Source organism: Nicotiana tomentosiformis, chromosome 7 (assembly GCF_000390325.3).
Source record: "Nicotiana tomentosiformis chromosome 7, ASM39032v3, whole genome shotgun sequence".
NCBI lineage: Eukaryota > Viridiplantae > Streptophyta > Magnoliopsida > Solanales > Solanaceae > Nicotiana > Nicotiana tomentosiformis.
In genome coordinates, this window is record NC_090818.1 from 118,789,153 (window position 1) to 118,861,241 (window position 72,089).

A 72,089-nucleotide genomic window follows, 5' to 3' on the forward strand; every position below is an offset into this window, starting at 1 on the left:
TAGGGATGTAGTATACTACCAGAAGCAGGATAAAGCAGTTGTTGTAAAAAGTTAGAACCCCTGCCAGATCCACTAGGAGCACCAGTGCCGCTGCTAGGATCCGAAATTTTTTCGGCATCTAGTGGAGCTTGTATCCATAAAGATTTGTGTTCATTAACTAAGTGTCTGGTTAAACCCCTCGTCCCACCTGATTTTTCATGTGCAAATCGTGCCTTACATTTTTCAAATATATCAAGTGCAGTGACTTATGTTTAAAAAAATTCCATACAAGTAATATTTTCGTGCGTTTAACCTTAGCCTTAACCCTTACAGGAGGTACATGGGGTAAAGCTCGAGACCGAGATTGACTCTGAGTTGGGTGTTGTTGGACTAGTGGATGTTTCATCCAGTGTTTTAAAAGGCGTGGGCGTAAGACGAGACATTTTACATATGCCTCAGCGAGGCGTAAGCCCCGAGGCATGGGGTATAAGCCCCATGGGTATTTAATTTTTAATATTTTATAAAATAGTATAATTATAGTAAATATTTATAAACAGGTAAAATTGCATAAATATTGAAGAAAACTATAAATATGTGAAATATATATATATATATATATATATATATATATATATATGTTCTCCATCCCCACAAATAACTAGTCAAATAATCTACTATACGCTACTTACAAGTACAAATAGCTTGTGTCATGACCCAGTTTCACCTATAGGTCGTGATGGCGCCCAACACTACAGCTAGGCAAGCCAAGTTAATAAATTAAGCATATATTGACAAAATTTAAAATCAAGAAAAATAATAAAATCCAAATTCTATCAATGTGTGTGCCAAGACCTGGTGTCACAAGTGTATAAGCATCTAGTAGATTATACAAAACCTCAAATACTGTCTGAAATAAAATAGACAGAATGAAAAAAATACAAGGAGAGACACTAGTAGCTGCAGAACGGCTCAGAAAGGCAGCTCACCACTATGCCTCTGGATAGCGTGGGTGTAAGACGATAGGTCCCTCACTAATACTTGCCCCAGGTCCTGCACAAAAAGTGCAGCAAGTGTAGTATGAGTACGTAAATAACGTGTACCCAGTAAGTATCAAGCCTAATCTCGAAGTGCTAGAGACAAGATGACCGACTTTGACACTTACTATGGGTCAATAATAATAACTGAAATACAATTAGAATATCTAAATCATCATGATTTACAGAATTTACAATAGTTTATTTAACCAACGGAAATAATCAAATTCCTTCAAATGCAACAATTCTCAATATATTAATTAAATTCCTTCAATTCAAATAATTTTTAATTTATCAATTTAAATCTCATTTACAGGAATAATAATTAATTCCTTAACAAGCAAGAATAATAATTCATTAAATTCCAAGAATTTTTTAATTAATCAATTAGCTTTGCAAGCTGAAATAAATTATTAAAATATCGTGTAATTATTATTATTAAGTACGATTTCTGCCGAGGACGTACGACCCGATCCAGAGCGTCGTGTACACTGTCGAGGGACGTGCGGCACGATTCATAGATGCATTTATCCTGCCGAGGCGTTCGGCCCGCTCCACAAGAAAAGAGGACATTTTCTTATGTACCTCCGGAAGGAGAATATATTTATTATGAGATAAATTTGGGAGGAAGAATAATTTTTTTTTAACAATTAATTGATTTAAACAGAAAATCAAGCATATGAAATTTTTCATCCTTTAATATCTTTATCTAACAATTCACAATATATTTATATATATCAATTTAGTATTAATTAATCAGGGAATACAATTCACACAAATAATTCATGCTTTGAGTCCTAAACTACCCGGACTTTAGCATTTATAGTAGCTACGCACAGACTCTCGTCACCTCGTGCATACGTAGCCCCCGCAATTAGCAATAATTATTTAATTTAATCCCTATGGGATAATTTCCCCCTCACAAGATTAGACAAGAGACTTACTTCGTCTGAAAGTCTACTTTCCGATTATCGCATCGCGTAAAAATCTCGATTAAATGCCGAAAAATCCGAAACTATCCAAAAATTAAATAAAATTATTAATATATGTTCAATAAATCGAAATTCTTCTATTAAATAAATTACTCTATCCATAATGATAAAATTTCTAAAATTCATCCCGGGCCCACGTGCCCGAATTCTGGAAAATTTCGGATGAAAACGTTACCCATAATCTCAAGAACTCAAATATATAAATTCTATCTAATTCCATAACCATTTTCGTGGTTAAAATCTTATTTTTATAAAAATCTAGATTTTTCATCTAAACCCTTGATTTTTAAGATTTACTAGTTATAATCTACCTATAATCTATGTATTTAACTCAAGGAGTGTGGAATTAACTTACCTCAAAGTTGTTAGTTAAAATCTCCTCTCAAAAAACTCCAAAATCGCCCCAAGTATGGAAGAAAATGGGCAAAAATGGTGCATTTCCGTTCTTTTAAGCTTTCTGCCAAACATGTCTTTCGCACCTGCGAACAGAGTACCGCACCTGCGGCTTCCGCACCTGCGAAAAATCCTCGCAGGTACGAGTTCTACTTGCCTGGCCAATTCCCGCATTTGCGCACAAAGCTTCGCACCTGCGCGTTCGCAGGTGCGCAAATTCTCCGCATCTGCGGCGATCGCAAATTCTACGCATCAGCGGCGATGGTCTCCCCTTCCCTTTTCCGCTTCTGCGAAGAAATCTCGCATATGCGAGTGCTGCGCATGCGAGCTTTTGTCGCATCTGCGAATGTCGCACCTGCGACTGGCGGCCGCAGATGACACTCGGGGCTCCCAACTTCCAACTTAGTCCGAGCCTCGTCCGATTGACACTCGAGGTCCACGGGACCCCGTCCGAACATACCAACAGGTTTGAAATCATAAAACGGAATCGCTCAAACTCTCGAAACGCGTAAAACCACATCAATTCTAAGAATGATACCCTAAACCAAATTGATTCAAACTTAATAATTTTAAGTTCTTCAAATTACTTCCAATGCGCCGAAATATACTTAAACTACTCGTAATGACACGAAATTTTGCGTGCAAGTCTTAAATTACTATACGCAACTATTCCCAAACTCAGAATTCCAAACGGACTTCAATTACTAAAAATCCTACTCCAAACCAAATTTAAAGAAGTTTAAACCTTCAAATAGTTAATTTTTACTATTAAGCGTCAAAACGCTCTCGAGTTATCCAAAACTTGATTCGGACATACGCTCAAGTCCAAAATCATCATACGAACCTATTGGAACCGTCAAATCTCAATTCCGGGGTCCTTTTCTTAAAATGTTGACCGAAGTTAAATTTGTCCATTTAAAGCTAACTTAAGGAACCAAGTGTTTCGATTTCAACCCAAACGCTTCCAAATCCCGGACCAACCATCCCCGCAAGTTAATAATCATTAAAAATACATACGGAAAATTTTATTTTAGGAAATGGGGTTCTAAAAGTTAAAAATGACCGATTGGGTCATTACAGCTTGAGTCGAAAAGAATAGAGTTTTCTACATGGAGGAACCAAAAGGATGACTAACCTACAATTTGAACTTTAAACTTGCTGCTATGAAAAAGAATAGAGTTTTCTTTGTATTTGTAAAAAAAAATTAAATATTCATTGCTTTTGGTATATTAGTAGACTAGCGGACACGATAAAGAATTGGGAAAGACCATAAATTGGGGCTACAATCAGTAAAAAGTTCTTGACTTTTAAATTTAACATATTTCAGTTCCTTTTTAAAACTTTTGAGTAACTACAAACTCACTTTTGAGAATTTGGGTATTATATGAAGAACTTATTCAACAAATTTTATTTTAATTTGAAAATGTCTATGAGGCTTATGCCTCACTACAAAAACGCACCTCAAACGCTTGGGTACACCCCGAACGCCAGGGCGTACGCCCTGAATTGCTGGGCGTACGACTCTTGAGACTTTCGCCCTACACCATTGCCTCGGGGCATTTTTGGTGCGTCTCGCCCCAGGGCTCGCCCCAAAAACGTCTTTTAAAATACCGGTTTCATCTAATTCTTCTTCCTCATTTTTTTTCTTCTTATTTTCTTCTTCCTCATTTTCAAAGTATCTTTGTAAAGTTTCATGATCTAGTTGTTCTCCCAAACTAATATTATAACATGTAGGGGTTGGAAAAATAAAGTTTCATCAACATGAGTCATTTCATCTATATATTTTCTAATTCTAGGAGAAGGATTAGGATTAGGATTCAGATTACTACAACTGGCACCTTTACTACTTTTTAAAAATATGCCAAATATACTTTTAGGAGCCATAATTTAAATATAAAATTAAATTAAAAAAGTTAACACAAAAATTAAACACACAAATGAAATACGAAAATAGAACACATAAAGTAAACATAAAAATTAAGCATTAAAATGATACGCAAAAATTAAATATTAAAATTAAGAGATAGAATGAGTGCACCGTGATTAAATATTAAAACTTGAAGAAATTGCCCAAAAAAATTGCTCCATTTATTTGACGAATTAATTTGAAGCTTGAAAGTTGCTCCAAAAATTTGCCCAAATACTTGAAACGTGTTTCAAGTTGTTTGTGAAAAAATTGAGAGAATAATCTAGATAGAACGTAAGAGATTTGAGAGAGTGATTGATTTTTGTGGGAAAAAATGAAGAAGGATTGGATATTTATAGTTAAAATAGGGCCAAAGTATAATTTAATAAACTTAGGGATTAAATTAAAAGTTTGGCACGGGGTATTTTTTTTTTTTTTGGGGGGGGGGGGGGGAGGCAAATGGTCGTTTATAGCCGTTGGCAACTACTAATTTGGCAAAGAATATTGTTGCCCAACGGCTCTTTTTAAAACCCCGTCCCGCCGGGACAAAATGGGCAGTTCGTCCCATCCCGTGTCCCGTTGACTATGGATCCAATCCCATTTAAGACTAAGTGGGCCTGGACGGGACGTGACCGGGATGGGCCGGGCCGACAGGTCCCGTTGGACAGCCATACTCGAACCTGATATTTATATTAAATTATAGGAGTATTAGTTTATCATGATTACGAAATAATTTCATATGAAAATATGCATCGATTAACTCTGGCTAAATGTTCATTTTGTGCGATGACATGTTATTTTCACTAAATTAATTGATATTAACATTGAGTATGATCTAATTCTTTTTCTATTTTATCTCTTGAGATAAGTGAGAATGTTTATTTCTTTCTTCTTTTAGGGAAAAATGAAAGTTTGCAAGCAACAACATATAAAAAAGAATTTACCAAAAATGGAAAATGGTGAACGGCGAATGGTAATTGGCTTCATTTTGATAAGGTTAGGCCTGCAGTTTTCCATAAAAAAGTAGTTGGTAAAAAGTTTTAGGCTAATCCAATCCTTTTTCCATTTCCTTTTTCAATTATAATAGAATAAAGGGTATAAATTCAGATACCTAATATTTGTTTTAAAAAAATGTTAAAAACTATAGGGAATAAAATGACTCTGAATTTAAAAAGAAAATACTTGAGGGATGTAGCCCTTTCTTAAAAACATAGAGCAAGCCAAAAAATAAACCTTAAATAGAAACGTGTGACATGAAAATTAGTAGGAAATGATTGAATGTTCACAAGATACAATGATTTTGGACAAGCCAAAGGAAAATTAAATGAGGCGGGTAGATTTCCATAATTTTCTTTTTGTTTTCCACCCGACTGGTATCTTCGTTAAAGCCCGATTAAATTTAGATTCACGTCGAAAAATCATATATTTAGGGGTAAAATACTAGCTTGCAAAGGCGACTCCATACTCATGGATTGAACCCGAAACCTCTGATTAAAGATAAATGAATGCTTACTCCAGTCAGACCTCTTTATAACAGTCATTTATTATAAAAGTCAAATTTTTTCTCGGACCGATTTTTATGTTATATTATAATATATGTACTCTATAACAACACTTCACTATAACAACCAAAAGATATCGGAACAAATAAGGTTGTTATAGAGATGTTTGATTGTACTCCATCACAACCCTTGTTGGTGGATAGATTTCTGTATTGTCCATAATTAATTGTATTTAATTTTGCCTTAAAGAGTTTACCAGAATATGCTTTAAAGTGATTTTCATTGAACCAGACACTATAAATAAAGAGATTCCAACATTTACTTCCTCTTTCTTTGCTTTTAAACATATTACTATTATTCGACATTTTCACTAAAACTTAAGAATTTTATTTGCATATCCCTTGTTTTATTAATTATTCAGTTACTAATACCTGTAATTGATTTAAACAATGTTCTTTTAAACTTCGGTGTCAAAACTATTTTCTCATTCTGATGAATTAGGAGAACCAAAATTAATCATGTCATGAAGTCTTCTTAATGACAATGGTCAAAAATTGAGCATAGTAGCGATTAAATCGTATTTTTAGTAAGGTACCTATCAACAATAATTACTTGTATATATTACAAGGGTAATAATTATTGAAATATATTTAAATTTATGTATACTTTGATACTTAATTTCTTTATACTATTAGTGAACACGTATAGTTTAGCATGTGACAGTAAATTAATTATATATTATCGTAAAAGTTTATATGTGTTACATTATACTCTCTCTATTTTTAATTTATGAGGTAGTTTTTTAATTGAACATGAAATTTGAGTAAGAAAGGGAAATTGTGGTCTTAACATGCTAGTATGAGATTTCTATGGTTGTAAAATATCTCATTGAGGGTAAAATCAGAAGTTTAAAATATAGACTTATAAGGAAATAATATCAAATCTTTATAAATATATAAAGGAGGGACATAGAAGTCTGACGTGGCATATTCCATAGATGAGTATTCCTATTTATCTTTTTTTCTTTTCTTTTTTTTTGCCTTTTCCCAATCTTTTTTCTCTAATTTTGTTCTTTATTGTGATTTAAAAACTCAAGAGTTGTGTTCTTCCAATAAAGATCGAACGGTTGTGTTCTTCCAATAAAGATGGAACGGTTGCAACAATTACTAAAAACAACGGTAGCAATTTCAAAGGACATCATAATGAGAAAATTACATAATGAATATAGTGGTGGCAATTAATACATCACCAAGCTTTTTGTTGATGCATTGTCCGGCATTTAAGTATTTTATAAGGTATTATGAGGCTTTAGTGCGACAAGTATTATGGTGCTGAGAATACATAAATTGTCTCTCCAATCTTGCTTGATTAATCATGATTGAACTTTAAGAAAGTGATCAAAAATTGTATCTAATGTCATTTTAAGATCTCTTTTGAGTTAGTACATGGAATAATTATTTTACTCAAGTCCAACATTGATTATGCGATAGAACAAAAGAATACTCACTTATTTTTTGAAATACAAGTTATTGTTCCTTTTGATTTATTTTACAGGGTAGCACTAGAGGACGTGGAGCAATTACGCGGATATCATGATTTCAAGTAATATTTCTATTCAATTACATGATCTATGTTGCTAATGACATTGAAAAATGCAACCCCAACCTTAATTATGACAGATTATGAGAGGAACAAATGATACTCTTGAGCTACTTTTTAAAATAATTACTTACTCTTGACTGTTAATATTTTCAATATTAGTGTTTCCATTGCTCTTACACCTTCTTCCTTTTTGTATTATGTAATATTTTAAAGTGCGAGCCAATATTCCAAATATTTTCCATGTTCTCATACGAGATTCAGTATTCAAAACTCCGCAATATCAGTAGCTTATTATTGTTGGACTACATTCTGAGAATTATATTTGAGTTTAATATTTTGACGTTTGATAATTTTATTCAAAAAACAAATGAATGGGTAGGAAAATAAGAAAGAAAAAGTCATCAAAAAAAAAAAAAAAAAAGAAGAAGAAGAAGAGGAAAGGCAAAAGACGAGAAAAATGTCTAGTTTCACCTATATGGATTAATAAGAGAAAGGATCAACTATCTCTAGAAATAATAAAACCCCAATAATGACAAACTAGAAAAAATACCTACTGCATTCTTCATCTAAAAGTCTTTTTGTTGCATTCATCCTTTAAAAGTTTTACATTAAATCTTAACGTATTGGTCAAGATAAAGGTTGTATGAGCAATTCAATTTTGATTTAAATTTTTTCATCTTAACAATTTTGTATGATCATTATTATCTTTTTTCTCCTTTTTAACTTCTTTCCCCTCATTTTTTCATTTATTTTATTTTTAATAGCCCAATATGTCATTAATTTCTTTCTTCTTTATTATGCCATTTATACTCTTTTCCGAAACGTCTCCTTCATTCCTAACGCCTCCTCTTCCTTCTTATTAGTTTCATTCTCCTTCCTCATTTAAACATATGCATTATTTTCTTCCTTCACTCATATTTTAATATGGTTGTCTTTTAATTAGTAATTAATTATCTTTATATCCTTCTCCCCAGCACCCAATTCTGCTGAAGTTTGGTGATTGATCACCTGCAGAACTCCTAGCTAGAGGGAGAGGAGAAGGAGAGGAAGAAGAAGAAGAAATATCTGAGAGCGAAATGAATGTAACAATGGAAAAATTCTATTCCACTCACTTTGTATCTCTTACATGTATACATATATATACACGTGTGACTTCCCACTACTATAATAAACTAACTAACTATCTCATTAACTCCCTAACCGACTTATCATACATAAATAAACTAAACCACCTCTCATAATCAGGTTACACCTTTCTCCTCAACACTCCCCCTCAAGCTAGGTGGTATGAAGATATCAAGTACCCCTAGCTTGGACAGCAAATAGTCATGTTGAACTTTGGTTAAGCCCTTGGTTAGGATATCTGCTAGCTGTTCTTGAGTTGCTATATATTCAGTCCTTACCAGCCCATTTTGTATCTTTTCTCTTATAAAATGACAGTCGATTTTGATGTGTTTAGTGCGTTCATAGAATACTGGATTGACATCTATTTAAATTGTTGCTTTCTGTCTGTGAGTATGTTCACAGGAAGTTCAACAGCTACTCCAATATCCTTGAATAAGCCAAGTATCCAAACTAACTCTGCTACTGTTGATGCAATGCTCCTATACTCTGATTCTGCTGAGCTCCTGGAAATAGTGCTTTGCTTCTTTGACTTCCAGGACACTAATGACTCACCATACTTGATAAAGAATCCAGTTACGGATTTCCTTGTGAGAGGACAGGCTGCCCAGTCAGCATCACAGTATGTTGTAATAGTGTTCTCCTTTCTGCTAGACAGCAGTATGCCTTGTCCAGGCTGCCTTTTCACATACCTGACCACTCTTTGTGCAGCTTCCATATGAGACCTCTTTGGCTTCTGCATAAATTGACTTAATGTCTAAACACTATATGCTATGTCTGGTCGTGTGACTATCACGTAGAGTAGCTTTCCTAGTAGCCTCTGGTACTTGTTGGGGTCTGTCAAGGTTTCATCTGTTGTGCCCTCAAGAACACCAATGTGTTCATCATATTCCTTAGTAGTGAGCTTGACATTAGCTTCAATAGGTGTAACTGCAGGCTTTGCATCTCCCATTCCAAGATCAGAGATGAATTCTAGTGTGTATTTCCTTTGATGCATCAGAATACCTTGTTGTGACCTGGAAAATTCAATGCCAAGGAAGTATTTCAACTCTCCTAAGTCGTTCATCTTAAAAGTCAGTTGTAGCTTAGTTTTGAATTCATTTATTAGTGTCACATCAGGTCCAGTTAGAAGCATACCATCCACATAGACCAAGATGATGACAGTGTGGTTGTCTGTCCCTTGTACAAATAAGGAGTGATCATGTTAACTCTGTATGAAGCCTAAGTGCACCAGTGCTTCAGACAACTTAGCATTCCACTGTCTTGGTGCTTGTTTGAGGCCATATAAGGATTTCAAGAGTCTACATATTGGTCTACTCTCCCCCTGACTTTGAAAGCCTTGAGGCAGAGTCATATATATTTCATCATGCAAGTCATCCTGTAGAAAGGCATTGTACACATCCATCTGATGGATGTGCCAATGCTCAGAAGCAGCAACTGCAAGAACAGATCTGACTGTAACCATTTTAACCACTGGACTAAATATTTCCTGATAATCAATGCCCTCTTGCTAGCTATACCTTTTGGCCACAAGCCTGGCCTTGAACCTTTCTACCTCACCTAAGGCCTTGTACTTTACTTTGTATATCCATTTGCACCCAATAGGAATTTTTCCATTAGGCAAGGAGACCACATCCCAAGTGTGGTTAGATTCTAAGGCAGCAATCTCAGCCTCCATAGCATCCACCCACCTAGGATCTTTAACAGCTTCCTCAAAGGAGGTAGTTCTACTATAGTGGAAAAGGTAGCTAGATAGGCTTGATATTTAGGAGAGAGTTCATCATATGACACATAGTTGGAAATAGAGTAAGGCACAAACTTGTGTCCTAGCAAAGACACAAAGTCTTTCATCCAAATAGGAGCTTGTCTGGTCCTTGATGATCTCATCAGACCAGGGAAGCTGAGGTCCTGAGAAGGCAAGGTTGCTGGAACTACTTCTGATGGTGAGTGGTGCTGTATAGATAAGTCATGTTCTGATCTGCTAGCTGCATGGTCAGAATCAATAGAAGAAGGAGGTGAGGTGAGTCCAGCATCAATAATTGAAGATTCAGGGGGAAAGAACATAGGTGGTATAGATGCTGAATAGTCCTTGAAAGGGAAAACATCTTCCCTGAAGGAAACATCTTTGTTAATGAGAAAGCAATAAGTATCCAAATCTAACCAAATATAACCCTTTTGAGTATCAGAAAACCCCATAAGGACAGTAGGTTTAGTTCTAGGAAGAAGTTTGTCTGTATCCTGAATCTGTTTGGCATAACACAAACATCCAAGAACTCTCTGATGGTCCAAAGTGGGTGCTCTACCATACAACAACTCAAAGGGAGATAGGCCATTGAGTACAGAAGATGGCATTCTATTAATAATATATACTGCTGCAAGAACACAATGACTCCAGTACTTAATAGGAATATTGGCCTGAAACCTTAAGGCTCTAGTCACCTCCAGGATATGCATGTGTTTCCTCTCAGCAACTCCATTCTGCTGAGGGGTGTAAGCACATATCTTCTGATGGATAATGCCATATTTTTGGAACAAGGTATTGCATACAGAGTTAACAAATTCAGATCCATTATCAGATCTGACTGCCTTCAAGGTTTTGATAAATTGAGTTTGAACAAACACAATAAACTAAGCAAGTACAACACATACATCAGATTTTAACTTCAGAAGAAACAACCAAGTCATTCTGGTAAAATCATCAACAACGGTCAAGAAGTACTTATTTTCATTAAAGGTTGCATACTTGTAAGGACCCCAAACATTCACATGAATAAGATCAAATACATCAGTGCTCTTAATACAACTAGTAGAAAATGGCAACCTAGTTTGTTTAGCACATGGACATACAGTACATTTAGTGATAGTATCAGTAATACTAGCTAGTTTAGCAGGAAACAGTCTTCTGAGTACCACTCTAGAGATATGACCTAGTCTTTTATGCCACAAAGTAATATCAGTATTTCTTGACTTTATTCCAGCTGCAACTAGGGCAACTGCAGTAAGCTTCTTGGCCCCGTATTTCTGCAGAAAGTATAAGCCATTTTTCCCCTACCAATCTCCCTCACCTTGCCACTGAAGAGATCCTGAAATATACAGAAATTAGGATAAAAGGAAGCAAAGCATCTTAGATCTCTTGTCACCTTGGAGACTAACAATAAGTTGAATTTGAATTGAGGGACATAAAGCACTTCTTTAATAATGCTTCTATCTTAAATATGACTATCTCCAATCTGAGTAACTTGAGTGACATCTCCATTAGGTAGTAGAACTCTTCTAGACTTAGAAGGTGTGATTAGGGAGGTTTTGGTCAGTAAGTTAACATCTGACATCATATGATTTGTTGCACTTGTATCAATAATCTATTCTTGTTTTTGTGAGTTAGTGGATGCTAAAAGAGAGGTATCAATACCTGCTGCATTTGCTTGAGTAGGAGGAGTTGGGCTATTGTTCAAAATCTGCATTATCTGATCATATTGTTCCTTGGTGAAGGGAAAACCACCACCTTGTGGAGCAATATTTGTTAATCCCTGAGGTTGTGAAGAGGGAGTACCTTCTTGATTCTGAGTGCCTGAGATCCCTTGACCCTGTAATCCTTCAGTAACTTGGCTCACATACTAATGGCCTTGATACATAGGCATAGGTTGCATTGACCTGTTATGAGAGACATGATTTGTGTGCAAAGGCACAACATGACTAGGTTCTATCATAGCATTGTACGCTCCAGCTCCCCCTTTCTTTTTAAACTTATAGTCTTGTGGATACCCTATGATTTTATAGCAGTTTTCTTTACTCTGGCCTTTCATTTTATAGAACTCATACTGGACATCGTAATTCATCCTAAACTTTGGATTGAAATTAGGCTTAGCACTATAGAGGACAGTAGAGTCATAGGCATTTATGTTTACATTAGGAGCAGATCCTAACACTCCAGCAGTGGCTGCTATAGTTCTCTGACTTTCATCACTCATGAGCATAACATAAGCTTGATTTACTGTTGGTAAGGGTTTCATCATAAGAATTTGACTACGAGATTGAGAGTAAGAGTCATTTAGGCCCATTAAAAATTGATACACCTTCTATTTACGTAAATGCACAATAAATTCTTTTGTCTTAACACAGTCACAGCCAGGAGTAGGTACTACAGACTCAGTCTCATCCCAAAGATCTTTGAGCTTCGAGTAGTAAACAGAGATAGATGCAATACCTTGATTTAGAGTGGCAATTTTCTTGTGCAAATTATAGCAACGTGTATCATTCACCTTGTCAAAACGTTCCTGCAGATCCATCCACACTACCTGTGCACTAGTAGCGTATGCAATGCCACTGATTAGTGCTGGAGCCACTGAATTCATCAACCATGACAGCACAATTGCATTGCACCTCTCCTATTGATACCAATACTTCTCACGAAACCGCTCCTTAGGCCACCTGCCATCAACAATCCCAAGCTTATTTCGACCAAGTAATGCAATTCGCATAGATCGATGCCATAGAGAGTAATCATCAATGTCGGTTAGCTGAAATGAGATCAAGGAGATTCCACTTGTATCGCCGGGTACAGAGGATGAGTGACTGCTACTGTCACTCATTCCTCAAATTCATCCTTTGATGATGTATGCGAAGCATTTTCAACAGTAGCATTTGGACTTTCATTCAACAAATCATCACCCGCCATTGTTGAGCAATTTTGAGTTGAAAAAACAGAAAAATTGAGATATTAGATCTGAACCAGAAATTCGATTAAGAAGAAATTGAGGATCGATATCTGAGCTTCAATTCCGAGCTCGAAGCTCTGATACCATGATGAAGTTTGGTGATTGATCACCTACAGAAACCCTAGCTAGAGGGAGAAGAGAAGGAGAGGAAGAAGAAGAGAAGAAGAAGAAGAAATATCTAAGAGAGAAATGAATGTAACAGTGGAAAAATTCTATTCCACTCACTCTGTATCTCTTACATGTACACATATATATACACGTGTGACTTCCCACTACTATAACAAACTAACTAACTTTCTCATTAACTCCCTAACTGACTTATCATACATAAATAAACTAAACCACCTCTCATAATCAGGTTACACCTTTCTCCTCAACAAATTCTACCTCTATACTTTTTATTTTTCATTCACTTCTTTTGTACTCATTTCCATGCTTGCATATGTCTTAAATTTTTTTATAGTTTTATAGGATAGCATAATCTTAGTTGCACATATTACAAATACATATCCTAACATACTTGGTTATTTTTTCTGTTCGGAAAATATAATTTTGACGGATGTTGATTATGTGTAATTTTTCTTTTTCAATTGGTGAGATTTAATGACAATCTTATTTTTGTGGTAGTATCCTAACATATTTGATTATTTTTTAGGTTCATGGGATATATTTACGCCTGAAATCTTGACGAATGATGGTCATGTGTAATCTTTCTTTTTTAATTGGTTATGTTTAATAACAATCTCACCTTTGTACTGACTGTGCATGTGTATTTATATAGAATAGTGTACTTTGCAAATTTATTCAGATGTTTGTTACAAAGACAAATTAGGAGAAGAAAAGGAGTTTATCTTGGTGATGGAGGAAACATAAGTTAGAGGGAGAAAAAGAAGAAAAGAAGGAAAGAGAAATAAAAGGGAAAAAAGGAAAGATAAATTCGGACATTTCTTTCTTCTTTGTACGGGATGTGTCAAAAATTTTGAATTTTTGTCTTCTTCTCCTTTTTCATATTTTTAATTTCCTCCCCTTTCCTTTTTTTTTTGATTTATCATAAACACAAGAAATTTTGAAAAAATACCAAAGAGGTGGAGCGGGTGTATATACATGTATGTGTGTGGGGTCGCATAATTTGGCATATTTATCGCTAAGAAACACATTTATAATTATCATTCCTTTTTCCCTTCAATTTTTCTCTTTTTTGGAAATAATTAATCGAATAAGATTTGTATGTACTATAATTTTTTAAATTAAAGAATTAAAATTATAAAGGATTTTTTATATTTATTAATTTATTTTTGAGACCGTGCGAAGCGCGACAAATTCACTAGTATATAAAATAAAATAAGGGAGCGACTTGTTTTTTTTTTTCCCGATCAAGTTCACATATACCTATTTTTGGATCGGCGTTATACTCGCATTGTACAAAAATTTATGAAATTTACCCTGTCGGATCTGAAATTTTTCTATCTCTTCAATACAACTTCAGAATTGGATTTGAAGTTCTTCTATCTTTCCAATACAACTTCAGAAAATCGAATCTTAAGTAGTTCTATCTCTTCAATGCAACTTCAGAATCGAATATAATGTTAATCTTCTATCTTTCCAATGCAACTTCAAAAAATCAGATCTTAAGTAATTCTATCTCTTTAATGCAACTTCATAAATCATATATTAGGTTTTTCTATCTTTCTAATGCAACTTAAAAAAAATCGAATTTTAAGTAGTTCTATCTCTTCAATGCAACTACATAAATAAGATCTTAAGTTCTGAAACATAAACTTATTTTTCGAACTTCAACAATTCAATCCACGCCCAAATAATTTCATATTTGAAACCAAATCCCAATCATTAAATTGTCAAAACAATAAATCTAACTAACTCATTTTGTAACTAAGAAGAAGAAGAAAAAATCATAAGCACAACCTATAGGTGTTTTGCAATTAATAATAATAAGAAAAAACCAAATGGCTCCTAGATATATGAGACATGAATAAGGAGAAAGAAGAAAGCAGCATCGAAGCTCTTCTGAATACAAAGAGCCAAAAAATTAAGTATCAGTTAAACTTAAAAAAGAAGAAAGTAAATACATATTAAATAGGGGTGACCAATTAGGACATCCCGTGAAAATTTTACATTTGATATACCGAATCCACTAACTCGTACGTGCTGGTAGACCCACTAAAAGGATGAACCGATTAAAGGGTGAAGTGGCCCCTAATTTTCACTAAGACGAAGTTAGAATTTGACTACATCTCGTGTAATTTACTCACTTCAAAATCTATTATTTATATTTATTATAAGTGATTTCTTTTAAGTAGATATACAATGTTAAAATTATTTTTTGATGTACTCATAGTTTATTTTAATAACCTCTTACCTTTCAATCTTGATTTTTCTCGGGTTTTTTGAATTCTTTTCCGATAAAATCTTCGTAGCACAAAATATATAACTTATGCTCCAAATATATCTTTAATCCTAATAAGATACAACTATATAAGATATTTTCCAAAAAAATAATACAAAATATGAGACGTATCATGGCATTTTCCTAAGATATTCAACAATAAAGATAATAAAATCACATAATATATATATTTCTATTAAAAAATCATATTAAAAATAAACATAATCTAAAAGTACTAAGTCATGCTAAAATAAGTAGACTAATAAGGGAGTATTAATTACATGACTAAATGCTAAAGAAATAATAAAAATAGGTTATGCATTTTTATCTAAATCCTCGCAACACTAAAAATAAATATCCAACACATTGTTATTTTTAGTATTGAATTGAATGTGTTTTGTTAGCATTAGTATTAATTTGATTTTGGTTTGGGCTTTTGTTAGCATTGTTTGAGTAACTAACATTTATGGCTATAATACTTATTGGAACATTCAAAAGTTCTATGTCCAAACTTGAAATAATACCTTAAAAGATAAAATTATGAAATTTTTTAAGAAATATTTATAAATTATATCACAATAATTAAATTTATGCATTAAATATATCTAAAATTTTTATACATGTAATGTCGAATTGGTTTGGTTTCGATTTGACTTTTTTTAGTTAAAATCAAAGCAAACCAGTTATGGTCAGATTTTTTTTTCAATACCAAACTAAATTAAATCGAACCATAATCGAATTTTTTTCCGATTTAATTCGAATTATCGGTTTGGTACGGTTTGTATTTCTTTTGTACAGAGGTAGTTCAAAGAAAGGCCGGTTTAAAGCAACGGTATCTTTCATCCTACTCAAAGGCCAAACCCATCCCCTCTATAAAGCTTTCCGTACACATCATACTCATAATACCAATAATTTCTTACATTCATGTATTTTACGTTTGAATAAAAACTTCTTAGACTTTTTAACTTACCTTTTTTCTTACTCTATATAAACAAAGTATAGTATTATTATATATGTTCTTTCCTCCTCCTTCCTTTTTCTTCCCCATAATAATTATCATCTTTTTCAGTGGTCATTTGGCCATTTTCTTCTGCTACTTCTTATTACATATACTAATACTGTACAAGACAGAGATATTTCGTACACAGAGAATATTATTCGTATAGCATATGAACAGAGTTGAAGTGGAATTGAATTAAAGGTCAGTTGTTGATTTTTTTCCCGATTAATTTGTGACTAATTTCAATATTCATGATTCTTTTTGTTCTTTTTTTGGCTTTGTTTTGTTTTCCAAGTTTGTGATTGTGTTTTTTTTTTTTTTTTTTTTTGGAATTGGTTTATGGTAAAGTTTGGAATTACTTGTGCAATAGGCAAAACGTGTTGATGGAATAATGGTTTACTGTATTTTTGTATTGGTCTCTGTTTGCAGTTTGTATGGTTTTCAGTTTATTCCGTTTTATATTTTGGGATTTTGGCGGGTACAGGGATTGGGGTTGATGAGTCTGTATTTTTTTTAATTTATAATAATTTAAAAATTAGTCTTTTTTAAAATATTTTTTTTGTATTAGTTGGTGATAAATGAAGAATTATACTGAAATTTAAGTTTCAGAACTAGGGATGGGTACTGGGGTGTATGAAATTCAGAACAAGAAAATGATGGGTGTTTTAGGGGTAAATTTCTCTGTACACTTTGATTTCACTTTACAACAACAACAACCACAACGTGGAATCCAACAAGTATGTTCTGGGAAGGATAGTGTGTACAGAGACCTTACCCCTACCTTGATAGGAGGGTGTGGAGGTCGAGAATTAGGATAAAAGGTTAGTAGGTAGTCGAGCGTGTCTTTTAGAAATACTAGAAATACTACTGGCACTTTGATCTCACTTTCTGGCTATTAAAGTGAATTGGGTATGTTTGGTAGAACCTAAAAATGTTTTAATGGAGAATATTTTTTTGTAAAACATTGTGTTTTTGGTTGTTGTTTTTATTTTTTTTAAACCAGCTTTTTGTTGGATATGAAAGTAGGTGATATTTAGTAATTGTACAAGGTGGTGGATAGGTATGCATATAGTATTCTGGTGATATTTTCAAAGTAATAAAGGTTGAAACAATGTCGAAATATTGATGAATCAAGTTATAGGGAGTAAGAGTTAGGATATTTGTGAAGAAAAATGACTTCTACCCGTAGGTGATAGAAGCCATTTTTCCCATTTTGGTAAAAGATTTATCTCTTTATGAAACGATTTTCTGTACTTCAAGGTGAGGAAATATTGGAAAATTATATCGTCAAGGTCATTGGCTTGCTGCTATTTTACTTGGCTTTCCATCTCTCTTGTCATCTCCCCTAACTTCTATGAGTCACCATCTACCAATTAACAGTGACACCGCTTACGAAGAATCCTGCGTACACCGCTGACTGTGTTAAGGTTTCCTAATTGAAGCAATTGACTGCCCTGTAGCTCAACACATTAAGCTGCATAACTTATAATGATTTATCTATTTGCTTTTTTTGTTTGGCTGCCTATCTTTCTCTTGGTCTATTAGGACCAGCACTACATGTCTTAATCCTACTTTCATGTTTAATTTGATTAGGTGGAAGTTATGATACATATGCATCACTGCGCATATTCAACTCTGACTATTCATTGCCAACAGCACTATCAGAACATTGCAGAATAATGTTGACAGATACTTCACATTACATAATATCATTGTAATATCCGTAGATTTTATATTATCTACCAATAGGTCTGAATAGTCTTATCATTCTTAGCTGAGCCCTTCATTAACTGGCCAGGTAGATATATTCAATTTAGAGGTGAGAAGAGATTCTTCATTTGGCAATTTTTCTGGAAGAGATAATTATGTGTGAGCCGGAATCTGAAGCTGCTCGTGGCGTTCTTAGTTTTCTCGATGTGGACCAACTTTTTAGTTCCAACTATTACGGTGATGGTAGAAAGCATGACGTTGAGATATGTCATGAACAATATGCCAGAGAAAACCACTATCACACATCATATTGCAATGTTGACAATGATGAGGCTATTGCTCATGTTCTACAAGAAGATTTGTCAGAGTTGTCCATCGCAGAAGATGCTGAATCTTCACATGCAGACGAGCAGTATTTGCAAGCCTCCACTGGTGTACAACATTGGCATACTCCTCCAAGAGAGTATTATGCTGGTACATTTCTTGTTTTCAATTCTGTGATGTTCCTTGAGTTTAAACATTTGCTAATTATATATGATTCACAGGGCATGACACCAGCCTAGAAGCTGATGATGTAGGGCCTTCAAGTTCTTGTTCGAGTCCTGGAGACAGATCATACGATGGAGAAGAGTATACCTACACATTGGAAATACAAGATGAATTTGAGCTTGATGGAGAAGTAGGGAAGAGAATAAACCAACTGAGTGCTGTTCCTGTAAGTGTAGTGTCTGTTAGTATATTGAGAACACTAATTCACTTTGTGTACGAGGACATGTGTGGTGCTTTGCACCTATGGCCATTTTCTTGAGGCTGCTTTAGTTTCTTATAACAATTTGTGTTATTAACCATGCAGCATGTTCCTAGAATAAATGGGGACATACCTTCAGTCGATGAAGCAACTTCTGATCATCAAAGGCTGCTAAATAGGTATCTCCTGATCCCTCCGACTTAGGTTTTCAAGTAGATAAAAATTGTGTATGAACAAGTTAATGACATATGATCTTATGATAGTGCTTTGCTTAATTCTCTCCAAATTCTGAGCACTTTTCAAGGTAATGAAATATAGCTTCACTGCGAGAAATGCCTACCTCTATTGTGATAGGGGTCCTGTGTCTCCAGAAACATTTCTTTATTTTTATTTTGTTAGGTTTTCTCTTTCTTTATTAACTCATTCTTTTACTGGTGGTTCTTACTGCCTGCTATTCGAAAAGTAACATCTGACCCCTCAAGCATTTTGAGAAAACGAGAATCAAATGGGAGAGATGGGAGCCGAGACAAGCACAGAAAATAATTGGTGTGGAATGAGCCAACTAGTATTTTGTGCTTTGTAAATAAACACTTATGAAGCACATTCCAATAGATACTATTAACCCTTTGTTTTCTTAAAGTCACAGGACAATGCATGTGGTTTTTCATTTTATTTTCTTTTGTTGTGTTTCTTTATTAGATTTTGTGCCACCTAAGCTTCCTATGAAGTTGATATTGTTGTGTTTTTTATTAGGTTTTGTGCCACCTAAGTTTCCTGTGAAGTTGATATTTTTGCCAATGCAATTGAATGGTAATATTATTGCTGCAAGTTATTCTTTGCTAAGGATCCCATGCTATGGTTTTTCTTGCTTCAGATTGCAATTATTTGACTTGGTGGAGCACAAAGTGCAAGGAGATGGCAACTGCCAGGTTACTGTATTACTTGGTTGATTTGTCTTGCAGTAATGATATCAAACTGTCTAGAGACGCTCATGATTTGATTTCTAGTGAAAGAAAAAAATTGTTTTCCCTTTCCTTAAACTACTTGTAGCATAATTTTTAACCATAAACAAAAGAAGGATCCCCAATTCTTTAAGTTTGTCTCATGAAAAATCTCAGTATATCAAGGTGCTAGGTGGTATGGAGGTCTTACTCTCTGGTTCAAAGAAGAAAGGGAATGAAAAACAAAAAACATAATGTTTGATGACGGTTTATCAGTATTCCTTACTTTGGAATTAACTCTTTGGCTCTGATAGAAACTTGTTGTTGGTGTTTGTGACAGTGAAATGGTGAATGAAGTGGTTCATAATAGGATTTTTAAAAAAATTGGAATATGAAACTCAAGTGACGTATTGTCAGGCTGCTTGCCATTCCAACTTTATTAAAAATATTTGTGGATTTTTAGTAGTTTGACAAAAGGATAATTCAATTTTTTTCTCAACTCTTTAGTTTTATGGGGTATGGGAACTTTGCCTATTTTTCCCAAGTGGATTAGGCTTCGCCTCCGATTCTAAGTTTGTTGAAATAAGGTTCCATCCTATTTCTTTCTAATGCACATCTATTCACATGTCCTCTTTTGTTCCAGTTCCGTGCTTTATCAGATCAATTCTATCGTACACCAGAGCACCACAAATTTGTCAGACAGCAAGTAGTCAGCCAGGTGCTTGTCTAAGTGAATAAGATAATCTTCTTTATGATATTTCGATTTCATTTTTGAATTATTTCACATACATTTTAGCTGAGTATGTTTTTTAAAATCATTTTGTCTTGTCAGTTTCAACATCATCCGGAGATGTATGAGGGATATGTCCCAATGGAGTATGGAGAGTACTTGACGAGGATGTCCAAGTAATTCTCAGACCTTTGTTTCTCCATTTTGAAATTCTGCATTATCTTTTCTCCTTTAAATCAACATCTGCTTATATATTGGTTGAACCAGGAGTGGGGAATGGGGCGATCATGTTACGTTGCAGGCTGCTGCTGACTCGGTATTGATTATTCCCCTTATTTGCTTCCTTGGTTTTTTCTCTCCATTTGATTACTTTGGTTTACTTTTTAACCTTGGAATATAAGAAGCTTAAGCTATTGTTGGCCAGACCATAATTTGGATGTCCTGGTATAGTGCCTCCATTGGGTGCTTTACTAGCTTTTGTTAATTCATGTGCCTCTATTTTGCTATTTCTTTCTTTCACTCTCCATTTTGAGTGGTTATGATGCATTTTTTATTTATTGTATATGCGCAGCTCCTTTTATGAAGATTTTATTTGTGATGATGCTAGACTAGGATGCATTGGTTTGTGAATGAACCTACTTGTGTTGCACATTGATTTTGTCTTTTTGTCTTGTGGGCAGTATGGTGTGAAAATTCTTGTTATAACGTCATTCAAGGATACATGTTACATCGAGATTCTTCCGAAGAATCAGAAGTCAAACAGAGGTAGGCTAGTTCTCAAACTTTGAATTGCTTTTACCTTTCTGTAATATCCTCTACTTCACAAAATGCGATTGAACAAGTTTTTATTACAAAAATATTTGGAAGTGGGAGTGACATAGATCCTATTTCTCAATTTCCATGTGTCTCAAATAAAAAGTCACGAGTTGCCTAATGCTGTACGTATTTCCAGTTTGCGGTTAAAGATGCTTTCCTCAGCTGTAATTCCACTAACTGAGAAACCATTATCGAGTTCTTATGTCGTTCTATTGATACTTTCTGCAATGCAGTTTTAGACTTTTAGCCAAAACCACAACATTTTTCAGGACCAAATTCAACAATTCAAAAAGGGGAGATAGTATGATAATTCGTAACCACCAAATTAGTACTCCCCCATTGGCGTTTCAGACGACACAGGCTACACATGGAGATGAAGCAGATAATTTGATTATGCATATTGTAGTAATAGTAGTAAATTAAATTATAGAAGTAGCTGGTACCAGAGCAACCTGATTTACTGGATGAATTTGATTCTTGAAATTTGTGCCAACTATGGAAAAGTTAGTACGATCTTTGTATCAAACTTTTTCAGAAGTCCAAAATCAGATAACGACTCTGATAAAGTAGGACCACTGGAGTTAAAGAGACAACATAAGTTTATTACATGAGTCGTGAAGAATGCAAATAGTACTTTTGATCTTTGGACTGTAAAGTTAGTACCTCGGCCTGCCTTGACCAAAAAATTGCGCAAGGGGAAGGAGGGATGAATGGATGACTATGAACCCTTAAGGACAATCTTAAGCAAATTCGATCTTGCGTTTCATGAAAAGGAGATTTTGATTTTTGAAGAGTCGCCCGTTTTAGCTCTTTTGAAATCTAAATTCCATCTCATAACATGGATGCTTTGACATTCACATTCTCCTTTTAGAGACCGGAATTTGTCTGTTTTAACATATTGAATGATTATGAGACAGTTGTAAGTTTAATGAATGGGGGCAAGCTTTATATTGGTTATGTATGCATGTCATTTATTCTATGCCATTGTATCATACCTATACTATGAAGCCAAGTGTGGGCAAGCAAATCTTGAGATTGCTTGGAAGAGAAATTAAAGTATGAATGCAATTTCTTTGTGCATGTGCACTTTGTAAGAGCGGTGTTTTGAAGTCTTGATATTCATTCGCTCACACCAATTTAATTGTTTCTCTTATTTTTCTCTTCTTGCAGTCATATACTTGAGTTTCTGGGCAGAGGTGCACTACAACTCAATCTATCCTCAAGGAGGTAGTTGCTTGTACTTTTATGTCCCGTTTCTGTTTAGTTTGTCTTAGCATGGACATCCCCCCCCGGGGGGGGGGGGGGGTTACCATGGGCATTACGGAATAACACTTTTTGTTTATCACATGCTTATGGACAAAGCGATGAACATTGAGAGTTGACCGGAAGTTTGCTGCTCTTGCTTCATTTAGATTTCTATCCTCACAAGGTAGGGGGTAAGGGGTATGTGTACACAGTGGTGGACGCACGTGGTGGCAAGCATCAAAAACTAATACTGTATATATGTATAAATTAGGATTAAAGCTGCGTAAATTTTGTTTAAATATTTTATTTGAACCCACTTGACAACTACTATTTTACGACTAAAGTTATATACTTCTAAGATTGAACCCGCTTGCACAAAATCCTGGGTCCGCCACCGGCGTACACACTACCCTTATCATATTATTCTAATACTGTAGTTTGATGCTCCATTCCAGACTTCCTGCCATTTGACTTTAAGAAGAAGAAGAAGAAGTGGAGTTTCTGGAATAAGCATTAACAGTTCTGGACCTATTCAAAGGCACACGCTTATATACAACAGCATCATTCTGGAGTCGGTACACAGCTTCTGATGCAAGACTTACATTTCATTCTTTTCTTCTTTGATAAACAATACTTACTTTTCATTCTTATAATAATTGTTCGCGTAATTATTACAGTATAGCATCAGTGGCAGAGCCACCTTATAGGAAGGGGTGTCAATGACACCCTTTGCGGAAAAAATAGATTGTGTACGTAGATAAAAATAAATAAATTTATATGTATGTATGCTATGTATTGACTCCCCTGAATTTTCCGGTATATTTACTTTTATATATTTTGATACCCGTCAAATAAAACTTCTGGCTCCGCCATTATATAGCATAGTCAATAGCTCTATCAGTTGCATAATAAGATCATATTGTTGTATCGATATATTGTTTATGTCCAAACATTGTGCTCCACATGCACATCTCTCCAATTAGTACAATGGTCTACACAAAATCTCATACACGAAAACCTTGATGATTTTCCTGTAATTCTTGTTTTATTGGGTCTTATGGTTTGTTCAGGGAAAGGGGTAACTGGTAAAGTTGTTGCCATGTGATCAGGGGTTCGAGCCGTGGAAACAGTTTCTTGTAGAAATGCAGGTTAAGGCTGCATAGGATAGACCTTGTGGTCATGCCCTTCCCCGAACCCCGCGCATAGCGAGAGCTTAGTGCACCAGACTGCTCTTTTTTTATAGTTTGTTCAGCTGTCATCCTATGAGCACTAGTGAAAATTTCTTACCAGGATAAAGATATGCAGCAAAATCCAATTGGGGTGGTAAATAATTTAGTATTGTTAGTAACTTAAACAGTGAGCATATATTGAGAGCTTATAATTCATGAGTATAAAAACTAAGATAAATGAATATATAAGCTAGTTTCAACTTTTTCAAGCTTATGAGAATGGATACTACAACAATAACAATGCCTACGTTCTAAACAAAGATGGAAATGAGAAAGGATACAATTTACCCGAAATTCCCTGCCGGGCAGGTATGTAATTGGGAAGTGTAGATTCCTATGTGCTAACTTAGGGTACAAGGGATAATTAATCCCGAAATTAAATTCAAGATTTATTCCACGTTTGATTAGGATAAAATTACAGTATAATTAATTTCAAGATTAATTATTCCGAGATTATAATATTATTTTTATCCCTATGAGAGGATGGGATAATAATTCCGAAAAAACTAATCTTAGAATAATTAATCTTATGATAACTTGTTTCCAGCCAAACGACCATTTAAGGTGTTTGGAACTACTGTATAATTATTAGACTAAAATTCATTAAAATTCAATTATTTAAAAAATAATAGAAACTGTTTTACCTAATGTGAAACATAGGAAGTATTCAAAACCAGCTACATAATGTAACATCTTCCTTAGCCATAGCCACTACTAATTTACAAAAAACAAAAAGTTACTAATGGAATATATATTTGAAATTAACATCCTTTACCCTTGAATTAACCTTTTTTATACCAAAATCTCCAAAAATATTAACCTCCCTTTGATTAATTTTACCAAAACCCCAAAAAATTGACCCTCCTTTAATCCTTTCCAATCTTTTGGATATAGCAAAAAAGGACCTTAAGTCTAGAAACTAACACATTGACCCCCCTTCCCCACAAAAAAAGCTGCCAGGACTCAATATCTACTTGTTCTCATCCTCACCGGCGAATTTTTTCTCGCCGTCATCGGCCGTCACCGGCTGCAGAAGCAACGCCGTGAACGGCATGTGTCGATACTCATTACCAGAAAATTCCAACGCCGGTTGGTACAAGTCGAGCCGGCAACTCGGCGGCGGCGAGGTCATCGAGAAGATTCCGCCGCTCACCGGAAAACCAGAAACCGACTGAGCACGGCTTACCGGAGCCAAAATCGACGGCGGTGACTTGGACAAGGGTACACTCTCCGCCGTCGTGATGACATGCCCCGACGGGACCGTGCCGCTGCCGGTGGACGCAATAATTGCCGGCTCCGCGTGGCGGAGCAGCCACTCGATGGTCTCTCCATCGGTCCGGTGACCTAGTTCCTTCGTCAGCTGAAAAACACGCGCCGCGCATAACGCTGGCATCCTCACGCGCCTCCCTCTGCCGTTGACCTTCGTGTGCCTGTCTTTGTTTGAAGAAGTAGTACTCCTAGTAGATAAAGAATGCATCTTTTTGGGACCCACCACAAGGGCATTTTTGTCATTTGACACTGCGTTAGCGCCACCACTTCCAGCGACGGCAACAGCGCCGGTGGATGGGGTGAAGTTGTGGTGAAGGACAATTTCTGAACCCATTATTATTAGGGGTTTTTTTGAGTGAGGGAAAATGGAGGGAGTAGTACTTTGAGCTTTACGGATGATTTTTGATGACCCCACGAACAAAAAGGGAAAGAGTTTGGGGCAGTTTTTATAGTGGGGTGAGGGGATAAAGAGGGGGGAAAAGCATTAAATGTGAAGTGAGATTGTTTTGGTAGGTTTGTGGATTACTGACAATCTGTATCTTCTCGGTAACTGTGTGGGCTTTGGGCCTGTTTTAGAAGATTTCTGGCTCCATAACAGGGTAAAATTTTAATTACCCCAACACCTTGAAAATGGATATCATAATTTTTTGATCTCGCTTTAAAAATGTTGGGGCGGTAATTGTTAACTTTAAGTTCTGTCCATGGCATAAGCGGAATAAAAAAATCAGTTGATGGTGGTACAAATAAGGGCAACATATGTTAAACTTTGAAGTTTTGTTCATGAAATAAGCAGAGGCCAAAATATTAATAGTGGCACGAAGGCTTCTTATTTGTGCAAATCACCCAAATCTTATTATGCTCTTGTCGGCCCCAACAAGAAAGTCAATATCTTTTTTTTTATTTCGTACCACTCAAAGTAAGATATACTTCGTCTGTTTCAATTTATGTGAACTCATTTGACTATTGTGCATTGAGTTTAAGAAAAGAGAGAAGACTTTCGAACTTGTGGTTAGAATGAGGCACATATATTTTGTGTGGCTATAAATTATTACATAAAAGCAAATTATTTCCAAATAAGGGAAGAGATCATTCTTTTTAGCACGAATTATAAATTGAAAGGGAGGGAGTATAAGTTGAAACGAACGAAGTAATATAATTTTTAAATTTTTGATCTAAAACGAAACACGAAATATTTTTAAGGTTGGTTATAAATGATCATATTAAGAGTCAAATAAAATTATTTTTTAATATAGAAATATGTAACTCATTTTGAATCACGTAAAAAAGGAAAATATGCCATAAAATAGGATAAAGAAATATGTCATAAAATAGGATAAAGAGAGTATTATTACAAATTTGAAAATTATAGTTAAACTAAAAGTTGTTTCTTTGATAGCAGTAGTTCTCTCTTTTAAGAACCGACAGAGGTAAAATAGATTAGCAGTATTTTCTTAAGTGGAAGTGGATTAACTAAAACCATGGTTGGTTTAAGAGAACTTCGACAGTTATTTTGGTAAAAAATGTAGGTTTTGTTATGTTTGATGAACTTGACTTGATAAAAGCTATTTCCATTTATCAGAATAAAATGGAGGGCAAATATCACTTTTAGCCGGCGACAAAAATTATTTATATTCAGTAATCGTAAAACTGTCTAAAATTTATATATATATATATATATTATTTTGAGAGTGACTATACAATATTATTTTATCTAAAATGAATGAACAACTTTCAAAGTTTCAAATAAGTAATTCCATTGTTGGAGTCGACGAGGTTACATCTGACCAACTCGGAGGATAAACTATTTTTGGCATTTGGATTTTGTTTAACCTTAAAATTGGATAACAATTAAACTTATAATGTGGATTTAAGGATATGTGATTTCACTTAATACCAATTAAAATATATGAAGATTAATGATAGAATTATACAATAAAGTAAATCAAATCAGTATTTGAGTAGAACTCAACCCTTGAGTTAGAGTATCCTCGAACTGATTGATACAAGGACGATAAAAGAATAATAAGCTGAAGAACAAGAGTGTGAGCGAGAAAGAAAATTATATTTTTTTTTTATCTGTTATTCTACAGATGGTTAGAACCATTCCCCCTTTATATAGTAGAGGAATTCTATATATGGTACAACTCTAATTACAGAAGAAAATCCCATGATTAACTAAACAATTGTTCTTGATTCGATCCATTCCGAGATTTCCGCCATGATCTTCGACTAGTCGTGTATATCTCATTTTTTCGTTATTTACGCTATCTTCGGTATTGCTCGATGCCTGTCTCGTTTGGTCTCAATTGTTGTCGGCCTCGATCTTGGCAAGTGCCTCGAATCTTGATCTCGGTACCTTGTCTCTGTGCCTCGATTCGATCCACTTCGGAGTCGTCCTTCGATGCAAACTCCCGGTCTCGGTCAAACAGTAAAATCGGGTGGGGCCGGTTTTAACCGTATACAGATAGTCTCCTCGTTTTTTTGGAGTGTAATGACAAGAAACGAATTGAGCCTTCGATTTTCTACCTCGACCTGTCATGACGTCATCCTTGTGACGTAAGCGACGGAAGTGACTGAAACGTCCCGTCTGTACAGTTTTCTAGGCATTAAATGCGCGTCAGTCGATGGTCGGCCACTGCCAATATTGAACCGTCGTTGTGAAATTTATAAATAGTCCCTCTCTCCACCATTTCAAACTTTTACTTTCAGATTCTTAATCTTCAAAGCTTTTTATATCTTCTAACTTCTTCATCTGCAAAATCCACAATTTTCACTGCTACCATCTTCTCAAAACACCAAATATTATCATCTTGATCTACTTTTAACTTCAAATCCATACAAAAATGGAAAAAACATCAAAGATTGTTCCTCAAAAGGAAAACGCTTCTTCATCGCGGTCTGCCGGCGACAAAACATCGGTGGAGCCACGACCTGAAGAGTGTATTCCCGGGGGGTGTGTTATCACTTCTAACTTCAAAACCGATAAAGCCTCATCGATTCCTGATCGATGCGAGCCACTGTCGAGGTATATATGCTCGATAACTGAAGGGTACCTTAAGCAGGTAAGGAAAGACTGCAACTGGAAAGGCAAAGAAGTGGTGATACCGACCCTGAAAGAAGACATTACCACCCATGTGGAATGGTTTTTAAGTGTTTACACTTACCCTTTCACACTTGGCCCCCTCGACCCCGTCGTCGTTGATTTTTGTCGTCAGTACCAAATAACCTTAGGCCAAATCCATCCTTCTTTTTGGCGAATTGTTATTCTGCTCCGATTCTTCGTGAGCAAAGTCGAGGGGATGTCTTTCACCCTCGACCACCTCATTAGGTTATACAGCCCCCGCCTTTATCGAGGCGGGTTAATATAACTCCAACGCCGGGCCACCAAAGTGCTATTCTCGAGCATAGACGAGGATAAGGATCGAGGCTGAATGGGCCGGTTCGTTCGAGTGAGGACTTCCGAACTAATCCCGGTCGAGAAGATGCCATTTTCTGAGAAATGGAATATGAAGCATTAGTATAATCCCACTGTTAGTTCTTATTTATTGTTTTGCCCATTTGCTTTTTTTTATCGATATCCTTTTCGGTGATGTAACGGTCGCTTGGATGCCCGGTGCAATTCCTAACCTCAAGAGCTGGGTTCGGGACCTGGCCTAGACCTCTACGTATGCTTAGCGCTCATGGCGCGATTTATCAAAGGGCCAGTGGGAGGCCAAATCTCATGGTAAGCCCCCTTTCTCATGTCTTTGATGATTCGATCAAAATATCTTTTTTATACTTAACCAATTTTCTTGCGTATGGGCCTGGGTAAAGATGCGGTCATGAGGCCCCTGTCTGGTGAGGAAAAGACTTCGGCCCTGGTTTCAAAACCGGCGAAGGACAACAAGATAAAAAGGGCCTCGGCTTCCGAAGACCCAGAACTCAAGATAAGAATGGCTCGTAAGCCGAGGAAGAACATCATCCCTCTGACCGAAGAATCTGTTCAGCGTCTAAGGGATGAAGATGAAGAAGAAGAAGAAGAAAATTATGGCTCCATATTGGTGGCCCGAGTAAAGAAAAACATCGATGCCCCAAAGACAGCTGGATCGATGGTGGTTGACGAGGCTCCGCCTCGAACTGAGGGGGTATCGGAGAAGGACTCGGACAAAGTCCCCGAGTCGTTGGAGATCGAGGATGCCTCCTACCGAAGTGAACAAACGGTGGGTATATCTGAAGGGACCGTCCCTGAAGCTCTTCGAACTGAGGAGAACGCCCCAAGTGACTCGCTTGGGGCAATAGTAATCGGAGACTCGCCCACTCTCCCTGCTTTTTCCGAAGGGGCGATTCAGGAAGCACGAGCTTTGGGGACCCTCGAGGTAGATGGAGCTCATGAGGGAGAGGACCCCTTCCGTGATTTGTTTACAGGTATCGAGGATGTTGTCGGCCCGAGTGATGCATCGGGTCTTTTCTTCGAGGCTCAATGAGCCCTGAATCGGGTAAGTCTCGATTCCCTTTATTGATGTCATATTCTTCCATTTTCTGCCTAACTTTTTCTTTTTCATATAGTCTTTAGCTCTTCATCATGAGGCGTTTTCCAAGTCTCGGTCAGAGCTGAGCCGATGTAAGGCTGACTTCCGAGGGCTTTCGGAGGAGAGAAATGCCTTCAAACTTCTTAGTGGGCAGAAAGAGGAAGAGATCAAAGATCCTCGAGCCGAGTTGGCCAAGGCTCACCAAGATCAGACAAATCTGATCGAGCAGGTAATGAAAATCTTAAAAGCTCATGGGCTCGATTCGGGAATTGTGGCTAACATTTCAATCTCACAGCTGCAGCAGAAGATCGAAAGGATCGAGCAGTTCCGTGGGGAGGTTGACATGATAAAGGCAGAGTCCCTAGGGTGGAAAGAAGGCATGGACCGCTTTACTGCAGAAAAAGAGACTGCTCGAGCCCAATTATCAGCAGTTGAAAGTCAACTGCAAGGCATGAAGGAGAAGAGCTCGGCTCAAGCAAGGAAAATAAAGGAGCTCGAGGCTCATTTGGCTTTCGAACTTGCCAAGGCCAAATCTGAAGCCGAAAATGCAAAGGCCAAGGCGGATGCGATCGTGGCCGTCTATCGGGCTGATGCTGAAGCCGATCAAGTCCGAGCGAGAGAGGCATCTGAGACCACTCAAACTCGAGCATATTGGATTGCTGAACTCGCCAAATGCCAATCTCGGAGGGAAGCCCTTAAGGAGATTCACGCTCGAGGTTTCGATCTTACCGACGAGATAGCAAAGGCTAGAGAGCATGAAGCCAAAGTTGGAGTGCTGGCCACTTTCGATGATGATGATGATGATGGCAGCAAGAGCGGGTCCGAGAATGGGGAGGACCTCGATGTAGAAGAAGTTGCCCCTGGAGGAGATCAGGAACCTTAGGATTTTTCACTTTTGATCTTTTTTATAGGATCCTGATCGGACCTTGTAAATTTTCATATATATAAAGATCTTTTTTCTTTCCAACTTTCTTTATTTCTTTTATGTCTTGTGAAAGTTTTGTTCATAAGTTCGAGGCTTAGGCATTTTGATCGAAACCAGACTAGTGTAGTTTTTATAATCGAGTGAGTACTTGCTCGAACTCGGAATAGGGTGACCCTTAGGTTTTAATTGAGTGAGGATGATTTCTTCGAACTCAAAAATAAACTGGCCCTTTAGGCTCTTGAATTAGGTCGATATGGCCATGGCAAAAGAATGGCTTTCTCCCTTTTTCGGTTTGAAAAGTTTATCGTTTAATCATATAAATTTTGTCGTGCCTTAACACGAAATAAAGGATTTGCTCGAGAATTCGAACGGTTCCGTACCCATTAGGATTTTCAAGGGTCGATATTATCGAGGCCCTTTGTTTCATAATGCCTTAGCATAGAATAAAGGATTTCTTCGAGAGTTCAAACGCCTTTGTATCCATTAAGGTTTTCGAGGGTCAATATTATCGAGACCCTAAGAAATTTAGCCGAGGGTTTCCTTATTTAACTGGCTTGTGAAAATATTAGAAGGCCTGTTTAATAACGGAAATCAGACGTCTCCGAACCGTGTTGATTTGGTTGTAGCCTTTTAACTTGGGATTCGCCTTTTGGGCTTGTTCCCCTGTTAGTTCGAAGTATCAATCCCCGAGTGGGGTGGCCGTGGCCTATAAAATCTAGGATTGCCTTTTTAAGGTCTTACGATCTCGAGGTTTAGTGAATTGATCGTGTCGATTTTTTGGGTGACAGTCCCCGAGTATCGGGTAAATTATTTGAACTTCAGTTGTGATCGGCCCTTGAGTCAGTTTCCACCATAGATCATGTATGAAATTGTAAAGTATAAATTTTTCTAAAGCATGGAGCATCTGTTAAGGAAAAAATACTTCTTCCAATAGATTATACATGCGTACATGTTTTTCTATTCAGGGCTCGAGTAATCTGCATGGACACGCTTCATTTGACCGTTTGGTCCTCTACAAAATTTACCTATCGACACGAAGTATTTTTCTTGTAGCTATCCGAGGGTGATTCCCCCCAGTATTCGAGGTTGATTATAAAGGAGCCTCGGATACTATTGAATTGCTCTAAGTTAGCACGAACAATGGTTGTCTCGTTAAAAACCTTGTCGAAAAAACCCATTTGGGACAAAAACCGGCCGAAGAGAAAAAGAGTGCAACGCGTGCTTTCAGACCTAAGGACTTCATGTTGAAGGATGCTCTGATGTCTCCGATAGAACGCCTATAATTGGTTAGCATAAAATTTTAATGAAAATGGAGAAGGTCATACCTTAGCAATAATATCGTTTGAGGAGAGACACGTTCCAATTATTTGACAATTGTTCGTCGTTCATCGTTCCGAGTTTGTAAGATCATTTTCTGACGATATCGAGGATCTGATACGGTCCCTCCCCATTTGGGCCGAGTTTTCCTTCGTTTGGGTCTCGAGTATTGAGGGTGACTTTTCTCAGTACTAAGTCCCCGGTTCTAAAATGTAAAAAATTGGCTCTTCGATTGTAGTACCTTTTGATCTGTTGCTTCTGTGCGGCCATTCGAACGAGGGCGCTTTCCTGTTTTTCATCTAGCAATTCGAGACTTGTATTCATAGCCTCATGATTTGACTCTTCCGTTGCATATCGAAATCTGATGCTAGATTCCTCGACTTCGACCGGGATTAGAGCTTCGATGCCATATACTAAAGAGAATGGTGTTGACCCCATACTGGATTTTGACGTTGTTCGATACGCCCAAAGGACCTCGGGCAACATTTCTCTCTATTTTCCCTTAGCTTCGTTCAACCTTTTCTTTAGATTTTGAATGATGGTTTTGTTTGTTGATTCTGCCTGTCTGTTCCCTCTGGGGTGATATGGTGTTGACAAGATCCTTTTTATTTTGTGGTCTTCAAGAAACTTTGTTACTTTTCTGTCGATGAATTGTTTTCCATTGTCGCATACTATCTCGGCAGGCATTCCGAATCGACATATAATGTGGTCCCAGATGAAGTCGATAACTTCTTTTTTCCCTGACGTTTTCGAAGGCCTGTGCTTCAACCCATTTAGAGAAATAGTCAGTCATAAATAAAATGAATTTAGCTTTACCTGGGGTCGATGGTAGAGGGTCGACGATATCCATTCCCTATTTCATGAATGGCCATGGGGATAGGACCGAATGGAGTTGCTCCCCGGGTTGGTGGATCATCGGCGCATATCTTTTACACTTGTCGCACTTTCGAACGAATTCCTTCGTATCTTTTTCCATATTGTCCCAGTAGTATCCTGCTCTGATGACTTTGTGAACCAATGATTCGGCACCAGAATAATTTCCGCAAGTTCCCTCGTGAATTTCTCGTAGGACGTAGTCAGTGTCTCTGGGACCAAAACATATTAACAATGGTCCATCGAACATCCTTCTATATAGTGTTCCATCTTCGGCCAATGTGAATCGTGCGGCCTTCGTACGTAGAGTCCTTGATTCCTTAGGATCCGACGGAAGCTTTCCGTTCTTTATGTACTCGATATATTTATTCCTCCAATCCCATGTCAGACTTGTGGAGTTTATTTCGGCGTGGCCTTCTTCGATCACTGACTTCGAAAGTTGTACGATAGTCCCCGCGCTAACTTCGTCGTCTTCGACCGACGACCCCAAATTTGTAAGGGCATCGGCTTCGATGTTTTGCTCTCGAGGTACATGCCGTAGGGTCCATTCTTGAAACTGATGTAGTGTCACCTTTAATTTATCCAAATATCTCTGCATTCGATCATCTCGAATCTCGAAGGTTCCGTTGACTTGGTTTACCATAAGTAAGAAGTCACATTTGGCTTCGATGACCTCTGCTCCCAAACTCTTAGCTGGCTCAAGACCTGCAATCATGGCCTCATACTCGGCCTCGTTGTTAGTTAACTTGGAAGTTTTGATAGAGTGTCTAATTGTATTACCTGTGGGCGGCTTCAAAATGATGCCTAGCCCGGACCCCTTCACGTTTGAAGCGCCGTTTATGAATAGGGTCCACACCCCCGATGATGTACCCGATTTTAATAATAGTTCTTTTTCGACCTCAGGTACGAGGGCCGGCATAAAGTCGGCCACGAAGTCTGCTAAGATTTGAGACTTGATGGTCGTTCAGGGTTGATACTCAATATCGTACTCGCTGATTTTGACGGCTCATTTGGCCAATCGGCCCGAGAGTTCGGACTTATGCAAAATATTGCAAAGAGGATAAGTGGTCACCACACAAATTGGGTGACATTGAAAATATGGTTTTAATTTCCTAGAGGCGCTTATTAGGGCAAGCGCCAATTTTTCTAAGTGTGGGTACCGGGTCTCGGCCTCACCTAGAATTCGACTAACATAGTAAACAGAAAATTGCGTACCTTGCTCTTCTCGAACTAGGACTCCACTTACCGCGATTCCCGAGACTGGTAAGTACAAGTAGAGTTTCTCGTCTACTTTCGGAGTATGAAGCAGTGGAGGTCGAGAGGTACCGCTTTAACTCTTCCAATGCTTGTTGGCATTCCGGGGTCCATGCAAAATTGTTCTTCTTTTTGAGAAGCGAGAAGAACTTGTGACTTCTATCTGAAGACCTTGAGATAAATTGGCCTAGGGAGGCTATGCGCCCTGTTAATCTTTGTACGGCCTTAACATTATCCACGACTGTGATGTCTTCGGTCGCCTTGATCTTATTGGGGTTGATTTCAATACCCCGATTTGATACCATAAAGCCGAGGAACTTGCCCGAGCCGACCCCGAATGCACACTTCTCCGGGTTGAGTTTCATGTTGTATTTCCTTAGTATATAGAAGGTCTCCTACAAATGTGTCAAATGGTCCCCTGCTTGCAGGGACTTAACTAGCATATCGTCAATATAAACTTCCATTGACTTACCTATTTGTTCTTCGAACATTCGATTTACTAAGTGTTGGTAAGTGGCACCAATATTGTTTAGTCCAAACGGCATTATAGTATAATAATAGGTGTCGTACTTAGTGATGAACGAAGTCTTTTCCTGATCCTCCGGGTTTATTTGTATTTGATTGTACCCGGAGTAGGCATCGAGAAAACTAAGGATCTCGTGGCCGGACGTGGCATCGATCATGCGATCGATATTCGGCAGAGGAAAAGAGTCTTTAGGACATGCTTTGTTTAAATCTTTATAATCTACGCACATCCTAAGTTTATTTCCCTTTTTAGGGACTACGACTACGTTTGTTAACCATTCGGGATATTTTACCTCTCGAATGGATTCTATTTTGAGAAGTTTGGTTACCTCGTCCTTGATGAATGCATGTTTTACCTCAGACTAGGGTCTTCTCTTTTGTTTTACTGGGCGGAACTTCGGGTCCAAGCTCAGTCGATGTGTAGCGATTTCCGGCGGAATCCCTATCATATCTAAATGGGATTAAGCAAAGAAATCCATATTATTGATAAGAAATTTAATGAGTTTTCCCCTGAGCTCGGGGGTTAACCCCGTTCCCAGGTATACCTTTCGATCGGGTAGATGCCCGATCAGTACGACCTGCTCCAGCTCCTCGACCGTCGATTTGGTGGTGTCAGAATCCTAGGGGATTATGAAGGATCGAGGGATCCAATAGTCATCGTCCTCATCCGTTCCCTACTTCTCCGATTGAGTCGAGGCTGGCAGTTGTGGTTGCTATTTAGCTTCTTATTTTCCTTTGGACTCCGATCCTTTTGTTGACGAAAATGCCGATATCGGTATCACTTCGTCAACCGCGAACATCTCTTTGGCAGCATGCTAGTCCCCTTACACCATTTTTACTCCATCCGGTGTTGGGAACTTCAGCATTTGTTGAAGTGTTGAAGGGACTGCCCTCATATTGTGAATCTAGGATCTTCCGAACAGGGCGTTGTATCTCATATCGCCTTCGATCACGTAGAACTTGGTTTCTTGAATAGTCCCAACTATATTTACTGGTAAAATAATTTCTCCTTTAGTCGTTTCGCTTGCCATATTGAAACCATTGAGAACTCGAGTTGCGGGCACGATCTGATCTTGTAGGCCGAGCTGCTCCGCATCCCTCGATCGAATAATATTGGCCGAGCTTCCTGGATCAATTAAAACACGTTTAACCTGAATTTTATTCGAAAGGATAGAGATTACCAATGCTTCATTGTGGGGTTGTGAGATCCTTTTTGCTTCCTCATCGTTGAATGATAAAGTGTCTTGTAGTACGTAGTCTCGAGTTCATTTTTACCTTGTGATCGATACCTCAGTGCATTTGAAAACGAGCCCTTGTGGAATATCGATCCCACCAACGATCATGTGAATCACGTGTTGTGGTTCTTCCTGCTCGTTTTTCCTATTTGCATCCATGTCTCTAAAATGATTTTTAGCCCGGTCGCTCAAGAACTCTCGAAGGTGACCCTCGTTGAATAGACGGGCCACCTCCTCCCTTAGTTGTCTGCAGTCTTCGGTTTTGTGACCATGCGTACCATGGTATTTACATATTTGATTGGGGGTTCTTTGGGATGGATCGGCCTGTAGGGGCCTGGGCCATCTAGTTTCTTTGATTCTCTCAATGGCTGACACAAAAAGTGATACGTCGATGCTTGTCACGACCCCAAATTCCCATCGTAGGATGTCGTGATGCCACTTAGTTTCTAAGACTAGGTAAGCCTATCAATGCAGAATAATAATAAATATATGAAATAAATAAACTACAATTCTAACAATTTCAACTCCTAAAACCCGATAGAAATAAGTCACAAGCTTCTAAGAATTTATTCTCAATGTCTGTATATATTAAGGTCTAAAGAAAAATAAGGAAACAACATAAAAATGATAGAAGGGGACTCCGGAGTCTGCGGACGCTGACAGATATACCTCGAAGTCTTCGTGTGTAGGTAACTCACTGACGTCTAAGCTGGTAAGATGTACCTGGATCTGCACAAAAAGATGTGCAGAAACGTAATATGAGTACACCACAGCGGTACCCAGTAAGTGCCAAGCCTAACCTCGGTAGAGTAGTGACGAGGTCAGGTGAGGCCCTATTGAAATATAATAATGGCATGGTAAAATGTTTAACAATATAGTAAAATAAAATGACATCGGAAATGAATCAAGTAGCGTTTCACCATTTAATTAAGCAAAATAATGGCAAATAATATCTCGTGGAAACAAAACAGAATTTCAAATAATATCTCGTGGAAAAAAACCCGAATTTCCTTTCAACTTTAAGAAAATCACAACAAATAATCAAGGCAATCGCGGCCATAAATCAATATCAACAAGGGCACTCTCGAGGTACCGCCTTGTAGTCCCAAATCATAAACAAATTCACAATATCTCATTTCCTTATCTCACCGCGGGAGCCTTCACAATTTATTTGAAAGAAAATATTTTTCCCAAAATAGCATCCCGCGTTTTAGCCATCCTTATCACACCGCATTACTTCTAGTAGTTCCCCCTACTAGCCACGCTTATCAAGCCACCCTTATCTCACCGCATGCGTTTCAATACCCAGACCTTATACCACCGCATGCGTATCAATATCACAATTTGCACCTCAAGTGCTCAAATAATGTAACTTACCAAAATAATTCAACAACAATATTTTTCCACAATAAAGAGCTCACAGCTCATGCCAAAATAAATCATCAATAATATTTTTCCTCAATAAAGAGCTCAAGGCTCCATCACAATGAGTACAAAAATCTTACAAAATATTTAAGAATAAATAATTCAGGAAAATAATATTTCAAAATCTTTAATACGTTGCTTCAATATCAAATTTAAAATGTCAAATACTTCTTATTAATAATGTTCAATTTAAGGAAAATCACCCTTCAAGTAATGCACAGAATAAAAGAAACCAAGTTTTAACTAGACATGTATAACAATTAGCAGGAAAAGGTCAAACAAATTTAAGGTATATATCTCAGATCAATGATGAATAATTTAATAAATGCGCAACAATGATCTACACAATTTAAAAATATAATCTTTCATATTTAGCTCGTGTACACACTCGTCACCTCATGTACACGACTTTCAATATATTTCAATAATCACATTAATATCAATTCCAGTGTAAATTTTTCCGACACAAGGCTAGACAAGTCACTTACCTCGACTTGCTCCAATTTAACCAAGTAGTATATTTTTTCCTCGATTTTCCGATTCCGATCGACTCATATCTAGTCATAATTAATTCGATACAGTCAACAAACATTATAGAATCAATTCCATAAGAAAATACTATATATTTTCAATAAAATTCGAAATTAACTCAAAAATGGCCTGTGGGGCCCACGTCTCGGAATCCGGCGAAAGTTATGAAATATGAACGCCCATTCAACTACGAGTCCAACCATACCATTTTTATAAAAATCCGACATCAACTTGACCTTCAAATCTCAAATTCTCATTTTGAAATCCCTAGGCCCAAATCCTCTAATTTCACCTCAAAAACATGTAATCTATACGAAATATTCAATGATAATCCAATATAATTGACTAACAATGATCACATGTGACTTACCTCAAGTTTCCCCGTGAATTTTCTCTGAAAAATTGCCCAAAGCCGTGTTGAAAATGTCCAAATGGCAAAAATATCGGAACCCCTCAGTTTTTGTAATCTGGTTAGTGCTTTTGCACCTGCGGACAAAATTCTCGCACCTGCGGTCCCGCATCTGCGAAAATTGCTCAGCCCAGCTGGCTTCACTTTTGCGAGCTTTGGACCGCATCTGCGCCTTCGCATGTGCAGAAAATTCCATCGCACCTGCGGACCTGCCCGCACCTGCGCCCTTAATCTCATTTCTGCGCAACATGAGCCGCTATCTGCGTCTCCAACTGGGCAGCCCTTCGTCCGCTTCTGCGAGCCACAACTCGCTTGTGCGAGTCCGCACCTGCGGTCAGTCCCTCCGCAGGTGCGATGACACCAGAAGCTGCAAATTTCAGAATTTTCCTAACTCCAAAAATTGATCCGATTTCTATCCGGATCGCACTCGGGGTACTCGGGACCCCGTCTGAAAATATCAACAAATCCTAAATCATCATACGAACTTAGTCGAGTCTTCAAATCACATCCAACAACAATAAAAACACGAATCATACATAGATTCAAGCCTAATAAATCTTAAGAATTTCCAACCTCTACATTCGATGTCAAAACCTATCAAATCAAGTCCGATTGACCTCAAATTTTGTACACAAGTCATAAATGACATAACGGAGCTGTTAAAATTTTCAGAAGTGAATTCCAATCCCGATAACAAAAAGTCAACTCCCCGGTCAAACCTCCAAACTTAAATTCCTTTTAGCCATTTCAAGCCTAATTTCACTACGGACTTTCAACTAAAATTCCGATCACGCTCCTAAGTCCAAAATCACCATACAGAGCTGTTGGAATCATCAAAATTCTATTCCGGGTTCGTTTGCACATAATTCAACATCCGGTCACTATTTGAATTTAAACTTTTAATTTTTCTTTAAAATTCCATATCTCGGGCTAGGGACCTCGGAATTTGATTCCGAGCATACGCCCAAGTCCCAAATCACGATATGGACATACTGAAACTGTCAAAATACTGATCCGAGTCCGTTTTCTAAAAATGTTGACCAAGGTCAACTCAATTGAGTTTTAAAGCTCCAATTCACATTTTAATTCATTTTTCGCATAAAAAATTCCCGAAAAATTTTACGGACTGCGCACGTAAGTTGAGTGATGATAAAATTTTCCTTATACATCTTTGCAGCACCCGGATTAATGGAGTACCGCGAACTGTGAGCCTTCTGTAGAATCAACTCACGCAAGCCATCTACATTGGGGTACGGACTGGTTGTCGCCCTATCATGCTATTCTTGATTGTTACGCCAAGATGGTGATGTTGGCTATGCCAGGTCTACCATGGCTAGAGTGGAGAGGTACCTCAGATCATGTTCCTAGCAGGGTTGTTTCATTTCTTAAAGCTCAACGAATGGATGAGAGGTGGTGTGATGCGTATCTGGCCTATGTAAGAGATGTTAGTATTGATACTCCTACCGTGGAGTCAGTTCCTATAGTAAGGGATTTTCTCGATGTATTTCCAGCGGATCTTCTGGGTATGCCACCCGACAGGGATATTTATTTTGGCATTGATTTGTTACCGGGCACTCGGCCTATTTCTATTCCACCATACCGTATGGACCTAGCAGAGTTGAAAGAATTAAAAGAACAGTTACACGAATTGCTTGATAAGGGTTTCATTCGGCCTAGTGTATCGCCTTGGGGTGCTCATGTCTTATTTGTGAAGAAGAAGGATGGTTCTATGCGGATGTGTATTGATTACCGCCAGCTGAACAAGGTTACCGTGAAGAACAGGTATCCATTGCCATATATTGATGACCTATTTGATCAGCTTTAGGGGGCCAGAGTATTCTCTAAGATCGACTTGTGTTCAGGCTATCATCAATTGAAGATTCGGGAGCCAGATATCCCGAAGACTGCTTTCAGGACTCGGTATGGTCATTACGAGTTCCTTGTGATGTCTTTTGAGCTGACCAACGCCCCAGCGGCATTTATGCACTTAATGAATAGTGTATTTCAGCCCTATCTTGATTCTTTTATCATTATGTTTATTGACGACATTCTGGTATATTCCCGGAGTCGGGAAGATCATGAACAACACCTGAGGACTGTGCTTCAGATTTTGAGAGAAAAGAAGTTATATGCAAAATTCTCGTGTGAATTCTGGCTTGATTCGGTGGGATTTTTGGGTCATATAGTTTCATGCGAGGGGATCAAGGTAGATCCGAAGAAGATTGAAGCAGTGCAGAATTGGTCCAGACCGTCCTCAGTTACGGAAATCTGGAGTTTTCTTGGTTTGGCAGGGTATTATCGTCGATTTGTAAAAGGGTTTCTCTTCTATTGCTGCATCTATGACCAAAATGAGCTCTGGTCTCAAAACTACTAATAACAATTAAACACGACCGATACACACGCTCCACAATAATATATTCACCCACGGGTGTAGATACATAAATAGAAGAACTCAAGGAATCACGTGATACGCCTAAATATGGGGCAAAATAAGTTGACACATAAGAGTAAGTGGAGCCTCGATCAAATAAGACTGATGCATCTCTATGACAAGCCGGAATAATACTCGTGATAATAGAATCGGATGCAACGACATCTGTCCTAGCAGGAAGGGCATAATATCTAGCCTGGGTTCCCCCTCTAGGGCGACCTCTACTTGCCTGACCTCCACCTCTAGCTGGTTGTGCAGGTGCAGTAATCATGGCCTGAGAAGCCTGAGGACCCTGTGGAATAGGCGGGGCCTGAGAAATCTGTGGAGGTGCACCCCTCATAAGTCTGGGGCAATCCCTCATGATATGACGAGTGTCACCACACTCAAAACAAGCCCTCGGAGTACGTGGCTGCTGGGACTGGCTCTGGCCTGATCGACTAGACTGCCCGCTGAAAGCACTCCGTACCGGAGGTACAGAAGACACTAGCGGTGCATAATATGGAACCTGAGGTCTGGGAGTAGCCGGAATACCATTGGAAGCTGGAAGTGCTGAATGAATAGGACGGCTCACATAACCTCTACCATGACGGGCTGCAACTGGGGCACGTGAATTATTATATGTGCCAGAATCTCGGGGTCTCTTAGCTTCTCTATCTTCCCTCTCCCGAGTCTGCATACCTTCCAATCTCCTAGCAATTGACACCACATGTTGGTATGTGATATCCATATCTAGCTCTCGGGCCATACTGTATCTGATACTAGGGTGGAGACCCTTAATAAATCTACGAACACGCTCTCGAACAGTAGCAACTAAGGCTAGTGCACGCCTAGCCAAATCACTGAATCGGATCGTATATTCTGACACGGTCATAGAACCCTGGCGCAACTGCTCAAACTCTGCGCACCATGCATCTCTAAGACTCTGAGGAACATACTCCCTTAAGAACATATCTGAAAATTGAGTCCAAGTAAGTGAAGCTGCCTCAGACGGACTATCCAACTCATATGCCTGTCACCACTGGTAGGCTGCTCCTCTAAACTGGAATGCCGTGAAAGAAACCCCACTGGAATCCACAATACCCATAGTACGAAAGGATACAGTGACATTCCTCCAGAAAACCCTGAGCATCCTCTGAAGCTAAACCGCTGAAAGTGGGAGGGTGGTACTTCTTATACCTCTCGAGCCATACTGTATCTGATACTAGGGTGGAGACTCTCAATAAATCTACGAACCCGCTCTCGAACAGTAGCAACTAAGGCTAGTGCATGCCTAGCCAAATCACTGAATCGGATCGCATATTCTGACACGGTCATAGAACCCTGGCGTAACTGCTCAAACTCTGTGCACCATGCATCTCTAAGACTCTGAGGAACATACTCCCTTAAGAACATTTCTGAAAATTGAGTCCAAGTAAGTGAAGCTGCCTCAGCCGGACTATCCAACTCATATGCCTGCCACCACTGGTAGGCTGCTCCTCTAAACTGGAATGCCGTGAAAGAAACCCCACTGGAATCCACAATACCCATAGTACGAAGGATACAATGACATTCCTCCAGAAAACCCCGAGCATCCTCTGAAGCTAAACCGTTGAAAGTGGGAGGGTGGTACTTCTTATACCTCTCGAGCCTGAGCTGCTCCCCCTTTGAAACCGCTGTCCTAATCTCAGGCCGAACTGGGACAACTGACTGCACTAGTATAACCTCTGGGGCATGGTCAACTTGGGCCCGTGGCTCTGGAGTACGGGCTGCGGGAGTCTGCGCTCCTCCCCAGCCTGAGATGTGGCAGGAGCAAGTGGAATTAATCCTGCCTGAGCTAAAGTGCCAAACATGCTCAAAAACTGGGCAAGAGTTTCCTGAAGTGCAGGAGTAGTAACAGGCGTCTCAGGTGCCTGCTCTCTAACTGGAGCTACTGGTGGCTCTGGTGCAGCAGCTCGTGCAGGTGCTCTGGCTGCACCACGTGGTCTTTCTCGGCCTCTAACTCGGCCTCTGCCCCATCCCCGGCCTCTTGCGGCTCCAACAGGGGGTGCGGGTGTCTGATCATCAGATCCAGTTGTGCGTGTCCTCACCATCTGTGAGAGAATAGAAAGACAATTGTTTAGAACTATGAAATCAACAAAGGCGCACGATAAGGAATCAAAGAAGTGAATATTTCCTAACAGTTCCATAACCTCTCGAAGATAAGTACAGACGTCTCCGTACCGATCCGCAAGACTCTACAAAACCTGCTTGTGACTCATAACACCTATGAACCTAGTGCTCTGATACCAACTTGTCACGACCCCAAATTTCCTTCGTAGGATGTCGTGATGGCACCTAGTTTCTAAGACTAGGTAAGCCTATCAATGCAGAATAATAATAAATATATGAAATAAATAAACTATAATTCTAACAATTTCAACTCCTAAAACCCGATAGAAATAAGTCACAAGCTTCTAAGAATTTATTCTCAATGTCTGTATATATTGAGGTCTAAAGAAAAATAAGGAAACAACATAAAAATGATAGAAGGGGACTCCGGAGTCTGCGGACGCTGACAGATATACCTCGAAGTCTTCGTGTGCAGGTAACTCACTGATGTCTAGGCTGGTAAGATGTACCTGGATCTGCACAAAAAGATGTGCAGAAGCGTAGTATGAGTACACCTCAGCGGTACCCAGTAAGTGCCAAGCCTAACCTCGGTAGAGTAGTGACGAGGTCAGGTGAGGCCCTAGTAGAATATAATAATGGCATGGTAAAATATTTAACAATATAGTAAAATAAAATGATATTGGAAATGAATCAAGTAGTGTGTCACCATTTAATTAAGCAAAATAATGGCAAATAATGTCTCATGGAAACAAAACAGAATTTCAAATAATATCTCGTAGAAACAAAACCGAATTTCCTTTCAACTTTAAGAAGATCACAACAAATAATCAAGGCAACTGCGGCCATAAATCAATATCAACAAGGGCACTCTCGAGGTACCGCCTCGTAGTCCCAAATCATAAATAAATTCACAATATCTCATTTCCTTATCTCACCGCGGGAGCCTTCATAATTTATTTGAAAAAAAATATTTTTTCCGAAATAGCATCCCGTGTTTTAGCCATCCTTATCACACCGCATGACTTCTAGTAGTTCCCCCTACTAGTCACGCGTATCAAGCCACCCTTATCTCACCGCATGCGTTTCAATACCCAGACCTTATACACCTCATACGTATCAATATCACAATATATCACAATTTGCACCTCAAGTGCTCAAATAATGTAACTTGCCAAAATAATTCAACAACAATATTTTTTCACAATAAAGAGCTCACAGCTCATGCCAAAATAAATCATCAATAATATTTTTCCACAATAAAGAGCTCACGGCTCCATCACAATGAGTACAAAAATCTTACAAAATATTCAAGAATAAATAATTCAGGAAAATAATATTTCAAAATCTTTAATACGTTGCTTCAATATCAAATTTAAAATGTCAAATACTTCATATTAATAATGTTTAATTTAAAGAAAATCACCCTTCAAGTAATGCATAGAATAAAAGAAATCAAGTTTCAACTAAACAGGTATAATAATTAGCAGGAAAAGGTCAAACAAATTTAAGGTATATATCTCAGATCAATGATGAAGAATATAACAAGATAAAATAATTTAATAAATGCGCAACAATGATCTACACAGTTTAAAAATATAATCTTTCACATTTAGCCCGTGTACACACTCGTCACCTCGTGTACACGACTTTCAACACATTTCAATAATCACATTAATATCAATTCTAGGGGAAATTTCCCCCACACACGGTTAGACAAGTCACTTACCTCGACTTGCTCCAATTTAACCAAGTAGTATGCTTTTTTCTCGATTTTTCGATTCCGATCAACTCGTATCTAGTTATAATTAATTTGATACAGTCAACAAACATTATAGAATCAATTTCATAAGAAAATACTATATTTTTCAATAAAATTCGAAATTAACTCAAAAATGGCCCGTGGGGCCAACGTCTCGGAATCCGACGAAAGTTATGAAATATGAACGCCCATTCAACTACGAGTCCAACCATACCACTTTTACAAAAATCCGACATCAACTTGATCTTCAAATCTCAAATTCTCATTTTGAAATCCCTAGGTCCAAATCCTCTAATTTCACCTCAAAAACATGTAATATATTCGAAGTATTCAATGATAATCCAATATAATTGACTAACAATGATCACATGTGACTTACCTCAAGTTTTTCCGTGAATTCTCTCTGAAAAATCGTCCAAAACCGTGTTGAAAATGTCCAAATGACAAAAATATCAGAACCCCTCTGTTTTTGTAATCTGGTCAGTGCTTTCGCACCTGCGGACAAAATTCTCGCACCTGCGGTCCCGCATATGCGAAAATTGCTCAGCCCAGCTGCCTTCGCTTCTGCAAGCTTTGGACTGCATCTGCGCCTTCGCATATGCGAAAAATTCCATCGCATATGCGAACCTGCCCCCGCACCTGCGCCATTCCTCTCGCTTCTGCGCAAGCGCTTCTGCGACTCCAACTGGGCAGCCCATCGTCTGCTTCTGCGAGCCACAACTCGCTTGTGCGAGTCCGTATCTGCGGTCAGTCCCTCCGTAGGTGCGATGACACGAGAGACTGCAAATTTCAGAATTTGCCTAAGTCCAAAAATTGATCCGATTTCGATCCGGATCGCACTCGGGGTACTAGGGACCCCGTCCGAAAATACCAACAAGTTCTAAATCATCATACAAACTTAGTCGAGTCTTCAAATCACATCTAACAACACTAAAAACACGAATCACACATAGATTCAAGCCTAATAAATCTTAATAATTTTCAACTTCTACATTCTATGTCGAAACTTATCAAATCAAATCCGATTGACCTCAAATTTTGTACACAAGTCATAAATAACATAACGGAGTTGTTAAAATTTTTAGAACTGGATTCTGACCCCGTTATCAAAAAGTCAACTCCCCGGTCAAGCTTCCAAACTTAAATTCCTATTTTAGCCATTTCAAGCCTAATTTCACTACGGACTTCCAAATAAAATTCCGATCACGCTCCTAAGTCCAAAATCACCATACGAAACTGTTGGAATCATAAAAATTCTATTCCAGGGTCGTTTGCATATAATTCGACATCCGGTCACTATTTGAATTTAAACTTTTAATTTTTTTTCAAAATTCCATATCTCGGGCTAGGGACCTCAAAATTTGATTTCGGGCATATGCCCAAGTCCCAAATCACGATACGGACCTACCGAAACTGTCAAAATACTGATCCAATTCCGTTTGCTAAAAATGTTAACCAATATCAACCTAGTTGAGTTTTAAAGCTCTAATTCACAAATTAATTCTTAGAACACAGAATTAATTATTAAATTTAAAGATGACATTTTGGGCCATCACAATGCTGAAGTTGTACTCTGATAATTGTGGTGCCTCTGTGGGATCGGCACGTTATCGGAACCGTTTTTGCTCATGAACCCTCGAGAGCTCTGTCCTCGAATGTTCCTTTGATCATTTCGGATGGGATTGCGTCCTGGGCCGCTGTTTCTATGATCTTCATTGTATGGTTGATATCGGTCTCTGTTCGACCGAGGTTCTCTGTCGATATCTCTCTGAATTCTTCAAACGGGCCTGATCGGATAAGCGGAACCGGAAGGGGTCCCTAATTGATCATCCTCGACCCTGATCTTCGACTAGTATCGATTATGTACATCGGCCCAGGTTACCGCTGGGTATTCAATTAAATTCTGTTTTAGCTGTCGTGAGGCCACCGAACTCCGATCGTTCAAACCTTGAGTAAAAGCTTGAACAACCCAATCGTTTGTGACTGATGGTAGTTCCATGTGTTCCATCTGGAACCGAGATACAAACTCCCTCAACATTTCATTATCTTTCTGTTTTACTTTGAAGAGGTACGACTTCCTAGTCCCAACCTTTATTGCTCTGGCGTGTGCCTTTACGAAAGAGTTTGCAAGCATGGCGAAGGAATCGATGGAATTAGGTGGCAGATTGTGATACCATTTCATTGACCCCCTCGATAGAGTTTCTCCAAACTTCTATAGTAGAACTGATTCGATCTCATCATCTTCTAAATCATTTCCTTTTATCGCACATGTATAGGAGGTGACATGCTTATTTGGATCGGTGGTCCCATTGTACTTGGGGATTTTCGGCATGCGGAATTTCTTCGGAATGGGCTTCGGAGCCGCACTTGGGAGGAACGGCTTCTGCATGAACTTCTTCGAGTCCATACCTTTTAAAATTGGTGGTGCCCCCGGTATTTGGTCAACCTCGGAGTTATATGTCTCTACTTTCTTGTCATTTGCCTCGATTTTATTTTCTCCCATTTCAATTTGTTTAGTGACCTCCTCTAGCATTTTCATAATGACAGGGTTAGTCCCCGATTCTTTGGCATTCGACCTTTCCGGCACTGGCTCGGTCCTGTGGACGACTTCTGGTTCTACCCCACTCGGCGCTCGATGTTGATTTTGTAATTGCGCTATAACGGCTTGTTGAGCCTGTAACATTTCAAATATCAATTGGAGGTTGACTCCACCATCTTCTCCGCTCTGCGTACCTTGACCACCAGATCGACCTTCCCTGCGTACGCTACCTTCGGGATCAGCGCCCAAATTTGTATTTAGGGCAATATGTGAACTGACGTCGATGGGGTTTGCAATTGGTACTCCCTCGCGATCAGCCCGAGGCACCTCGATTCCTGGGGCGGCTATATTGTCGTTCTCTCTGTGAAATCCGAAACTGTTGTCACCATGTGTGGGTGTTGTTTGTGAGTTTGACATGTTTTTTTCCTGAAAATAAAAACACTTACAAGAACAAGCGTAAAATAGTGTGTGTTATCGGAATCGGTATTAAGCAATCATTATTATCCTTAGCCCCACGGTGGGCGCCAAACTGTTTAATCTTAAAATTGGATAACAATTAAACTTATAATGTGGGTTTAAGGATACGTAATTTCACTTAATACCAATTGAAATATATAAAAATTAATGATAGAATTATACAATAAAGTAAATCAAACCAGTATTTGAGTAGAACTCAACCCTTGAGTTAGAGTATCCTCGAACTGATTAATGCAAGGACGATAAAAGCACAATAAGCTGAAGAACAAGAGTGTGAGCGAGAAAGAAAATTATATTGCCTTTTTATCCGTTCTTCTACAGATGGTTAGAACCCCCTTTATATAGTAGATGAATTCTATATATGGTACAACTCTAATTACAGAAGAAAATCCCATGATTAACTAAACAACCGTTCTTGATTCGATCCGTTCCGAGATTTTCTGTCATGATCTTCGACTAGTCGCGGATATCTCACTTTTCTGTTATTACGCTATCTTCGGTATTGCTCGATGCATGTCTCGTTTGGTCTCGATTGATGTCGGCCTCGATCGTGGCAGGTGCCTCGAATCTCGATCTCGGTACCTTGTCTTCGTGCCTTGATCCGATCCACTTCAGAGTCGTTCTTCGATGCAAACTCCCGGTCTCGGTCAAACAGTAAAATCGGGTGATCCCGATTTTAATCATATACATATTTGATTCTGATTAAATTTGAAAAATTAGTTTTAAGAAGTTTTTGGATGGTAGTTTAAGAGAGAATATGTATTTGGATTACTCTTTGTAAAGAAAAATATCTTAAGAATGTTATGTAGTTCTTTTTTGAGAAAATTTAGTAGGGATTATATTTTGTTTAAATTATTTTGTATTGATTTTTGGGAAATCAAGTTTTTTTTTAAACGAAAGATGATTGTTTTTCTTTTCCTTTTCTGTTTTGAAAATAGTTGAAAAAAACTTCATAATCGAGGGGTTGTTTCGTTTAGTTTTTAGAATTACCTACACAAACGGTAAGATTGATCAATAACAGATTTATTTTTTAGTAAACTGGGGGTTAACAGCATTAAAGCAAATTAAGCAGTCATTAAAGTTTTAGTAAACTTTTTTTTTTGTTTTCATCACAAAAACTTTCAACTAATACAATCTGCTCAAAGGTCCAATATTTCAAAAAACGTCTCATCCAACTAATAGCTTTATTGAGAACATGGCCTTTTCTTAAACACGAATCTAGAATTAAAATTTGATGAGTTTTATTTTTAAAGTTTTTATCTCACTATTAAATTTATTATAATTTTAAAATCTGGGTTCATAATATATATTTTTTTCTAATTTATTATTTTTCATATACATATGTTTTATGTTGAAAATATCAAACCAACGAGCCGTTCGGTTCTGAATTACTCAGTTAAGTCTGCTTCTAAAAAATTATATACAAACGAGAATATTCTAGAATTTGATCAGCACTATAATATTATCCGTGTATTGTTAAAACTTTTTGAAATTAATAGGGTAAAGCTAAATTCGAAATTTGGAAGCTTTTGAAGCAAATTTGAGAAGGATTCGATCAAACTTGAAGCTGAAGAACGAAGAAGCCAACTTCAAACATTTGTATGAAAACTTCAAACAAAAATTTCACTAAACTTCAAGCGAAAAATGGAACTTCACACAAATTTAGTTCCCGGGGATTATTACACAAATAGCCGGCCCGATTTAATATTTACTTTTTTTTTAGTCTGTATACATAAATTATATATCTATTATACATAGTTATACATATACATTCGTCAGTTATTTTTAATTTAAAAGATTAGGTGAACAACTATGTTAATTTTTGGAGCGACTAGACTTGCAAAAATTTAGATATCCTTTCTATAATGACAATGGTATCGTCTAAATAAATGAAGGATATAGGGGTATTATAGTCAATACAGTGCAAAAAACCTCATCCGATGGGGTTTATCAATTCTGAGGCAAAGAACAGAAGAAGAGCCATATCATATAGTAATACAAAACGTCAAACTTTGCAAAGCCATCACTTCAAGAAAACACACTCAAGCTGTCACTAAAACCCCCTCTTAATTCTGAATAAAGATTGTTTTTTTACAACCCCATATGCCAAGAAAATAGTTACAATATAAAGTGAAGAAATTCACAATTTTGTTTTAGCAAAAATGGAGGCAGCTGGAAGAAACTTGCTTTCTTCACCACCAACAACTTTTTCTCATAAAACCCAATTCAGCAGAAGTTCCCCTTCTTCCATTTCCTCTTCGGGTGATTCTTTTTAATTATTGAAGCATAATTGTTGTTCTAAATGTGTTGAATTTCAACTGTTTTTGCCCTTTCGTGGTTCTTGTAATGTTCCATTTGTCCATGTTTGTAACTTTAGTTTTAGAAATTTAATGACTTTAGTTGAAGGGGAGCTTGGGGTAACTGGTAAAATTGCTTCCACGTAACTGGGAGGTCACCGTGAAAACAGCCTCTTGCAGAGAACTTTGTGGTCCGGCCCTTTCCCGGATCCCGCGCATAGCGGGATATTAGTGTACCGGACTGCCCCTTTTCTTTTAAATTGCTTTTAGTAAAATGTAGCCTAAATTTCTAGATTAGTTATTCAATGTGTTTCCTAGTTACTTCATTGGCATGATATTGGTGCTAGATTGTTGCTTACGCAATTGATAGAAATGACCATTAATTCTATGTTAAGTGTGCCATGTTGGTTTAGGATGTGGGTTCAACCGAACCCAGTACCTTTGCTCCATACTTTATATTTGTCTTAAAAATTCATTGAATATGTATAAATTATTAATTTAGACCCCAATAACTTAGAAGGACTAGAATCCCGAACCCATGAGCTTCAATTCATGGCTCCCGCCTCTGTGTCGTCTCATGAGCTAACTTTTGGAGTTGTGTTTAGGCCCGATGTGTGTGTGTATATATTGGGGAGAGGTAATTAGGCAGGACATCTCATTGCTTCATCTTACCAAGGATATGACCACGATAGGAAGGTTGGACATCGAGGATTAGGGTTAGGTTGACAGATGGTAGTGTGTTCCTCCTAGGCTTACCAGTAGTACTAGGACTATTTTTGTAATTTCTTATTCATGTCTCTTTATTAGTACATGCTGGGGCATTTGCGCCCGTTAACATATTACATTGTTGTTACTATTGTGTGTTACTTGGTTGCTTTATCTCCACTGTTACTTGAGCCGATAGTCTATCGAAAACAACTTCTTTATCTCTATAAGGTAGGGGTAAGGTCTGCATACACACTAACCTCCTCAGACCCCATTTATGGGATTAAACTGGGTATTTTGTTGTTTTATATATATATATATATATATATATATATATATATATATATATATATATATATATTACATTCTTAGCTTAGTTGTCATTGGAAGTAAAGATGGAGTTGAGAATGAGTTTAGTTATGTGAGGTATGTGATCTGAAACAATCTCAAATATGTTTTCTGCTTCATTTGCTATCCAACTCAGGTTTCCTGATATTAGACTTTCGCATATTTTTAGTGATATTTTCCGGTTTAGGGATTTTTCCAGACTTCAATTATCTAATGTTGGTTTTTGATGTTTTCTTTGAGGATAGAATTTTTTACAATTATGACGGTTTTAAATGAATTGATTTTGTCGAAATGAACTTAGGAGTTACCTTGATGTAAGAATTCGAGTTACACATATCATTATCGTTAGCTGATAGTAGGTAGTGAATTTTGTCACATCTCTGAATCTATCCTGTAAGTATGCACAGGCATTTTTTAATTTTCTAAAAGACTTTCTTGATAATCGGGGTTTTTCTATGATAACAAAAAGAAATTCTATTCTCCCACTATATTTCTGTTTCTCCCTATTTTTCTCAGAACGACAAAGAACTCTCATATGGCTCCACCCCATATTTGGTCAAAGGTCAAACATTAGTCTATTATGACAACATGGTGACTGTCACCAGCAGGAGAGATCGCAGAGTGAAGGTTAATATGAAGATGGTTGATAATAGACATAGAATTGAAGTCATATGTAACCAAAATTGTTGTTTTTTAGGATTGAAATCTGTGGATACCATAAAAATGATTCTCTTAATATGATGTCTTTTGATTGTATGTAATTACTTATTCTCGATACAGAAAAGACAGAGTTTCTAGTTTTAATGGCTTATTGGCATTGTCCTTTTATGGCAGATATCTATAAAATAGCAGGCTAGAATCCCAATGTACAGTATTAAACTGTCTGCTAAGAGGGCTAACTATCTGAAGTATAGCAGAAATATGCCAAATGTGGCTAAGACAAATGATTGTTAGAACGGTTATCCAATAAAATTACGTGAAGTTTAGTACTATGGCATTGCTTCGTTAGATGTGCTTTTTAATTTTTATACAGCAGGAGCCTGTGACATATCGTATTCTGCTTTTGTGGCGGTAGCTTTCAATCGTTTCATGACTTGCAAGTAATCCTACTTCTTAAGGACATTAGTTTAATATTACATGATGAAACTTGCAGTTCTGATGCTTTATGAGCATGTTGCTCCTGGGCTTACTTCAGTGCCACATGCTTATTTGGCTCGACATGTTCCTGCATCAGTTATCAATCCGGAGCAGCAGTTTGAGAATCGACTGCAATTGCACACAGTGAAGGAAGAGAAAACATCCCTTGTAAGACTCTTGGCGTTCATTGACTTCACATTGAGAAAAATTTGTCGTTGTTTCATTGTATTACAGTTCTTAGATAAGTGGTATCAATATGGTATGCACACAACCTTATGTCTACCTGGTGAGACGGAAATTAAACTTAACAAGTCTAAGCAATATTCTTCTGATCATTAATTTAATGTGGCTCGGAATTTTCCTGCTGAAGGCAACAATAGATAGGAGGCTTGTGGAAGCTGCATCCTCAGCAATGGAAGAGAATGACGCTGTTGATTCGGAGCAAAATATAAATGCTTTGCAAGTGCAGCTACTTCGTTCGCCTGGTCTATCATATTTGTAAGATGAAGTGATTACAATTTACACGTGTTGAATCAGTATTGTGCACATAGCATTCTTTATAGTGCAGTCATTTGCTAAACTTACTTTGTGGTTTTTGCTGGTAGATTTTCGTCATATCATCTGAAGGAAAAAGGACCACTAACTCTGGATACGGAATCTCTTTCCGACAAGGGAGAAAAATTAATGAACTTTGAACCAGAGAGCGTGGTTGCTCTTGCCAGAAAGGCTTTGTTGGCATCCAGAGAGGCAGCTTTATTAGCTGAGGACTCCAAATTACTTGAGACTAACTTCGATGACTCTATTTTTCCAAAGTCAGTTCCTTTAGCATTGTAGAAAATATCCATGTTAGTTTTCGTTTTCATAGTTATCTCCATAATTTATGTTCCTGCCTATTTGATTTTCAGTTTGCTGTCCACAAATTTGACTGATGATAAGCTGAAAGACCAAAAAACAGTGAGGTCAACACGTTTTCTAGAGAGGCGTTCTAAGAGAAGGGGAGTTCCAACACCAAAACATCAAGTTCAGGAGACAAATCGTTCAGAAAGGCCAGATGTGCGGAGAAGAGTGAAAGAATCTATTGACCTAAATGATCCTCTCCGAATGTTTCTATGGGGTCCCGAAACTAAACAACTTTTAACGGTCAAAGAGGAGTCTGAATTGATTGTCAAGATACAGGTACTATGCCCTTCTTGTCTCTGTTCCTATAGAAACTGCTTTTCGCAAAGCAACAAGGAGTCAATTAAATATCTGGTCATGTTTCAGAATACCATGAAATTACAAGAAGTGAAGCATCGGCTTCAAACTCAGTTTGATCGTGAACCGACATTGATCGAGTGGGCTGAAGCTGCAGGACTTACTTCTCGAGAATTGCAGTCACAGCTTCGTTCTGGCAAGAGCAGCCGTGACAAATTAATTAACGCCAATTTGCGAATGGTGGTTCATATTGCTAAGCAATATCAAGGGCGCGGTCTCAGCCTTCAGGATTTATTGCAGGTAAATGAAGATTTATGAAATTAAGACATAAATTATTTGGCCAACATTCTGAGATATGTTTGTATAGCTAAGCAATGTCAAGGGTGAGTCTAACATTGAGAACAGGCAATTTTCTTGTATTTGGTTTTATCATTTATTTATTTTTACTTTGCCGGCTGATGGACTGGTTGTTGCAGGAGGGAAGCGTGGGACTTATGAAGAGTGTCGAGAAGTTCAAGCCTCAAGCTGGTTGCCGATTTCCCACCTACGCATACTGGTGGATAAGGCAAGGAGTTAGGAAGACCATATTTCAACATTCTAGGACAATTCGTTTGCCAGTAATGTCCTCTTATAGATTACTATGATGGCCGTTATTCCATATCTGGATAGCTAAGTAGTTGACCAACACAAACTGGAATTGCAGGAAAATGTGTATGCCCTACTCTCTAAGGTAAAAGACGCCAAAAAGTTATGCATCCAACAAGGTAATCGTCATCCAACCAGAGAAGACATTGCTTCATGCGCTGGAATGAGTGTGGAAAGGTTGCAGAGTCTGCTTTCTGCGGCTAGAACACCTCTTTCAATGCAACAGTCAGTGTGGACAGATCAAGATACTACTTTCCAGGTGATTTTTCTTTGTGCCACTTCATGCTTTTGAGGAACTCACTAAGTAAATCACAATGTATGAAACAAGAAAACTCCATTGGTTTTCTCCAATTTATAAGAAAATCTCAAAAAGCAAGATAACACCCCCCCCCCCCTTCCGATATTCCCTCTTTTCCGAGTCTGAAGGGTATTACTCTATATTGTTTTTGTGGCTGACTGTGCTACTGGTTTAGTCCATGGGGCTATAAGATCTGGTAGAATCTACTTTTAGACCTGCACTTAGAAAGTTCCCAGCATTAAATTGAACTGAGAAGCATTTGGTGAAAGAGGCTACATGCATGGAGTCGGAGAGCTGGTGTTAACTGCTTTTGTGCTACAAGCACGAGCCATCTATAGGTTCGGGTAGGCAGTGAAGGTTTGGTTCTCACTACATCTTCTGCTGCTCACTACTTATTGATGATATCTACACAGGCGGATTCAAGATTTGAACTTTATGAGTTCGAGTTCGGGATTCTACCACAACCCCTTTGATTTACGGGGTTCAAAATCTATTATTTGTATTTATTTAATGAATTTTCTAACACATACACAGAGTCTGAGCCAAAACTATTGGGTTTGGATGTACCCGTAACATTAGCACTACATTTACCCCTGTTTCTACAAGGAGAAGTTCAAAGAAATGAATGGAAGTTCCATTTCGTCTTTATATATGTTTTTCGCCGGAGGAGAAAATTACTAGTTTATGACTTTCTTTGTCCTTTCAGCAACTCTGTTTTTGGACACTCTTTTCTCTAGCATTTCTTGGGTTTTTCGACTATGTTCTGTTACGACGTGTGATTAGGTGTTGTATCTCTCCAGAGAATGATTTGTATGTGTATGCAAGATTTAGGTATCCGCCTCAAATAATTGACTTCTATGCTGCAGGTGTCTAAGTGTAAAGTTTCCTATCTTGTTTGACTCTTACTGAAGGGAGAATATCGTCTTTTTCAATCCAGGAAATTACTGCTGACAGTGCAATTGAAGCACCAGAACTGAGTGTATCAAAGCAACTTATGAGGCGACACATACGTAACCTCCTAAATGTTCTGAATCCAAAGGAGAGGAAAATAATCCGACTTAGATTTGGCATTGGAGATGGTAAACGGAAGTCGCTCTCCGAAATAGGTGCTGTTTTTGGACTCTCAAAGGAGCGAGTTCGACAGTTGGAGAGTCGGGCACTATACAAGCTAAAGAAGAATCTTAGCAGCCATGGGCTTGATGCCTATAGTGATTTGCTCTTTTAGATTTCACTCTCTTCAATTCACATAGCTTTGGCTGATGGGGGCAGATGTAGCTGAAATCAACAGTACATACAGTGGTGATCATGTTGATCTTGTTCCGACCCTCTTTTGATTTGTAAGTATCAAGTTGTAAATCTTTTCTTTCTTCATCCTGACATTTATCCAAATGTAAAATTTTTCTAAAGTTACATAGACAGCTATATTAACAATGTTCTTTTCTAGCTCTTCGGCTTGGAAATGGTGTTGAGTGCATGAACTAAAGTCCCATATTAGAAGTCGACAAGAAACAAAAGTTACATGTAAGTGTGTTATACACTTAAATGGTACGAGTCTTTGGGAAAATCATGCGGACTTGAGTTAAAGCGGATCATATCATTGTTAGAGTCACTTTTTGTGTGGCGTAGTCCAACAAATGGTATTAGAGGTGATGGTTCGGGGAGCCAGGTATAGAGATGACATAAACATATCTCTAATGTTCCAAACCATTAAAAGCTAAGAAGCATCTTAGTTTGAGATGCATACATAAGGGTGACCATATTATATTATACGTGTGACTTAGCGAATCTCCAGATAAGTCGACAAGCCTTGTTGATGGCCATGTACTTAGTTCGAGGGTCATAGCGTGTGACGAACAAATTCTCACATTGGAAATTGATGAGAAATAAAATTATAGAATACCCCGCATGTATATATATATATATATACGTTGTATACATTTGGGGCATAAACTTCTCATTTTTTTAATTCAAGCCATCACCCAGGGTATGCTGCCCGGTAGTGGTGGTGGTGGTGGTGGTGGGGGGGGGGGGGATTGGCATTACCCCTACCTGTCTATTAGATAAACCAAAAGAATACACAGAGGAGGACATAAACCTTAGCCTCTAAAGATACATGGAGAGCTCACTCACTCACTCTAGGATAATTCTGTGCATAGTCTAAATTTTCTCCGAGAGAGGACTCCCCTCTCATGTTACAGAAGAAAGAGATAACTTTGAAATGAAAACTATATGTGAATACAATAAGAGTAGTCTTAACCATTATCAGATATGAAATGCCCCTTCTTGGACCTGATTCTGAAGCGAATAAAGCCATTTTGATCATTCTTCAATGAAGCTTTAGTCTTTCGTGGTAAGACCATGGCTTGTGTGAAGAATCTCTCATGTTTAGTCTCCACTTCAATGCTAGCAAACGAGTCAGCAACAAAGCTTTGTTTTGGCTTAGTAAGCCACCATTTGATAAGCATAGCTCTGGTGGATTGAGGTTGATAAGGGTTCCAATATGAATTAGAAAAGAAATTCTAAACCAACTTCATATCCCCTTCACAAAATAAATGTTCAATAGTTTCCTGATTAGGATTCCTGCAGCAATCACATTTAGATGGCCCATAGTAATTAAATCTCTGAGTCTTATCATCCGTAGGCAATCTAGCGTGTAGTAATTTCAGCATGTTATATTATATACCTTAATAGTATATAACAGTATAATTCAACTATTCTTATTGTTGTATACCTTGGGAGTATACAATTATGTGAATTGTATATCTTGGAGTTATACACTATTCTCAAGTCTTTACTCCTTAGCCTTGCTGAAACGAGAAACAAATGCCTACCAAAAAGATATATTCTTTAGGGATTCAGATTTTTTTTTACATAAATTCTTGAATGCCTTTTCCAGTTTTCCTATTCCCCCTAAAGAAAAGAAGTGTCTAGTCTAGAAAAAAGGTTAAACGGCCTTTATCCAGTGGTGAGCAAATGATATATTGATAGAAATGATACCAAGTAACTACTTTAAAGGGCTACTATTTAAGAATTAGTCAGTGCGTCTTGAATTTTAATTTTTTTTTAAATTAAAATTTTTAGTTTAAAATTTCAGAACAAAATAAATGCTAACTAATCTCTAAATAGTATCATTAAAAATGGCAATCCGTGCAATTGCCATATGATATTACACACTCAGTTTAACAATACACATTTAACAAATGTCTAGTTTGATCAACTTTAAAAAGTGTGCAACATTTTCACCTAACGGCTAACGCTAAAGCCATGTTTTTCTCGCTCAAATTTGTGTCATGTTAGTAATGACACTTCAATGTTTGAAAAGGCAGGAGGCGCGAGAATGAGATGTAACGTTTTATCTAATATGGGGCGAGGAGTAAATTATCATAAATTAATGGAGCTTTAGATCCTCGTGAAATACCTTAATAATACAAAGACGGAAAAACTATTGAACATCTCATAAAAAAAAGAAGAAGAAATAATTGTTGGAATTTTGAAAAAGTAGTACTAGCTACTGATATAATTAAGTACACATAATATAATATTATATAATTTTAATATAAGTGCTTCCCTTTGGACCCCCCCCCCCCCCCCCCAAAAAAAAAAATCCAAATAGTAAAAGTATATCGTAATTTGTTGAAAGTTAAATTTATCAGGACTAAATTGTACTTCCAAGCAAGTTAATGATTAATCGAGAAATCCTTTTAGCAGTATAACTATGCTTCTTTCAGTATTGTATCTCTAGTGCAGGGATAATTAAAGTTCAAATAAAATAAAGATTACTAATAATTTTTTTTCTTATATAATACAATTTCGTCATTGTTGTTTGACCAAAAAATATAACTCTTGGTTCGAACAATTAAATTTATGTGATAATGGATTAAACCTAGTTAATAATAATATTTCTAGATGTGAATTCTGAAAACGTGACTAGCGTCAAATAGTTATGGTGGAAGGATGACAACAGCGTATAATAACTATTCCAAAAAGTATGAACAATAATGTTGCATTCAATAGCAATAAATATCAATAAATGACATTTAAATAAATAGGAAGAGTGATTCACCCAATAAAGGATGAACTAGATAGTTGTTCCTCCTGACAATGATGAGTGACAGACAAATCCTAGAATGTTCGAACTATTCTCGGATCTGATGAAAAAATATGAAATAATATGAATGCGAAACTTGATGAAAATGTAGTGTTTGTATCTTAGTAAGAGAGAGAGAGAGAGAGAATCTTTTGTCAAAAGTCTGTTCTTACAAAATGAATGTCGCATGCCCTATATCATTGTATCTTTTTCTATTTATATGAGACATTTTCCTAGTAAACCCTAATAGTACAAGTGCAGAGAATACCCACTAGAATATTCTCTTTAATATCCTATTTTGAAAACTAGTCATTACAGCTTCATCAACGATGCTCGACCTCGACCATTGTTGACATCTCGACCACGAGTCTCCCTACTTCCTGGTCGACCTCGACTGACAACGACTCGAACATTCTTTCTTTAGTGTTATCTTATCTTAAATATTCTAGGACAGATTTTGACCCATACAGTTAGTCCCTCCGCTTATTGAGGCCGGCCTCAGGCGGGCTTGATGAGCGGAGTCCATTTATTGCCGTCGAAACGATTGGACGAGCTAACCGGGTCGTGATGATTGAGGCGAGCTGGTAACGTGGCCCTTTGTGAGGCGCAAACTCTGGAGTTGTGTTGTCCATGAATCAAGATGACACCATGACGTTATGTGTCATTTGACGCATTTTTTCGATGCGTTGCTTCGTTTCACGTACGTCTTTTGATTGAATCTGCCGCTTCGGTTACGGTGCCAGGTAATGATGAATTAATTTCTCGGTTACGATGCTTGAATTCCTATAAATAGGGGTATGTGGGTATAATTTCAACCTTTACAAAATCCTTGCACCAAAACCCTATATCTTCTTCTTCTTCTTCCATTGTTGTGCATCTTTGCCCCATGTTCTAACGATCCTTATCATCTTTAATTCTCCGTTTTTTGATACCTTTCTCTCTTTTATTGAAAATATGTCTAACATACCTTCTGGGCCCAGCAAGGGAAGTGATCCGATCCCTCTGGCGATTCTTCTTCCTCCTCACACAGAGAACGTTCCCACTACCGCAAAGGACGAAAGCTTCCCAATTGTAGAAGAAATAGTTCCTCGTAATCCAGATGTCAGGTCTGATTTCTCGAAACTGTCTGAAGCCAAACCCAGAACCTTTAAGTAGGCGATGAATGAGGCTGATTTGTTAGAGCTCAAGCAAAGTATGGCCTTCCTGATCACGTCGAATTGATCCCTGTCGAGTGGGATGCGGTGCAACACCACCGTCCTGGGTATTGCGTATTCTACGCCTACTCCTTTCACGTTGGCTACACTCTTCCTCTCCTCCCATTGGCGGAGGAATTCTGTCGCTTCTACGGTCTTTGCCCGGCTCAACTCGTGTCGTATATTTACAAGCTCATAAAGATGCTCACCAAGTTTCCGGAGTTGGCCGGGGTCGAGATCACACTTCGACACCTGATGCACCTGTTCGCCCCCAGCTTTTATAGGGGGCCGATGCTGAATGTCCGCCACCGAGGAGGCAAATGCCTGGTGGTGAAGACAGATGACAAGGCTAACTGCCAGTTCTGGCTCAACGCTTTCTTCGTTAGAACTGAGGACGTGGTAGCCAATGTCGACGGCTTCCCTGAAGCTTGGAATTGCACTCGTAAGTGCCTCACTCCCTTACATATAGGTTCTTGGTTTATTTTTCTTAGTTGTGGATTCTGACCTCTCGTCCTTTTCTTATGAAGCCAAGACCTCGGCTCCTCCTTTGATCAAGGACATTTCTGGTTGGATCGGTCAGCTCCTCTCTCACATCGTGGGGATTCATGAGTGGATGGGCTTCTTCAAAAGGTTTGCCCCCCCTCCGACTGGTAAGTTACTCATGTCTTTGTCCTATTAGTTATTTCTCTTTTGTGGTTTATTTTGACTGACTTTCTTATTGTTTTGTACTTCCCTTAATTTCAGCCAGGGGGTCCTCGTGGAGGTCGAGAGCTCCCGCACTTGTGTTCCGTAAGAGGAAAGCTGCTGCTTCTTCGACTCCTGCCCCTTCTACGATCGCGACTGATTCTGCTCAATCCTCGGTTCTGCCCGATGTTGCTTCCACATCAATTACTTCTTTGTCTGTGGAGACTTCGGCGGCGGAAGCTTCGGCTTCTCCCTTGTATCGTCTCATAGATGAGGAAGATGAGTCATTTCCAGGTGACGGGGACCTGATGCCCCGTAAGAGGAGATCGATAGATGTTGGCGACGGGGTTGCCCGGGCCGTTGACTTAGTGATGGGTGACTTTACGCTTCGTAAGATGGCGACTATTGTCATTGAAGACAATGTCGGGCCGACGTCTGATATTTTGAGGTCGGCGGAGGCCGACGAGGGCGTGTCTCTCCCTTCTGCGATGATGGAAGCTGAAGGGCCGGCCACCGGGGCTTCTGACACTTCGCGGTAAGATGGGCCGTCGACTTTGTAGCCAGCCGATGATACTTCTTTGCTGGCCTATGGGAGAGGCAAAGGCGTCGTCTAAGACGGCTACGAGATGGGTTCAGACATTGGCGCTGCTGACCTAAGGATGATGGAGGAAGGGTTTACCTAACTCGAGGTGAGGCTGGAGGGATCTACGAGGACCATTGCGATCCCCATGAATCGCGATCTGTTGAAGAATACGGAGAACGCAGTTCCTGCCCTCGGCCCTCTTTGCTCCGACGTGGACGGTGAAACCCTCAAAGAGCTGGATGATGTTACCTTGTCGAGGAGCATAGCCGACCTTGCTCTCAGGGTGAGTATTTTAGGGCTTCGTTTTTCTGCGTGTTGTGTTTTTTTTTTGTTTAGAGCTTTGCCTTTGTTAGCGGGGGCGTTCTCATTTTTGATTTCCTTTTTTTTTTTTATGACTACAGATAATGATTTTGGAGATTGAAAGCGCCTGGAGGGAGGAGAAGCATAAGGCAATATTTGAGAAGCTTCAACGCAAGTATTTTGAGTACCATGGCAAGTATCGGGAGTTTCGTAGGCGGTTTGGTGAGGGCGGAAATTTGCAGGCCCTTCGTGATGAATTATAGGCCCTTCGTGCCTGTTGAAGTAAGGAGAAGGATGACGACCTGGTGAGAGTGATCGAGAAGTGTAGTGTCCTTGAGGGGACCATAAGAAGTAAGGAGGAAGAGCTCGAAGTCAGCAGAGCTGTAGAGGCTCAATGTGACGACCTTCAAACACAAGTGATCGAGATGCGCAGGAAGTTGGAAGAGTGCCGGCTATAGATGGAGGTCATTCATGGCGAAGTCGCCGAGAAGCAGAGCGAGCTTGAGAAAGTGGAGTCTTCCCGTTTGGAGGCTCGGAGAAAATCGGAGATGTTAGAGTTGACGAATAGGACTCTCCGGGTCAAGCGGGAGATTGACCAATCTACGACGAAGGCAAAAGAAGATAGATTGGAGGAGAGGAGATGAGAGCTGGAAAAAGAAAACTCCCTCCTTCAGGAACGGGTAGCCACCTTAGAGGCTGAAAAGGCTCAATTGCTTATGCAACCGTATTTCTCTCGCACTTCAAATTTCCCAAACGTTCCCCAGGACCTGTACGGGGAATGGATTCATTCTAAAGCTCAGTTGGACTTGTTTCGAGATTTGTATAAGGTGGGGTCTGTTTCTGCGGCCGCGCTTGATGATGTTCATGTTAAGGCCCACGAGGCTCGGGTCGCTTGTGGATATGATCCCGCCACGCCTGAGGCTGGTGATGAAGAGGGGGACGGGGGCGTGGACCATCTTGAAGAGAACGCCTGGTATGATATTGCATACCCTGAGGGTGATGGTGATGACGAAGAGGGGGATCGAGACTGCCCGAGTATCGGCGGTCAGGGCGATGGTGCTGAAGATCCCGATGGTGGCGACCAGTAGTTTTCTCCTTCTTTTTTATTTTGTTGTAAGCTTGTGTATTTTTGCCGGCATCTTCACGAGCCTTTGTAAAAAATGTTTAAGTATAAAATGGAATGCCCATATTATTTTCTGCATCTGTTTCCTTTTCTGTGGTTAGTTTTTCTATACTTGTATGTTTTTTGCTTGTATTTCTTGTTCGAGCGAGGTCGAGCATATTTGAACTTAGTCGTGCCTGAGGGTCGGTAGATGTTAGTTTGAGCGAGGTCGAATACATCCTGAGTTTAGTTATGGCTGAGTGCCGGTAGGTGTTAGTTCGAGCGAGGTCGAACATAACCTAAATTTAATTATGGCCGAGGGTCGGTAGGTGTTAGTTCGAGCGAGGTCGAACATAACCTAACTTTAATTATGGCTAGGGGAGGTGTTAGTTCGAGCGAGGTTGAATCATAACCTAACTTTAATTATGGACGAGGGCCGGTAGGTGTTAGTTCAAGCAAGGTCGAACATAACCTAACTTAATTATGGCCGAGGGTCAGTAGGTGTTAGTTCGAGTGAGGTCGAACGTAACCTAAATTAATTATGGCCGAGGGCCGGTAGGTTTTAGTTCGAGTGAGGTCGAACATAACCTAACTTATTTATGGCCGGGGGGCGGTAGGTGTTAGTTCGAGCGAGGTTGATCATAACCTAACTTAATAATGGACGAGGGCCGGTAGATGTTAGTTTGAGCGAGGTCGAGCATAACTTTACTTTGAGAGAGATGCGCTGGTAAGTGTAAAGTTTATTGCCTTGATATTGTTGTATTTGTTATATACTTGGAGAAATTTACAGATTGTGGGTGTTAGCTGGCGTTCCTGTCCCAGTCCCGGTCTAACTAGTCCCTTCATTGGTCGATCTGGAGAGTAGTGAGAGGTCGAGCAATGAAATAGTAACCGGGGCTTAGCCTTCGCGTACTTCGACTTAGAATATTCCCTTCGTTGCCTCGTTAAAAGCCTCCTCGAGAAAACCCAATTGGGACAAAACTCGAGTGAGGGAAAAAAGAGTACGACTTGGGGACACTCTTTCCTTTAGAAGTTGAAGTACTTAAGGTGGATGATATTCTAGTTGTTTGGTAGTAGCTTTCCTTCCATTGTTTCTAGTTGAAATGATCCTTTATTCACTTTTGCTGTGATTTTGTACGGGTCGTCCCAATTTGTTCGCATCTTACCTTCCTTGGGATCTTTGCTCACTTGGGTTTTAGCTTTTAGTACGTAGTCTCCGATTTTGAGCGGCCTGACCTTTGCTTTCTTATTATAATAACGTTCTGCTTGCTGTTTTTGGGCGATCATTCTTATATAAGTCATATATCTTCGTTCGTCAACTTCGTTGTTGCTTGTAACGCTCTCGTGGGAGTACCTTAGACTGGGCTCTCCGACCTTGATTGGTATTAGTGCCTCGGTCCCGTAGACCAAAGAGTAGGAATACTTCTGGTAGGAATTCCGGCCACAGTCCCTTGGCATCCTCGAGCTTCTTTTTCATGATGTTTAGTATTTATTTGTTAGAGGACTCTGCTTGCCCATTGCCCGCGGCGTGGTACGGGGTTGAGAGTATTCTTTTGATATGCCATTTCTCGAGAAATTTAGCGGTTTTCTTTCCCGTGAATTGGGGTCTGTTGTCGCTACTGATTTCTTTGGGAAGGCCAAACCGGCATATGATATTTCTCCATATAAAAGTGATTACTTCTTGTTACCGTATTTAGGCGAATGCTCCTGCCACCCACTTAGAGAAATAGTCAGTTAAAACTAAAAGGAATCGTACGTTACCTCGTCCTGCCGGGAGGGGGCTTACGATTTTCATTCCTCATTTGATAAACAGCCAAGATGAGGTGACCGAGTGGAGGTGTTCGCCCACTTGGTGAATCACTAGGGCATACTTCTAGCATTGCTTGCATCTTTTTACGAAGTCTGCGGCCTCTATTTTCATGGTGGGCTAATAATATCCCGCTCGCATGAAGCATCTGACCAACGCTCGATTGCCGGAATGAGCTCGTCAATGGCCTTCGTGGATCTCCTCAAGGATACGCCGAGTCTGATTTGGGCCAAGGCACTTTGCTAAAGGGACGCCATATGGTCTCTTATACAAGTCATTATGGAGGATACTGTATCTGTCCGCTTGCATTCTCAGTTTCTTGGCCTCTTTTTATCGCCTGGGAGTGTACCGTCCTGCAAGTATGCGATAATACGATTGCGCCAGTCCCAAGTTAAGTTAATGGTTCTTACCTCGGTTTGGTCCAACGAGGATTTGAAGAGATGGACCACGTTTTGGTCTCCTGTTGTGATGCTTTAGGTATCCATGACTAGTTTGGCGAGGTCGTCTGCCTCAACATTCTGTGCTCATGTAATCTGGTCGAGCTGACATTCGTCGAACTCGGGAAGCAGTTTGCAGATTTCGGTCTGGTATTTTTGCTATCTTTGTTCCTTGATTTGGAAAGTCCCTGTGACTTGGTTGACTACGAGTTGGGAATCACAAAGTAGTTTTAACCGTTTTCCCCCATACTTGAGTGCTAGTCTCAAACCTGCAATGACGGCCTCATACTCGGCCTCGTTGTTAGTCATGTCCTGGCACCTTATGGACTAGAGAATTACTTTGTATATTGGGACTTTGAGTTCAAGTCCCAGTCCAGACCCCGACATGTTGGACGCGACATTGATGTATAGGACCTAGAGTTCTTGTGTTTGGGGGGAAATTCGGAGGGCTTCGCTTTAGACTTCAAGCATTATTTTTGCGCTGAAGTCGGCGACGAAGTTAGCGAGAACTTGTGACTTTATCTCCATTCGCGGATGGTATGTGATATTGTGCTCGCTGAGCTCAATGGCTCATTTGGCAAGCCTCCCCGACAACTCGAGTTTATGCAAAATGCTTCTTAGGGAGGAAGTTGTGACGATCGAGATGGACTGGCACTGGAAATATGGTCTAAGCTTCCGTAAAGCTACGACTAAGGCCAAAGCCAGTTTCTTGAGGTGCGGGTACCTTGTCTCGGCATCGACTAATTTTGCTAATGTAATAGATGGGAGATTGCGCACCTTTGTTTTCTCAAATTAGGACAGTGCTCACAGCTACCTCATATATAGCTAGATAAACGAGGAGACGTTCCCCCGACTCGGGTTTTGAAAGCAGGGGCGGCGACGACAAGTATGACTTTAGTTCCATCAGAGCCTGGACGCACTCCGAAGTACATTGGAGGTCGTTATCTTTCTTGAGTACGCCAAAGAATTTATGGCATCTATCTAACAACTGCGAGATGAACCTTGATAGGGCGGCGATGCGGCCAATCAATATTTGGACCTGTTTTTTGGTGGTTAAGAGTTCGGGTATCCCTTCAATGGATTTAATTTGGTCAGGGTTGACCTCGATCCCTCGTTGTGATACGAGGAACCCTAGAAATTTTCCTGAGGCTACGCCGAAAGCACACTTCTCCGGTTTCAGCTTCATTCTGTACTGTCTGAGTATGTCGAAAGTCTCTTTCAAATGATTGATATGATCTTCTCCTCTTTTCGACTTGACCAACATGTCGTCTATAAATACTTTCATTGTCTTGCAAAGCTGATCCTTGAACATTCTCGTCACAAACCTTTGATAGGTCGCCCCCGCGTTCTTTAGTCCAAAGTGCATGACCTTGTAACAGTACATTCCTTGGTGGGTGATGAATGTGGTTTTTTCTTGATCTTCTTCTTCCGTGAGGATCTGATTATAGCCTAAGTAAGCATCCAAGAAACTTAGCAGCTAGTGTCCGGCCGTGGCATCAATGAGTTGGTCGATATGAGGCAGCGGAAATGAATCCTTTGGGCATGCTTTGTTCAAGTCTGTGATGTCTACACACATCCGCCATTTCCTATTCTTCTTTTTAACCATTACCACGTTGGCGACCCATTTGGTACTTTGATTCCCTTATGGAACCATTTTTTAAATAGTTTTTTCACTTCTTCGCGCACTGAGTCATTGATTGTGGAGTTGAATTTATGCCTGATCTGCCTCACCAGGGGGTGCTAGGGGTCGACGTTTAATTTGTGCGTGGCGATCTCCTTTGGGATCCTCGACATATTTGCATGGCTGAAAGCAAACAAATCCATGTTAGCTTTTAAGAATTGACTGAATTTACCTAGGTCCTGGAGCTTGCAACCGATATAAGCCTTCTTGCTGTGGTCGTTGGAGTCTAATTGAACGGGGTCGAGGTTTTCTATGGTCGACCCTGTGGCTTTGACTATGTCGGGATATTTGATGCCTTCCCCGACATCGTTATGCCCTGACCTCAACCTTGCTGATTGCTATGCCTCTTTTTCTTTGTTCTTCCTTTATTGGGAGACCGTACTGTCTAAAGCAATTCGGTAGCATTCCCGGGATGTGCGTTTCTCTCCTCGTATACTGAATATTCATCACCGTTGGGAATTTGATAACTTGGTATAAGCCGGAGGAGACGGCCTTCATGGGGTGTATCCACGGTCGCCCCACTATGGCGTTGTACGTGGTGTCTTGGTCCATGATGTGGAATGTTATTTCCAGGGTTACGCCGCCGACCAAAACGGGGGAGTAATTTTCTTGGATGTCCTTTTAACTGCATTGTTAAAACCAATTAGTGTGATGCAGCGTGGCACTATCTTATCCTTGAGTCTCATTTGGGTAAGTACTCGGGGATGGATAATGCACGTGCCACTCCCGTAATCAATCATAATACGTTTAACATCAGTATCCAAATTTGCAGAGTAATAACGAGAGCTTCATGATGAGGAAAAACCAAACCGTCGTCATCCGACTTGTCGAAGATGATACTTTCTTCGAGTTCGTCGTACCGTTCGCGGGTGATGGATCACTTGAGTTTGTGTGTAGTGGTGAACTTCACGCTGTTGATAGAGGCGTCGTCTCCGATGATCATGTTAATGCTACGGGCTGGTGAGGGTGGTTTGGGTGGCCCTTGATGTTCGCGCCCTCTGGCAAAATTGGTTCTTCCCTTATCGCTTAGAAACTTTTTGAGATGTCCTTGACGTAGCATATTCATGACCTCCTGCCTTAGTATGATGCAGTCTTTCTTTTTGTGCCCTCGTTCCTGGTGGAACTCACAGAGGGCGTCGGATTTTATGATGTTAGGGTCTGATCTCATCTTTGGCGGTCACTTCACTTTTGGTCCGAGCTTCTCCAGGGCGTAGACTATATCTGTAGGTGACACACAAAAATTGTGAGCAGACTGTAGGGGGAATACCTCTATCATTCCGATGAGTTGCCGTCCTTGATCTGGACGGGCCTTCTTCATAGCGAGATGAGGGGGCATCGGTCGTCTTGATGTATGGTTGGTGTCGTTCCCTGTTAAGTCATAGGATCGGGTGATCTCTTACAGAGTTATCTTTTCGATCCTTTCTTGACTCCGCTTGTACTAACGTTAGCCGATGGGTAGGCCCGTTAAGGTCGTTCTCATCTGCACGGACTTCGGCATAATAAGCATTGTGGATTTCGTCCCAAGTGGTTGGAGGGTACTTCATCAACCGACTTTACAGTTTTCTAGTTGCTCTTGAACCATCCCTGCTCAACCCGTTCTGAAAGGCTACGACCGTCATCCCTTCGGACACGTTTGGTAAAGTCATACTTACTCGGTTGAACCGGGCGAGGAAGTCCCTCAATCCCTCTCCTAGAGATTGTTTGACGGCAAATATGTCGTTCACTCTTGCCTGCCTTTTTGGCTCCGGCGTGGGCCGTTACGAACTTGTCAGTATTTCTTCAAAGGTTTTAATGGAGCGTGCTGGTAGCTGCGAATACCATGTTAATGCTCCTCTAGTGAGGGTTTCACTTAACCTTTTCAACAAAATAGAAGACACTTGTTCCTTAGCGAGGTCGTTTCCTTTTACGGTGGTGACTCAATCAGTCACATGATCTTCGGGGTCGGTTGTGCCGCCATATATCCTGAGGTAGGGCGGCATTTTAAAGGTTTTTGGTATAGCATGTGGGGCTGTGTCATCACTGTACGGCTGTTCGACAAACCGCCCGACATCCCTCTTTGGCAATAGCTTGGGGGCACCCGATATTTTATTCACCCGATATTTTATCGATCCTCTCCTAGTGTTCTTTCATTTGATTTCGGAGTGCCTTGTTCTCATTCTCCATTTCCTCCATCCTTTTTAAAATGGCTGCGAGGGCGTTGTCACATGCACTATTAATGATATTGTGAGTAATACATGTCATTGGGTTGTTGGTTGCACTGCTCGTCTGTTGGTTGTATAGAGCAAGTCCTTGCGTAATCTGTAGACGTATCCCAGGCGGGCTTGTTGAGGACGCTGGTTAGCGTGTTAGTTAGCCATGCTTCGAGAAGCTTTTTTTTTACAGCTGGGGGCATATCCTCCCCCACAGATGTGGAGGCTCCCTTACCAAGAGATTTTGTGATGCTGTAGTGATGAGGCGGCGACCCATCTCGCCTAGGGGAGGCATTGGGCGTTGCGTCTTCACCTGCTGTTTCACAGCTTTCGTTGATGATACTCATGAGGTTGGTTGGGAGGTCACTTATTATTCTCGTCCTTTCTTCTCGGTTAACTGCCATGTTGGGATTTGTGCATACAAAGAAATGAGATCTTGTTTTTGCTCTTTTTTCTTTTTTTTCTTTTATGTTAGTGATCCGTATTAGTTATAGATCTAGAATAAACTAAAAGTTTAACTAAGAAATCCCCACAGACGGCGCCAAATTGTTTGACCAAAATATATAACTCTTGGTTCAAAAAATTAAATTTATGTGATAATGGGTTAAACCTAGTTAATAATAATATTTCTAGATGTGAATTCCGAAAATGTGACTAGCGTCAAATAGATCTGGTGGAGGGATGACAACAGCGTATAATAACTATTCCAAAAAAGTATGAGCAATAATGTAGCATTTAATAGCAATAAATATCAATAAATGGCATTTAAATAAATAAGAGGAGTGATTCACCCAATAAAGGATGAACTAGATAGTTGTTCCTCCTGACAATGATGAGTGATAGACAAATCCTAGATTGTTCGAACTATTTTCGGATCTGATGGAAAAATATGAAATAATATAAATGAGAATCTTGATGAAAAGGTAGTGTTTGTATCTTAGTAATAGAGATAGAGAATCTTTTGTCACAAGTCTGTTCTTACAAAATGAATGTCACATGCCCCATATTATTGTCTCTTTTTCTATTTATATGAGATATTTTCCTAGTAAACCGTAATAGTACAAGTGAAGAGAATATCCACTCTAATATTCTCTTTAATATCCTATTTCGAAAACTAGTCGTTATAACTTCATCAACGGTGGTTCACCTCGATCATTGTTGACATCTCGACCACGAGTCTCGTTGCTTCCTGGTCGACCTCGACTGACGACGACTCGAGGAATCTTTCTTTAATGTTATCTTATCTTAAATATTCTAGGGCATATTTTGACCCCTATAATTGTGTGTCACCAAAACAACTTAATAGATCAAGAATCAACTATAATACAACAATGTTAATCACTAAAATGAGTATTCTATAAATTAAAGATAATTATTCGAAGGCAAATTTGTTGTAATACTAGTTTGAGTGGAAGTTACATGTATCGATGAGGTAAGAAGTATAAGACAATTAAGTCCTTACAAGGTTATTAGAGATAAATCTGAATAAAAATATTTAATTAATAACTTGATAAAAATAATAATTAATATATATCATAAGTTAAATTAGACTAATATTATAAAAAATTTCAGTGTCAATATACATAACGTAAATCAAATCAATTTTGCTTTATTGGATAGTCATAGCTCTATCATCTTTGTCTCATCAATTATTGAATATCTTTATGAGCTTTAAAGCCTAAAGTTTATTCATGATGGTTCTTTAACCTTTCGAAGTAAACCACGAGCACCATATGGTACTTCCTCCCGTACACGTTAATTGATTTCTTTTTGTCGTTTCACACATATTAAGGAATTCATCTTTTAATATTAATTAACAATGAATTGATCATAGTCCTTAATTTATTCATTAAAAATATAACAAATACTTTTAGACTCTTTACTCTAAGGGCTACTTTGAAAAAAAATTAATTCCTTCTTAATATTTAAAAAAATCAAATATTATAGACCACAAAAAGGCCAAAAAGTCAAATAAAGTGGACCGGAGGGAGTATATTACTAATCACTACTCCCTCCGATCCATTTTAGTTGTCTTGTTTCTCTTGTACATGTCTCTTAAGAAATTATTAATAAGAGGCATTTTTGACTACTATACCCTTATTTAATACTCTTTTTTTCTAAGTTTTTTATGTTGTGTAGTCAACATTTTTACTTTTAAGAACATTTAATACTAAGGGCAAAATGGAAAAAAGTACTCTCTCCGATCCGTTTTAAGTGATTTTTTTGGCTCTTTTCACGCATATTAAGGAATTTATCTTTTAACATTAATTAACAATGAAATTGACCATATTAGCCATAATTTGCTCATTGAAAATATAACAAACTACTCATAAGTTCTTTATTCCAAGGGCAATTTTAGAAAGAAGAAGTTAATTCCTTATTGATATATGAAAAAAATCAAATATCATGAATCACTAAAAAAGCCAAAAAATCATTTAAAGTGGACCGGAGGAGTACTTAATTATACCAAACGACAACTATTTTGAACCAGATATATTTAGTAATCTGAAAAATTAATATGGACAGGAGGGAATAGTAGCATTAAAATAAAGTAGCCCACACTAATGACCAAATCAAACGGGAGCAGAAAATTAATCAAAGTGGGAAGTACAGAACCCACACTTCACCAAAATTTTACCAAAACAACTTTAAATTACAAGTGCCTTGTACCATTGGCCATTTCACACCTAACCAATGATAGTAAAAATATCTCACATACATTATGTAGTCTAATAGATGGTGTTTTTTTTTTTTTTTTTTTTTGATGGATAGACTAATAGATGTAATTGGAGTACAAGTTTCACCCCAAATAAAATAAAATAAAATAAAAACTTAAGAAACCCTGAAGAACTTGAAAAAGCTCACCTAAAAATTCAGTGTGTTTCAATTTATCGATAGTATTTATTCAGCTATGTCAACTTTAACGATGACATATTAGCTCGATTTTTTTGACGCCTTAAAATTAAAGTCGTCAACTTCTTAAGGAAAGGGCGCCCCATTTTCCTAACTCATATTTCGTACAGGAACTAAGTTTATTACTACTATAAACCATCTTCCTCAATCAATTGTAGTAATTAATGGGTGGGGAAAATGGAAGAGCAGAATTGAGATAACATCTTAGCCATATGAAACACAACGTTGCCACATCCATTTCCACCATTAGAGCTGCTGCTGCTCCTCCTCTTTTCTAATTGCAATTTGGCACGTATTTTGGTTTCACGTGAAGATTTCTGCATTTTCAAGAAACCAAGATTAAATAAGTAAGAAAAATCAACACATGGACCTACAAGGGTCAATGATTGAGTAGTAAGTACTCATTCATTCATGTCTTGAATTCGAATCTTGGGTATGAAGTCGTCTTTGTTACAGAACACTTTACCCTAATATGAAATTTTTCGATGCGAATTCAAATTTAATCGAACCCTAATACATATACTAGACACTGGGTGGGAACAAAAAAACTCATGGTAATTACTTATTCCAAAAGGGTGATCTATAGTCAAAGTACATTTGGTCAAATTTGCAAATTCCAACATTGAGAAATTTAAAATACAACCACTAAACAAGATATTTTCTGAATAAAATGCACTTGAAACAATGAGCTGTATGATACGATCATTAAAACATATCAACAGTCATTAAATGCCGTGGATACTTGATACCGATGTTAGTTCTTGTTTTTATTTTTTTATTTTTTTATTTTTGGGTTTTTGTGTAGAAAATAATTTTAATTTTTAGCGAATCTCTATTGAAAATAACCTTTTTACCC

At 38.6% G+C, this 72,089-nt stretch overlaps 4 protein-coding genes across 6 annotated transcripts in view; 2 read left to right on the forward strand and 2 right to left on the reverse strand.

The window, feature by feature from the left end:
- The first annotated feature begins 16,664 nt into the window (after positions 1–16,664).
- On the forward strand, positions 16,665–23,648 carry LOC104089390 (OVARIAN TUMOR DOMAIN-containing deubiquitinating enzyme 12-like). Of its 3 annotated transcripts, none has more exons than XM_009594267.4 (12): positions 16,665–16,850; positions 18,243–18,363; positions 18,448–18,833; positions 18,905–19,074; positions 19,213–19,286; positions 19,982–20,036; positions 20,692–20,766; positions 20,881–20,954; positions 21,046–21,094; positions 21,459–21,543; positions 22,765–22,821; positions 23,295–23,648. In XM_009594267.4, the coding sequence occupies exons 3-12, from the start codon at positions 18,515–18,517 to the stop codon at positions 23,354–23,356; spliced, it is 1,020 nt and encodes a 339-aa protein (XP_009592562.1). In that variant the 5' UTR covers positions 16,665–16,850; positions 18,243–18,363; positions 18,448–18,514; the 3' UTR covers positions 23,357–23,648. The 3 variants fall into 3 exon arrangements, with proteins under 3 accessions (XP_009592562.1, XP_009592564.1, XP_009592563.1); XM_009594269.4 differs by lacking the exon at positions 23,295–23,648 and adding an exon at positions 22,957–23,219; XM_009594268.4 differs by lacking the exon at positions 18,243–18,363.
- A 1,019-nt stretch (positions 23,649–24,667) lies between these two features.
- On the reverse strand, positions 24,668–25,804 carry LOC104089391 (transcription factor TCP11). The gene has a single exon (XM_009594270.4). The coding sequence runs from the start codon at positions 25,669–25,671 to the stop codon at positions 25,039–25,041; it is 633 nt and encodes a 210-aa protein (XP_009592565.1). The 5' UTR covers positions 25,672–25,804; the 3' UTR covers positions 24,668–25,038.
- A 23,801-nt stretch (positions 25,805–49,605) lies between these two features.
- LOC104112898 (RNA polymerase sigma factor sigF, chloroplastic) lies at positions 49,606–55,700 on the forward strand. Its single transcript, XM_070181890.1, has 9 exons — positions 49,606–49,895; positions 52,137–52,288; positions 52,491–52,618; positions 52,726–52,932; positions 53,026–53,296; positions 53,384–53,614; positions 53,791–53,931; positions 54,018–54,218; positions 55,195–55,700. The coding sequence occupies exons 1-9, from the start codon at positions 49,796–49,798 to the stop codon at positions 55,480–55,482; spliced, it is 1,719 nt and encodes a 572-aa protein (XP_070037991.1). The 5' UTR covers positions 49,606–49,795; the 3' UTR covers positions 55,483–55,700.
- Positions 55,701–70,911: 15,211 nt separating this feature from the next.
- LOC104112899 (uncharacterized) overlaps positions 70,912–72,089 on the reverse strand; it is a 2,799-nt gene continuing 1,621 nt past the window's right edge. Inside the window, exon 2 of the mRNA XM_009622939.4 lies at positions 70,912–71,550. Coding sequence (XP_009621234.1) covers positions 71,395–71,550 — 156 coding nt within the window. The 3' untranslated portion in view covers positions 70,912–71,394. The remainder of the gene's footprint in view (positions 71,551–72,089) is intronic.

Coding starts and splice junctions, on each gene's coding strand:
- LOC104089390 (XM_009594267.4), top strand. CDS start 18,515: ATGTGTGAGCCGGAATCTGAAGCTGCTCGTGGCGTTCTTAGTTTTCTC. Junction 19,287..19,981: donor CATCAAAGGCTGCTAAATAG/GTATCTCCTGAT, acceptor TTCTTGCTTCAG/ATTGCAATTATTTGACTTGG. Junction 21,095..21,458: donor TGCAGGCTGCTGCTGACTCG/GTATTGATTATT, acceptor TCTTGTGGGCAG/TATGGTGTGAAAATTCTTGT.
- LOC104089391 (XM_009594270.4), bottom strand. CDS start 25,671: ATGGGTTCAGAAATTGTCCTTCACCACAACTTCACCCCATCCACCGGC.
- LOC104112898 (XM_070181890.1), top strand. CDS start 49,796: ATGGAGGCAGCTGGAAGAAACTTGCTTTCTTCACCACCAACAACTTTT. Junction 49,896..52,136: donor TTCTTCCATTTCCTCTTCGG/GTGATTCTTTTT, acceptor TGAAACTTGCAG/TTCTGATGCTTTATGAGCAT. Junction 52,619..52,725: donor TCGCCTGGTCTATCATATTT/GTAAGATGAAGT, acceptor TTTTGCTGGTAG/ATTTTCGTCATATCATCTGA.